Below are 58641 nucleotides of genomic sequence, written 5' to 3'. Positions count from 1 at the left end.
TTTGGCATCAACTACTTCCTGTGGTAACGAATTCCACAGGCTCACCCTTCTTTGGGTGAAGAAATGTCTCTTCATTTCCGTTCTAAATGGTTTACCCTGAATTCTGTGACCCCTGGTTCTGGACTCCCCCATCATCAGGAACATCCTCCCTGTCTAGTCCTATCAGAATTTTGTAAGTCTCTATGAGAGCTCCCCCCCCGCCCCCCAACCAGTCATCTGAACTCCACCGCAAACAATCCTTGCCTTGTCAATCTCTCCTCACACATCAGTCCCAGAATTAGCCTGGTAAACCTTCGCTGCCCTCCCTCGAGAGCAAGAACAGCCTTCTTCAGAAAAGGAGACCAAAACTGCATACAATACTCATGGTGTGGCTTCACCCATACTGATCTGATTTGATAATCCTCAACTGCACTTCCCCCCACCGCTTACTGATTGATTAAAAATCTTCCTACGTCAGGCTTTGGGCAGCACAGTAGCACAGTGGTTAGCACTGCTGCCTCTCAATGCCAGGGACCCGGGTTCGATTCCCAGCTTGGGTCATTGCCTGTGTGGAGTTTGCATGTTCTCCCCGTGTCTGCATGGGTTTCCTCCAGGTGCTCTGGTTTCCTCCCACAAATGTGTGGGTTGGCCATTCTAAATTGCCCCTTAGTGTCAGGGAGACTAGCTAGAGTAAATGTATGGTGTTATGGGAAAAGGGCCTAGTTGGGACTGTGATCAGTGCAGACTCAATGGGCTGAATGGCCTCTTTCTGCACTATGATTCTAAAAATATTGTTATAATTATACCTTTAAAGTTTAAACGAAACAATAGAAATCCAAACCACATGGCGAGAAAAGTACATTTAGTGTCACAAATAGACTTACATTGACACTGCAATGAATTTACTGTGAAAATCCCCTTGTCGTCACACTCCAGCACCTGTTCGGGTACATTGAGGGAGAATTTAGCATGGCCAACGCACCTAACCAGCATGTCTTTCAGACTGTGGGAGGAAACTGGGGCATCCACAGGAAACTCATGCAGACATGGGGAGAATGTGCAAACTCCAAACAGACAGTGACCCGAGGCCGGAATTGAACCGGGGTCCCGGGTGCTGTGAGGCAGCAGTGCTAACCACTATGCTACCCTGCCACTGGTAAGCAGGGCCACTCTGGGGTTTTATTCATTTGTAGAAAGCAAACTCAGTTAATAACCATAAATGTTGGATCTTTCCACTATGTATAGTTTTAATTTACTAAATAGACCTTGGAACATCATTGATGACTTATATTCCCTTCAATGTCTTTTTTAAAGAAATCATTCAGAGCGGTACTTACTTCTGATTTGACGTTTTCCTCTCAATATATTTAGGCAAATCACTGGTTGCTGAGGGAGCTGAGTACGTTCACGGGGCGAGCACAAAGAATCCCATTTATCAACTGGCCAAAGAACACGACCTCTTGCAGCAAGTATACAATAATTCCGACACTGGATGGTCAGTGCTCACTAATACACAGAAGCAGCTCGATCCTAAGTTCACCGAGGAAATGGGAAAGCTGGCCAGCAGCATTCTGAAGCGAGCTCACCTTCTCGCTCGAGAGAAGGGCTACGCACAAGCGAAAAGCCTTGCTGACGTCTACTTGGAGGAAGTAAAAATGTTACTCACGCAATGGAGTGGTGACCATGTTGACCTGAGGAGACAGAAGTTGGGCTTGCTGAGCATGTCAATGAAGTGGCAATGTATTCACCTTGCAGCAAACGGGCTGGCAGATGTGTCCCTACGTGAATATGAAGAGTATAAAAACATTGACGGCGGCGATCGAAATGCTCCAGAGTTAGTAAAAGATGTCTGATGTGACATAAAGTTTGTAGGCTTTAGCACTTAGCCATTTGCATGGGTATAGTAACCTACCTATTATGACCCAGAGGTCAAAATTTAATTTGGATCATTATAAGTGTGAAATATTGTCAAAATGTGGGGCGGCACAGTGGTTAGCACTGCTGCCAGGGACCCAGGTTCAATCCCAGCCCTGGGTGACTGTCTGCATGGAGTTAGCACGTTCTCCCCATGTCTGCGTGGGTTTCCGCTGTGTTCCTCCCACAGTCCAAAAGATGTGCTGGCTAGTTGTATTGGCTGTGTTAAATTCTCACCTCTGGAATTCAGCTCTTTTGTTTATGCCAAAGGCTGGAACGAGTTCAGGGTCTGACTGGCCCTGGTGGAACCCAAACTGAGCATCAGTGAGCAGGTTATTGCTGAGAAAGTGCTGTTTGATATCATTGCATCACTTTGTTGATGATCGGGAGTAAAGCAATGGGACGGTAAATGGTCAGGTTAGATTTGTCCTGCTTTTTGTCTATTAATGCCACAGCTAGGTTTACTTTAACACTGCAATGAAGTTACCATGAAAATCCCCTAGCCGTCACACTCAGGCACCTGTCTGGGTACACTTAAGAAGAATTTAATAAGAGGATTCCAGATTTTTTTTTATTGAATTCAAATTTCACCATCTGCTGTGGTGGGATTTGAATCTGGGTCCCCAGAGCCACCTACATAGAACATAAGAAATAGGAGCAGGAGTAGGCCATCTAGCCCTTCGAGCCTGCCCCGCCATTCAATAAGATCATGGCTGATCTGTCGTGGCTCAGTTCCACATTCCCGCCCTCTCCCCATAACCCTTAATCCCCTCGCTTATCAAAAACCCATCAACCCGCGTCTTAAAAATATTTAGCGAGGCAGCCTCCACCACTTCAACGGGCAGAGAATTCCAGATATTCACCACCCTTTGAGTGAAGAAGTTCCTCCTCAACTCCGTTCTAAACCACCCCCTCTTTATCTTGAGGCTGTGCCCCCTAGTCCTACTGTCCTTTCTGAGCGGGAAGAGTCTCTCCACCTCTATCCTATCCATCCCATTCATCATCTTATACATCTCAATGAGATCTCCCCTCATTCTTCTAAACTCTAATGAGTACAAGCCTAATTTATTCAGCCTTTCCTCATAGCTCAACCCCCTCAACTCCGGTATCAGCCTAGTAAACCTCCTCTGCACTCCCTCCAAGGCCAAAATATCCTTGTGTAAGTACGGAGCCCAAAACTGCACACAGTACTCCAGCTGCGGCCTCACCAATGCCCTATACAGCTACAGCAAGACCTCCCTACTTTTATATTCAATCCCCCTCGCTATGAAGGCCAGCATCCCATTCGCCTTCCTGACCACCTGCTGCACCTGCAAGCTGGGTTTTTGCGACTCATGCACAAGGACCCCGAGGTCCCTCTGCACCGTCGCCTGCTGCAGTTTTTCTCCACGTGCTGTCCCGAAAGCTTGAGGCTTTTGCTACAAATAAACCTGTTTGGACTTTGAACTGGTGTTCTGGGATTTCTTTGTGTTTTTCCCCAGAGCATCACCCTGGCTCTGGATTACTAGTCCAGTGACAATACTACCACTCCAAAGTATTCCTAATCCCACTTTTCCCCATTCCAGGTTATTCCCCAGCCTGTTGCAGAAACTGCTGAAGGTTGTGCCGAAGGAAAAGCTGCTGCTGGAGAAGTCCGCGAAACAAATCCAGTGGAACGGAAGTTTTGAATCGGAGGATGGCTCGCTGTATCCCGTCAGAGTGCTGTGTGAAGATGGAGATCAGATTCTAGCTGATCATGTCATTGTAACCATTTCACTGGGTAACTATTATAACCATGTTTCTGGCTGCCTTCTAGCGAACTGCAATTGTTTCATTAAACAACATATAACAATAACAGGGGCAGCACAATGGTTAGCATTGCTACCTCACAGTGCCAGGGACCCGGGTTCGATTCCCAGCTTGGGTCACTGTCTGTGTGGAGTTTGCACGTTCTCCCTGTGTCTGCGTGGGTTTCCTCCGGGTGCTCCGGTTTCCTCCCACATTCTACAGAGACAATCACCTGAGGCTGGAATTGAACTCAAGTCCCTGGCGCTGTGAGGCAGCAGTGCCGACCACCATGCCTCCTTCATAAAGTAGAATAATGGCTGCCACTATTATTTGGAGCAAAAGGTTTTGGGTGTGTATTGCGAAGAAAAGGCATAATAACTTCAAGGTCAGATCCTTGAAGTGAAGGGATGTGTGATCCCCATCAGAAGGCCACCTCAACCTATGCAATGGCAAAGTACACCTCCAGCAGAATGTGAAGCCAGATTTTAGAAGAAATACTGCATCAAGTTCTTAGCTTTACCAGTCTCTGTGTTATTATTCGGATATTTCTGATAAAAGAGGCCATTTGTCAAAGTTTTTCATCATAGGCTCAACAGGACAGATGCAAGAATGCCAAATTTCAAAGGGAGTAACAATTTAGACTGCATGAGAAAAGGACGCTGATTGGATGACACACCACAACTAGAGTCAACTTGCCAGCCAATCAGTGCCCAATTCTCAAAAATTGTTGCTCCCTTTGGAATTTGGCACTCTTGTGTTTGTCCTCATGAGTCCACGATGAAAAGCTTCGACAACATGTGCAATTTTTTCAGCAATACTCAAGTTCTCTGCGAGCAACAACTAAAACCACTTGGATTTAAATAGCATGCTTCACCCAAAGTGGAAAGGCTCTTAACAAGAAACTTAGGAGAACATAATTCAGGATATCGACAAAGTTGCAAAGAATGGAGGAAGCACTTCATGCATGCAAGGGTGAAGACTGCTTGTTGTACGGAAACAGTGTGTGTGTGGCTAACGTAGAGGGATTGAGTATTCTGAATAAGCCATGATTATTTGTAAATTCAGATTTTCAAAGTCAAGGATAGCTTAATTATTATTGCTTTGGGTGTACTCGAGGGCTTTATTAGCGTCAGCCTGTTGGAAAAGGGATGACTTCAATCTACTTTACTGTGTATCAATTGTCACACAAAATGTGTCACACATGCCACAGGGATCTGTGTTGGGCCCCCCACTATTCGTCATTTATATAAGTGACACTAATGATTATGTGGGGGATAGGATTAATAAGTGTGCAGGCGACACAAAGATTGGACAGGTGGTTAACAGTGAGGCGGAGTATCTTGGGCTATTTGTCAAAATTTTGACAATGGTCAAATGGGTAGGTAAGTGGCAGGTGGAATTTAACCCTGAAAAGTGTGAGGTGATACACTTCGGAAGGTAATTTGACAAGAAAGTATTCAATGTATGTTAGGACATTAAGAAATTCTGTAGAACAAGGGACCTTGGCATGTTTGTCCACTGATCTCTGAAAGCAGAAGGACATGTTAGTAGGGTGGTGAAAAAGGCATATGGGTCACTTGTCTTTATCAATCGTAGATTACAAAAGCAGGGAAGTCATGTTGGAGTTGTACAGAGCTATGGTGAGTATCGTGTGCAGTTCTGGTAGTCACATTATCAAAAACATGTGACTGCACTGGAGGGGGTGCAGAGGAGATTTATTAGGATGCGGATGGAATGGGACGGAACACTTAAATTATGAAGAGACGTTGGAGAAGCTTGGGTTGTTTTTGTTGGCTGAAGGGCAACCTGATTGAGTTGTGCAAGATGATAAGGGACATGGACAGCACGGGTAACTATTCCCCTGAGTTGGAGGATCAGTCACAAGGGCACGTCGGTTCAAGGTGAGAGGTAGGAGGTTTCAGGGTGATGGGAGGAAAAACCTTTTTACCCAGAGGGGGTGATGATCTGGAATACGCTGCCTGGGAGGTGGTAGAGGCGGGTTGCCTCACATCCTTTAAAAAGTATCTGGATGAGCTCTTGGCACAACATAACATTCAGGGCCGTGGGCCAAGTGCTGACAGATGGAATTAGGTGGGAGTTCAGGTGGTTCTAATGTGTCGGTGCAGACTCTCCTGCACTGTATGATTCTACGATTCTACTCCGATTGTATTCTGGCGCTGGAGTCTGGCAATTAGGGGATTTTCACAGTAACTTCATTGCAACGTTAATGTAACATATTTGTAAAATTAATTAAACTTAAATCTAAACTTATTCCCTCCCTATTCATGTACCTATCCACGTGCCTCTGAAGTGTTGCTAATGTGCCTGCTTCCACCATCTCCTCCGGCAGCTTGTTCCAGTTACCCACCACTCTCTGCATGAAAAACTTCCCCCACACATCTCCCTTAAACTTTCCCCCTCTCACCTTGAACCCATGCCCCCTTGTAATTGACACTTCCACCCTAGAAAAAAGCCTCTGACTATCCACCTTGTCTACGCCTCTCAATTTTGAAGATTAGAAGACAAATGAAAATTTAGAATGAAATACATTAGTTAGAAAAAGAATAAAATTAATGTTACATGATTTGAATGAAGAGACATTACAGTTAAAAATAAAAGGATGATGGTGTTTTAATGGTTTAGAGTCAATGTCATTTGCTGTAGGTAATCTGGAGAATTAAGTAGCTTTATCATTGCAATCAAAAAAGAAAATGCTGGAAAATCTCAGCAAGTCTGGCAGCATCTATAAGGAGAGAAATGAGCTGGCATTTCGAGTCCATCTGACCCTTTGTCAAATATGGAGGGTCTCCCTATTATAGAAAGGATATTATTAAACTAGAAAGAGTGCAGAAGAGATTTACTAGGAGACTTGATGGCTTGAGTTATAAGGAGAGATTGGATAGACTGTGACTTTTTACTCTGGAATGTAGAAGCTGAGGGGTGACCTTATAGAGGTCTATAAAATAATGAGGGGCATAGATCAGCTCGGTAGTCAATATCTTTTCCCACAGGTAGGGGAGCCTAAAACTAGAGGGCATAGGTTTAAGATGAGAGGGGAGAAATACAAGAGGGTCCAGAGAGGTAATTTTTTCACACAGAGGATGGTGTGTGTCTGGAACAAGTTGCCAGTAGTAGAGGCAAGTACAATTTTGTCTTTTAAAAAGCATTCAGGCAGTTACACGGGTAAGATGGGCATAGAGAGATTAGGGCCAAATGCGGGAAATTGGGACTAGCTCAGGGGTTTAAAAAAAGGGATGGCATGGGCCAGTTGGGCTGAAGGGCTTATGACTCTATGACTTGACCCTTTGAGATTTTCCAGCATTTTCCCTTTTGGTTACAGATTCCAGCAGTAATTTGCTTTTATCATTACAGTGTTAGTTAGTCATTGTTTTCGGTTGTACTGTGTGTGAGCAACATGCTAGCAATATCAAACAACACAGGGAAATAATCATTACAATTAGTGTGAAGATTAATTTACAACCACTGTACAGTTGGTTAAACACGGTAGAGAAAATGATGTGTCAAACAGTCTATTTTTTTTTTACCTTAATTCACAGGTTATCTAAAGGCAAATAATCAGTCACTGTTTGACCCCAGCTTACCTGAGCACCGTCTACAAGCTATTCGAAACATGGGCTTTGGTACAATGAATAAAATTTACCTGGAATACGAGACTCCATTTTGGGATGAGAATATAGACATAATTGGATTGGTCTGGGAGGATGAGACGCCATTATCTGGCCAGAAGCCCAACCTGGTTGAGTGGTGGAGACGTGTTCCTGTTGTTTATGTGGTCAAACCAACACAAAGGTACTAAACAAAACAGCCATACATCCGTCTTGCACCATAATGTTTTTCAGAAATGTCTTTAAGCATTACTTTGGAATTCCAGTGTGCATAGCACCAGGTGGGATCACTGGGAACATGGAAATGAGCACTGAATCTGGAACAGTGGATTCGAGCTAAGCTTGCCAGGGATAGAAGCTATGTTTCAGTCATACAAAACCCTGCTTAGATCTGGAATACCATGAACAATTCTGGGCACCTTTGGAAGGATATATTGCCCTTGGAGAGACTGCTGCGCAGACTTACCATAGAATCATACAGTGCAGAAAGAGGCCATTCAGCCCATCGAGTCTGCACCAACCAAAGTCCCTCCCTGGCCCTATCTCCTTAACCCCAGTTATCTTAGCCAGTCCCCCTGACAGTAAAGGGCAACTTACCATGACCAACCCACCTAACCTGCACATCTTTGGACTATAGGAGGAAACCAGAGGACCCAGAGGAAACCCATGCAGACATCAGGAGAATGTGCAAACTCTACAAAGACAGTGACCCAAACTGGGAATCGAACCCAGCTCCTTGGCACTGTGAGGCAGCAGTGCTAACCACTGTGCCACAGTGCTACCCCTCTGTACCACCTGATATCTGGATCCCAAAACTTATGTTTTGAGATAGTTTACACTGTTGATCCTCCAGAAGGAAGTCTTTAGGTGCAGGTAATAAAATATAACAAAATTTACTCCAACTTATAAATCAAAGAAAAAGGTTTAATTAAAAAACTACATTACTCCAACACTTGAGGCTTCACCCTGGGCCATTCTAAGCTTCTCATCAAATCTCAAAAGATTCTTACTTATACTGAGCCAGCTGGTCAGCTGATCATTACATCCTTTTGTCATTGGTTACATAGTTTACTGGGTCAGCTGACCCTTACATCTTGTTACCATTGGTCACACTACAACAGATCCAATGTTATCATTGGTTACATTCTAATATACACAACTAAGGCTATATTCCTGAAATTTAGAAGTTGAGGAATAATTTGATCGAAATTTCCAACTTATTAAGGGGAACAGATATGATAGATTGGGAGAAATTATAACCTCTAGTTGGGGAGTATAAGACCAGAGGTACACAGTAGAAATATAAGAGGCCGAACTCTCAGGGGTAAAATTAAGCAACATGTCTTAACATACGAACATGCAAACATACAAATTTGATGCAGGGGTAGGTCCCTCGAGCCTGTCCGCTATGGCTTATTTGACCCCACATACTGCACCTCAGAGCTCTTACCGATGACCTTTCACCCCCTTCTTAATCAAGAATCTATCTACCTCTGCCTTAAAATATTCAAAGACTCCGCTTCCACTACCTTTTGAGGAAGACGGTTCCAGAAACTTACAACTCTCTGAGAACCAAAGTTCTCCTCACCTCCATCTTAAATGAACAATACCTTATTTTTAAACAATTCTAGATTCTCTGACAAGAGGAGACATCTTTGCCACATCCACCCTGTCATTACCCCTCTGGATCTTAAAGGTTTCTATCAAGTCGCCTCTTACCCTTCTAAACTCCAATAGATACAAACCTAACCTCTCCAATCTTCCCTCATAAGACAACCCGCCCATTCTTGGTATTAGCCCAGTAAGCTTTCCCTAAACTGCTAATGCATTTACAAATTTCCTTAAAAAAAGGAGAGCAACACTGCACTCCAGATGTGACCTCCCCAATGCCCTGTATAACCTCCCTAATTTTGTAATCATTTCCTCTCACACCATTTCTTTGGCTTCCCTAATTACTTGCTGTACCTGTATGCTAGCCCTATGTGATTTATGCACCAGGACACCCAGATCCCTCTGCACCACCAATTAGATGATAAGCTTCTTTTTTAACCTTCCTGACAAAAGGAACAATTCCACATTTTCTCACATTATCCTCCATTTGTCAGATTTTTGCCCTCTCACTCAGCCTATTAGGTCACAAAAGCAAAATACTGCGGATGCTGGAATCTGAAATCAAAAGACAAAATGCTGGAAAATCTCAGCAAGTCAGGCAGCATCTGTAAGGAGAGAAAAAAGCTGATGTTCCGAGTCCAGATGACCCTTTGTCAAAGCTAAAAGGCATAGAAAGTGGGAGATATTTATACTGCAAGGGGAGGGAATTAAAGATGAGTCATAGCCACAGACTGTTTCAGAAGAAGCTATTCAGCCCATCGAGTCTGTACCGACTCTCTGACAGAGTATCTTACCCAGGACCTTGCCCAGAGCCTAACCTGTAACCCCACACATTTTCCATGGCTAACTTCATCTATCCTACACATCTTTGGAGTGTGGGAGGAAACCGGTGCACCCAGAGGAGACCCACATAGACACGGGGAGAATGTGCAAACTCCACACAGATTTGATTTGATTTATTATTGTCACATGTATTGAGATACAGTGAAAAATATTGTTTCTTGCATGCCATACAGATAAAGAACACCATTCGTAGAATACATAGGGGAGGAGGAAAGGAGAGGGTGCAGAATGTAATGTCACAGGTGGGGTGTAGAGAAAGATCAACTTAACATAACACAGGTCCATTCAGAAATCTGAGGGAAGGAGTTGTTCTTGAGTCGGTTGAGTACGTGACTTCAGACTTTTGTATCATTTCAGAATTGAATCTGGGTCCCTGGTGTGGTGAGGCAGCAGTGCGAACCACTGTGCCACCGTGCCATCTTTCAACCTTGCAATTTTTAAACAAAAATTGGAGTATTAATGTTTACCAGTGATTTATTTAAAAAGTACTCGTTGATCGGAAGAAGGTTTCATTGGCAAGACTAACAATTATTTCCCAGCCCGAAGAGCTCTAGTGGTGAGCTACCGTCTTGATGTTCTGCAGTCTGTTGTTAGTATTTTAATGCAACTGAATGACTTGTTAAGACTTAAGAGTTAACCATATTGCTGTGGGTTTGGAGCCACATGTAGGCCAGTTTGGGTAAGGACGTTAGGTGAGTTTCCATGAAGGGCATCAGTAAATCAGTTGGAGGCTTACGACATTCCTGTAATTTACTGTTTAAAGTTTATTTATTAGTGTCACAAATAGGCTTACATTAACACTGCAATGAAGCTACTGTGAAAATCCCCTCCTGGTAAATATTGCTGACTCTATTAAATAAAAACTATTTTATTTTGCAGGTTTACTTAAGTAATTTAATTTAAATTTTCCAACAACTGTCTATAGCAGGATCCGAAACGTTAACTCTCTATGGTGGCACAGTGGTTAGCACTGCTGCTTCACCAGAGTTCGATTCCCGGCTTAGGTCGCTATCTGTGTGCACGTTCTCCCTGTGTCTACATGGGTTTCCTCTGGGTGCTCCAGTTTCCTCCCACAGTCTATAAGACGTGCTGGTTAGGCCATGCTACATTCTCCCTCAGTGTACCCGAACAGGCACCAGAGTGTGGCGACTAGGGGATTTTAACAGTAATTTCATTGCAGCGTTAATGTAACCTACTCATTACACTTATAAATAAACTCAAAAACTTAAGATGCTGCCAGACCTGCTGCTTATCCAGAATTTTCTGTTTTTATTCTGGATCATGAATTACTAAGCAATAAACATAACCATAATGTTGGCAGGAACCTTAATATTTAGATTAAACTTTGTTCCGTCCTAACAAGTTCAGTTAGGATGTTTCATTAGGGTGGCACAGTGGCACAGTGGTTAGCGCTGTTGCCTCACAGCGCCAAGCACCCAGGTTCAATTCCCGGGTCACTGCCTGTGTGGAGGTTGCACATTCTCCCCGTGTCTGCGTGGGTTTCCTTCAGGTGCTCCAGCTTCCTCCCACAGTCCCTTGTCAGACCCCACTTGGAGTACTGTGCGCAGTTCTGGTTGCCTCACTACAGGAAGGATGTGGAAGCTATTGAGAGGGTGCAGAGGAGATTTACAAGGATGTTGCCTGGATTGGGAGGCATGCCTAATGAAGATAGGTTGAGGGAGCTGGGACTCTTCTCCCTGGAGAAACGAAGGTTGAGAGACGACCTGATGGAGGTTTATAAAACGTTGAGAGGAATAGATAGGGTGGATTCTCAGAGGCTATTTCCCAGGGCTGAAATGGTCGCTACGAGAGGACACAGGCTTAAGGTGCTGAGGAGCAGGTACAGAGGAGATGTCAGGAGTAAGTTTTTCACTCAGAGGATGGTGAGTGAGTGGAATTGGTTGCCGTCGGTGGTGGTAGAAGCGAACTCGCTGGGGTCTTTTAAAAGACTTTTGGATGAGTACATGGGATTTAATGGGATTAGGAGTTATAGATAGTTCTATAGCCTGGTAGGTATGGATATGATCAGTGCAACTTGTGAGCTGAAGGGTCTGTTTGTGCTGTAGTGTTCTATGTTCTATGTGTGTGGGTTAGGTTGATTGGCTATGCTAAATTGCCCCTTAGTATCCCAAGATGCGGAGGTTAGAGGGGGTAATGGTAATGTGAGGTTATGAGGATAGGGCCTGGGTGGGATTGTTGTCAGTGCAGATGCAATGGGTTGAATGGCCTCCTTCTGCACTGTGGGGTTTCTGGGATTCTATGTGATAAAACACTATCTTTAAATGGTTTAGTTCTGAAGTAAAAGTTGAGGAACAAAATTTCACTTTTTGCTGTGCGGAGTAAAGCTGACACAAGTGCGTAGGTTGCATTGTGTATTCAAGTTTGCAACAGCAACAAAACCTCTGGCCACAACCTGGCATAACATGTCAAGACAAAATGGCGGCATCCAGCAATTAAGGTCACATCCATTGACCTCTGCTGCCACCACTAATGGTACCCCACAACACAACTGAAAAGTCACCTCATTGAGTGGCTCTCGAGAAGTACCAGTGCCAAGTTATTTATGTTGCAACATTAAACAATTATAAGGGCGGCACACTAGCACAGTGGTTAGCACTGCTGCTTCACAGCTCCAGGGTCCTGGGTTCGATTCCAGGCTCGGGTCACTGTATGTGTGGAGTTTGCACGTTCTCCTCATGTCTGCATGGGTTTCCTCCAGGTACTCTGGTTTCCTCCCACAGTCCAAAGATGTGCAGGGGTTAGGTTGATTGGCCATGCTAAGAAATTGCCCCTTAGTGTCCAGAGATGCATAGGTTAGAGGGATTAGTGGGTATAATATGTAGGGATATGGGGGTAGGGCCTGGGTGGGATTGTGTTTGGTGCAAACTTGATGGGCCGAAGGGCCTCTTTCTGTATTGTAGGGTTCTATGATTCTAAGGCGCACTTATAAAGAAACAAAATGGATATGCAGTCCATGAGATTTGTTTTCCTTGTTACGTCCTTACATTTCTTCAGATCATTCTGCTGCAGTTATTGTTGTCAGTAAACCAAATTTAAAGGTGCCAGCAGGGGGAGCAGGAGGCACAGGGAAATTGAAAAAAAAATGCCGAGGTACAGGTCACAATTCTTGACTCCTCACCTCACTGATAACTCTTACCCATTTTCAATCTCCCCTATCCTCTCCAGTGTCCTTCAACACATTGTTCATGCAATCCCTACAGTGCAGAAAGAGGCCATTCGGCCCATCAAGTCTGCACTGACTCTCTCTGAAAGAGCATCCCACCTTCATCCACACAGTGTGGAATTCACTACCCAGAAAATAGTTGAGGCCAAAACGTTCAAGAAGGAATTAGATATAGCTCTTGGGGCTAAAGAGATCAAGGGATATGGGAGGAAGGGGGATCAGGATATTGAATTTGATGATCAGCAATGATTATAATGAATGGTGTTGTCGGCTCGAAGGGTTGAATGGCCTTCTCTTGCTTCTAGCTTATATGTTTCTATATCTCCAGGTTAAAACTCCCATTACAACATTTAAATTCCTCTGCAGCCTGTAGTTATCTGTAACCTCCTCAAGACCACCAAAAAGTCCTGTTTCTCTGTCCATGTTCAGTTGTGCATGATATGATCCCATTGACTAAAGTTTGGCTTTTTGTCTCAAAGATACGGTCATGTCCTTGTGGGAACAATTTCCGGAAAGGAGGCAGAGTTCGTAGAATCTCTGAGTCCTGAAGAAGTGGCCGCAAATTTCACCACACTTTTCCGACAATTTACCGGTACGAGCAGGAACCTTTAGTAATATATACAAGTGTATTGGAATAAATGGACAGGATGGGCTAACTCAAACATTTATAAATCACATCTTCTGATAATGAATAACGATTCTTGATAAAGTTCCACTGATGTCCAGCCTTGATAATAAATTAGAAAAAAGACAGCGAGAGGTTAACATGAAGTTTCTATTTTGTCTCATTAAGACTTTATTTTATTAAATGTTCAGACCTTTTATCAGTTAACCGCTCCTGCCCTCCACCCGATCATTTTTTATATTCATTGACAGGATGTGGGCATCGTTGGCTGGGCCAGCATTTATTGTTCATCTCTAATTGCCCAGGAGAAGGTGCCTTCTTGAATCGCTGCAGTTCACGTGCTGTACATACACCATCACTGCTGGGGTGGGAGCTCCAGGATTTTGACACGGCAACAATGAAAGAACAGTGATATATTTCCATGTCATAATGGTGTGTGACTTGGAGGGGAACTTCTATATGGTTGTGTTCCCCATGCATTTGTTGCATTTGTTCTTCTGGATGGTAACTTTTGTGGTTTGGAAAGCATACTCAAAGCAGCCTTGGTGAGTTCTTGCAGTGCATCTTGTAGATATACGCACTGTTGCCACTGCTCATCAGTGATGGGGAGGGTGGATGTTTGTGGATGGGGTGCCAATCAAGCAGGCTGTTTTGTCCTGGATGGTGTTAAGCTTCTTGAAAATTGTTGGAGCTGCACCCATCCAGGCAAGTAGAGAGTATTCCATCACATTCCTGATTTGTGCCTTGTAGATGGTAGTTTGGGGAGTCAGGAGATAGTTACTCACCACAGGATTCCCAGCCTCTGATCTGGTCTTGTAATCACAATATTTATATAGCTGATCCAATTCAGTTTCTGGTCAACGGTAGTATCCCATCTCTCCCCCCATCCCCCTTCTCCCCACCCCTCCATTGAATGATGATACTAAGGGATTCAGCAATGGTAATGCCATTGAACTTCAAAGGATGATGATTAGATGCTGTCTTGTTGGAGATGGTCATTGTTGGCAGTTGTGTGGCAAGGATATCACTTGCCATTATCAGGCCAAGCCTGGACATTGTCCAAGTCTTGTTGCATTTGGACTTGGGTGCTTCAGTATCTGAGAAATAGTGAATGGTGTTGAACATTGTGCAGCCATCAGCAAGCATCTCCACTTCTGACCTTATGATGGAAGGAACGTCATTGATGAAGCAGCTGAAGATGGTTGCACCTAGGAGTGTACCTTGAGGAAGTCCTGCAATGATGTTTTGAAACTGAAATCATTGCCCTCCAATCATCACAACCATCTTTCTTTGTGGCATGACTCCAATCAGCAGAGTTTTCCCCTGATATCCCCTTGACTCCAGCTTTGCTAGTGTTTCTTGATGCCACACTCAGTCAAATGCTGCCTTGATGTCAAGATCTTCCTCTCTGTTCTTTTTTTGCTTGTTTGATTGGATTTATTATTGTCACATATATTAGTATACAGTTAAAAGTGTTGTTTCTTGATGTTGTAGAGATAAAACATACTGTTCATAGAGAAGGAAAGGAGAGAGTGCAGAATGTAGTGTTACAGTCATAGCTAGGGTGCAGAGAAAGATCAACTTAATGGGAGGTAGGTCCATTCAGAAGTCTGATGGCAGCAGGGAAGAAGCTGTTCTTGAGTCGGTTGGGATGTGATCTCAGACTTTTGTATCTTTTTCCCGATGGAAGAAGGTGGAAGAGAGAATGTCTGGAGTGTGTGCGGTCCTTGATTATGCTGGCTGCTTTCCCGAGGCAGCAGGAAGTGTAGACAGAGTCGATGGATGGGAAGTTGGTTTAAGTGCATTTTTTCCCACACTCTGCATTTGTTGAGCAGCTGTTTGTCTCTAACATTCCCAAATTCTGATGAAAGGTCATTTCTCTGAAAGATTAACTCTGTTTCTCTCTCCACAGATGCTGCCAGATCTGCTAAGTGTTCCCAGCACTTTACACTTTTATTCCAGAAGTGTGGCATGCGGAATATTATTTTGGGAGAAATTATTTTGCCATTTTTGTGGGATCTATGCTAACGCCGGTTTTGTAACCACTGTAATGTTTTCCAGGGAGACCTTCACTCCCAGAGCCAAAAAATGTTTTTGTAACAAAATGGTTCAGTAACCCTTACACGCGAGGCTCCTACTCCCATATATCCATCAACTCAACCGCAGATATGATTGACATGTTGGCTGAACCCTTACCAGAGGCGACAGAGGGAACTTCTCCGGTAAGTCACTCCATCCGACCGTCCTCACCCACAGTTTGACGTAATATTCTTAGAATTCTAAACACCGAACAGATTATTTAGACATTATCCCTCCAGCCTTCTTATCTCCTTGCTTGGAGCTTTTAAATCAGTGCAAAAAGTGACGTTACCTGCTGTGTCTGTCTCCCGCAGCTCAACCCAAATGGCAATTCTTAACATCTTGAGTCGTGACAGCAAATCACGGTACCCTGTTTAACAGTGCTAGGCTCAATGTGCATCTAAGTCGCTAAGCATTTCATAGCCTGTGGTTTTGGGACATCTTGTTCCAGTTCATAAATTACACTCACCCACTCCTCCAAACAAGATGATGCTGGAATGAGGCGACTTCTTACAAGCTGTGCCCAGCATATCTTCTAATCCTATCTTTTACTCTTGTCCTATGCTTCTAAAACTTCGTTCTAACTCTTTTAAACACTACATTCCGCACTCTCTCATTTCCTTCTCTGTGAACGGTATGTTTTGTCTGTATAGCGCACAAGAAACAATACTTTTCACTGTATGCCAACGCATGTGGCAATAATAAATCAAATCAAATCAAAAGGCTGCAAATGCGGCCTACTGTACAGAGATGCGGTATTGCAGCATCGGTTTAAAGAGAATAACAAAACAATTAGTCATCCCATTTGTTTTCTGATAAATAAGTCTTTTTTAAGTTTACTTATTAGTTTCACAAGTAGGTTTCCATTAACACTGCAATGATGTTACTGTGACAACGGCTAGTTGCCATGCTGTGATGCCTGCTCGGGTTCCCTGAGGGAGAATTTAGCATGGCCAATGCACCTAATCAGTCTTTCAGACTGTGGGAGGATATCAGAGCACCTGGAGGAAACCCACGCAGACACGGGGAGAATGTGCAAACTCCACACAGACAGAGGCCCAAGCCAGGAATCGAACACGGGTCCCTGATGCTGAGGGGCAGCAGTGCTAACCGCTGTGCCACCGTGTTGCCCTTAAATGGAAGATGTGACATTCATTTCAACATTGTCTTCCCTCATACTGATAGGTCTACATTATCATTAACAACTGTTTGCCTACCGTATCGTGATCATTCCCCTCTGATTCCAGATGTTGCAGGTACTATTCGCTGGAGAGGCAACACATCGGAGCTACCACAGCACCACCCATGGAGCGCTGCTGTCTGGGTGGAGAGAGGCAGATCGACTGATTAACTCCATCAAATAAATTCTCAAAACTGAAGGAGTGAAAGTTGGAATTCTGATTATTTTCCCAATTCTTTGATTTGCTCTGTCAAAGCATTTTTCTCAAAAAAGAAACTTCAATAAGAAAACAGTCAATACCAATGATGATAATTTATCAGGATTGTTTCAGGATGATACTTTCAACAAAGTGAAATCAAATCTCCTTATGTGATTATTACTGAAATCTTAACATTAATAAACCAACGTAGAATTCTGATCGATTGTTCAGATTGATTTTGGTATCAAAAAAGAGCTGCTTTATTCAAAGAGTGATTAACACTTCAAAAAATCCAGCAAATTAGATTTCAGGAGGACAAAACGGATCAACTGTTTGTTATAATTTTCTGATAGGTAAGTTAGCAGACTGGCAGAATCAGTTATCACAGTCCGGTGATTTTTCTTGTGTCTTTGGGTTTAAGTACTTAACTGTTTGCATCTTTTGCCTCTCAGAATGTAAAAATCTAACATTCAAGAGTGGCATGCTGGCACAATTGTTAGCTGCCCTACAATGCCAGAGACCCAGGTTCGAGTCCAGCCTTGGGTAACTGTCCGTGTGGACATGAAGTGGAGATGCCAGCGTTGGACTGGGCTGGGCACAGTAAGAAGTCTCATGAAGGAGCAACACTCTGAAAACTCATCATTCCAAATAAACCTACTGGACATTAACCTGGTGTTGTGGGACTTCTCACTGTCTGTGTGGAGTTTGCACGTTTTTCCAATGTCTGTGTGGGTTTCCTCCGGTTGCTCCAGTTTCCTCTTGCAGTCCAAAGATGTGAAAGTTAGGTGAATTGGCCATGGCAAATTGTCCCCTGGTGTCCCAGGATATGTAGGTTAGGGAGATTAGTGAGGTAAATACGTGGGATTACGGGGACAGAGTATGACGCACTTTCAGAGAGTAGGTGCAGACTTGATGGACTGAATGGCCTCCTTCTGCACTGTAAAGATTCTATGTTCCAACATCACTGTGTGAAATTTTGCAAGTTCCCTAATGCTAGCTATCTGGAACCATCCAAATTGTCAATTGTATTCCTGCTCCTTTTTATTGTGAGTGCAAACGTTGTGCAGTAACCCATATAAATGAGCACTTTCGCAACATTATTTTGTATAGTAATCGATATTTCCACTCAGTAATATTTGTAGAGGATGTACAAGGTTGAGGCACCCAGGTTCCTCACCCTCCTGGTATACAAATTGACCTCTCTTCTCACTTCAATGGGAGCTGTAGACCTCTCTTCAGCTGTAGGTGATGTTGTGAACAGAACATTATGTGACAGTCCATGTACTTAATCTTTAGTACTATCAAAGCATTCTGTTCAAGAAAATAAATCAATGATTCTGGACACCCAAGTTAAATGCAACCAAGTGGAATATCACTTAAATATCACACACAGTGAATTGGAAATAGCTAAATTCCCCTTTGAGATTCTGGTATGTGTGCAGTTAATGTATCTGCATATATAAACCATCCAAGAACTATCCAAGCTTGTCAGAAAGCAAGAACGTATTCTTTCCTCTGATTCAACTCCCACACTCTCCATATTTTCCCCCAATCTCTCCTTGCTCGACAGAAACCTCTACATTACAGAAAGAGGCCACTCAGCCCATCAAATCAGCACTGAATCCCCAAAACAGCACCCCACCCAGGTCCACCCTGCTTTATCCCTGTATTCCCATGCATTTATCATGGCTAATCCATCCATCGAAGCCACACATCTTGTGAGGGGAAATGCAGCACCCGGCGGAAACCCACGCAGGCATGGGGAGAACGTGCAAACTCCACAAAGGCCGGACTCAAATGCAGTTAAACTTGCATTTAACTTGGGGGTCCAGAATCATTGATTTATTTTCTTGAACAGAATGCTTTGATAGTACTAAAGGTTGAGTGCATGGACTGTCACATAATGTTCTGTTCACAACATCACCTACATGTACAGTTGATGTGTCCGAGGGAGGTGAGGGTCTCAGAGAGCTGAAGCAACTTTTCCCTCAAATTTGAGTAAGTGAAGAGAGGTCTATTTGCGTACTAGAGGGTGAGGGACCTGGTTGCTTCGAGCTTGTAGACCCTCTACTAATATCACTGAGTGGAAATATCGACCACTATACAAAATAATATTGAAAAAGTGCTCATTTGCATGAATTAATGGAAATGTTAGCACTCACAATAAAAAGGAGTAGGAATACAATTGAGGCAGCAGTGCCAACTATGGCACTGTGCCACCCCATGCCTCCTCTTCACCCCATTTTCAAGTGTAACCGTTGAGGAAAGTCCTTCTTGTGGTCCTTAGTCTTCTTAAAGATAAAGAAGATTGAGGTTTGATCCACGTATCTCCAGAACGCATCTGTTCGCTGTCACATAGTGAATGCTGCTCAGAATTTACGCCAGTTCAAAGGGCAATTCTTTTATGCTAAAGCTGTAATTGAGAAAACCATCAAACCTCAGCTGAGCAGAAAGCAAATATAAAACAGTTGCCAGTGGCGCAACATCTATCTAACTAAAGAATTTGATTTAATCTTTAAATTTTCTTAAAAAAGTACGTTATGACTCCCAAAAACGTTACCTCAACTCAGTCAGCTCTTCGTCCTAACTCACTTAACACCATTCGTTAAATGGTTTGAATTTGTAGCAACTAAGTTCAAGGAGGAAGCACGCTTTAAACATCTTCCTGTCCCCATCCTCCTCTCTCCCCCATCACCAGGTTGATTCCAGGCATGAAAGGGCTGTTGAATGAGGAGCAGTTCAATAGCTTGGGCTTGTACTCACTGGAGATCAGAAGAATGGGGGCGGATCTGATTGAGGAAGATAAACTGTTAAAAGGGATTGATAAGATGGATGTTGAACAGATGTTCCCCCTGGTGGGACAGTCTAGAACAAGAGCTCATCGTTATAGTGAGCAGAGATCGGTTCGAAACTGAGATGAGGAGAAATGACTTTTCTCAGAGGGTTGTGAATCTGTGGAACTCATTGGCCCAGAGTACGGTGGAGGCAGAATCAATCAACAGATTCAAGAGAGACAGAGATAGGTTTCTGATGAAAAGTAGGATAAAGGGCTATGGGAAACAGGCAAGAAAGCGGAGTTGAAACCAGGATAAGATCAGCCATGGATCATGTTAAATGGCAGAGCAGACTGGAAAGGGCTGAGTTGCCTGATCCTGTGTTCTTTGTATCCCCATTCTGTACTCCCTTATTCTCTGAGGCAGGGTCCCAGCGTGGCAGTGGATTGTCCTGTTTGGAGATATGAATCCACCCCACTAACTGACCTAAAGCCACATCTCATTGAGTGGCACATTGGTCACTCTAAACCTCTGCTTCCAAGAGAGCGTTATGGAACTTAGAAATGATCTGAATTTATCAAGTTCACCAGTACCCACTGGCGACAGAACTAGAATCATCAATTAAAAAGCCCTTGGTCCATTAACTATTGAAATAAGGAGTGAGTAACTCTACATCTGAATAGACACAATATGAATACCACGCAGTTCAGAGTTTGGTTGGGTTTTTGCTGAACTGCATCAGCTCAGGAAAAGGCTCACCACAACTTTCTCAGGGGCGACTCAAAAGACACACTAAATCATGGTCCTGCCAGTGAAGTCCATAGTTCACAAGTAGGCTTACATTAACACTACAACTAAATTATTGTGAAAATCCCCCAGTCACCACGCTCTGGCTCCTGTTCAGGTACACTGATGGAGAATTTAGTATGGCCAATCCACCTTTGGACTGTGGGAGGAAACCAGTGCCACCCGGAGGAAAACCACACAGACACAGGGAGAACGTGCAAACTCCATACAGACAGTGACCCAAAACGGGAATCAAACCCAGGTCCCTGGAACTGTGAGGCAGCAGTGCTAACCACTGAGCCACTGTGCCAACGTGCCGTCCCGGAATAGCCCCAGGATAAACATTTTAAAAGAACAGTCTTTTTATAAACTTGCAGGCAAGATAAGCCAAAGCACCTAAACAACTAGGCAGTCAAATTTAGAAACATTGGATTGTACAGTGATTGTGGAGGCCACGTAGATCTGTCTGACCACATACATACCATTTCCCATCTGAGATTGATTGCACTTTAAGCTTATTGCAGAGTCTGTTCTTATTTCAAGCACATTCGGGTGGGATTATTGTACATCCTTTGGAAAACTAGGTCATGTCGGAAGCATTGCAATTAAGAGCAGAAAACACAAGCAACTTATTTACAACCCAGTGAACTTTACCCTCTCTGAATCCATTACGGAATGTTAAACTGCAGTAAATCTAAGACTAATAATGCAGATACACTTGTAAATATTCGACATAAATTCAGTGATTTTCACTGCAATTCATAGAATCATAGAAACCGTACCATGCAGAAGGAGGCCATTTGGTCCATCGAGACTGCACTGACAACAATCCTATCCCCCAGGCCCTACCCTCCCAACCTAACAATTTACCTAGTTAATCCCCCTAACCTACACATCCCAGGACACTAGGGGGCCACTTAGCATGGCCAATCTACCTAACCTCAAGCCAGGATGGTTTGCAGGATTTTGCAAGCCCACACCAAATGGCGGGGGTTACGTGTAGTGTGACATGAACCGAAGATCCCAGTTGAGGTCGTCCTCATGTATGCGGAACTTGGCTATCAGTTTCTGTTCAGCGATTCTGCATTGTCGTGGGTCTGGAAGGCCACCTTGGAGAACGCTTACCCAAAGATCAGAGGCTAAATGCCCTTGGCTGCTGAAGTGTTCCCCAGCAGGAAGGGAACACTCCTGCCTGGTGATCGTTGCGCGATGTCTGTTCATCTGTTCCTGTAGTGTTTGCATGGTCTTGTCAATGTACCACGCCACAGGGCATCTGTTCCTGCAGCATAAGAGGTAGACAACATTGGCCGATTTGTACCTGATGAATGGTGTTCTCACGTGCAATGATGGCATCCCTGTCGATGATCCAACACATCTTGCAGAGATTGCTGTGGCAGGGTTGTGTGGTGTCATGGTCACTGTTCTCATGAAGGGTGGGTAGTTTGCTGCAGACAATGGTCTGTTTGAAGTTGGGTGGTTGTTTGAAGGCAAGAAGTGGGGGTGTGGGAATGGCCTTGGCGAGATGTCTGTCTTCATCCATGACATGTTGAAGGCTCCGAAGATGTCATAGTTCCTCCTCTCTAGGGAAGTACTGGACGATGAAGGGTACTCTGTTGCTCCTGTCCCATGTATGTCTTCTGAGGAAGTTGGTGTGGTTTTTCACTGTGGCACATCAGAACTGTGTATACTAGCATCTCCACATCAACATTTACAGGCCAAAAAGACAAAACTATATGCCATGTATTACAAAGTGCTTTATTCATCAGTGGATATTACAATTCAAGTGCTTTATTTGGTGTGTTGTATGTCAATTTCGCAAGTAGTTTAAAATCATGGTCAGTGGCATGTTATTGCCTTGTAATGTAGTTAGAAGTGACCACATCGAGCTAGGATGATCAGAGGCAAATAACTTGGCTCAATCTAGTGGCACAGTGGTTAGCACTGCAGCCTCACAGTGCCAGGGACCCAGGTTCAATTCCAGCCTTGGGTAGCTGTGTGGAGTTTGAACATTCTCCCCCGTGTCTGCATGAGTTTTCTCTGGGTATTGTGGTTCCCTCCCAGTCCAAAGATGCGTAGGTTAGGTGAACTGGCCATGCTAAATTGTCCTTAAGATGTGTAGTTAGGGCATTTGAGGGTATATGGTGCACAGTGTAGGGGTGGTAAAATGCTCTGTTGGAGGGTCAGTGTAGATTTGACGGACAAATGGCCTCCTTCTACATGGTAGGGATTCTATACTCATAGTCAGAAGCTTATGGAGGCTGATAGCACAAAGGTGGGCACAGTGTAAGCAGTATCGATGGAAATGCAACATTACAAAGATATATTGATGGGGCGAATGGGGAAACTGCATCAAATGGATTCAAATTTGAAGTCATCCAATGTGGACGTAGAAAGTAAATAACAAAGTATCTTTTAAATGATGACAAGCTAGGAACACAGAAGATCCAAAGGGAGTTGGGAGGGGTGGCGGGGGGAGGGGGGCGCGGGGATGGTGTCTGAGTACACAGATCATGATGTGGATATGCCAGCATTGGACTGGGGTAAACACAGTAAAAAGTCTGACAACACCAGGTTTAAGTCCAACCGATTTATTTGATAGTAAACTCACAAGCTTGTGAGTTTACTATCAAATAAATCAGTTGGACTTAAACCTGGTGTTGTCAGACTTTTTACTACACAGATCATCAGACACATAGGTCATCATCAAATAGTCTAAAAAGGCTAATTGAATGTAGCCATTGCTATGTGGAGGACTAGAATGAAAGGGAGAATTGTTTCAGTGAATGAGGCATTTCGGCCCATCGGGTTTGTACTGGCGCTCTGGAAGAGCATTCTACGCAGTTCCAATCCCCTGCCTTATCCTCGTAACCTCGCACATCCTTTCTTTTCAAATAGCAATCCAATTCCCTTTTGAATATCTTGATAGAACCTGCCTCTCAGGAAGTTTGTTCCAGACTCCAACCACCCTCTGGAAGGAAAACATTTTCCTCTCATCACTTTCACTCCTTTTATTTTGAATTTCTTGAGTGAGAACGGTTTCTCACTCTTTACCCTATCCATACCCTTCAGGATCTTGAACACCTCTATCAAGTCTCTTCTTAACCTTCTTTTCTCCAAGAAAAACAGTGTCAACCTCTCCAATCTATCCTCAGTTACAGTTCATTATACCTGGAATCATTCTTGTGAATCTCCTCTGTACTCTCCATTGCCTTCACATCCTTCCTCTGGTATGGTACCCAGAACGGGATACCATACTCCAGATAAGGCCTAACTAGTGTCTTGTACAAGTTCAATATGACCTCCTTACTCTTGTAATCAATGACAATATTAATAAAGCCTAAGATACTATACACTATATTAACTGCTCTCTCACCCTACCCTGCCATCATAAAAACCCTACATTGTAGAAGAAAGCCATTTAACCCATCGAATCTGCCACTGACAACAATCCCACCTAGGCCCTATCCCCATAGTCCCATGTTTATCCCGCTAATCCCTCTAACCTATGCATCCCGGGCCACGAAGGGGCAATTGAACACGGCCAAAGCACCTAACCCACACATCTTTGGACTGTGGGAGGAAACCAGAGCACCCAGAGGAAACCCACACAGACTCGGGGAGAATGTGCAGACTCCACACAGTGATCGAAGCTGAAGGAGGAAAAGGGTTAATGAATTTTGTACCTAGAATATATCACAAACATAACCCTTCATCATGATCTTTCCAGGCTTATATTGCTCCTGGCGTCAATGTAAATTACTTGTTCATATCTTTCATTCTTTAACTCTCATAAAGACAGATGGTCAGATGTGAATATAGATGGTCAGGTGTGAATGTAAAGACAGATGGTTAGATGTGAATATAGATGGTCAGATGTGAATATACAGACAGATGGTCAGGTGTGAATATTATTTTGCAGACATTGCAAGCCTTGCCTGTTTATGTTAATCACACAAGTAACTTCAAAGACAGAGCTGTCGAAGCAGTCGCAGGCCTTGTAATTGAAGAAGGAAGATCAAAGGTTTTGACCGGAATTGGAAGTTTGTGTCATGTTTGTATAAAGACTCATGATGTATAAATATCCACTTGTATTGAGTTCCAGGAAAAGTCTGGCAGTCCATTCTTAGGAACCAGTTCTCCCAAAGCTCTGGAATAAAAACCACTGTATTTTGACTCACTAACGGTCTCAGAGGTATTATTTTACCTACAACAGAAGCCCTAAATTGAACCCAATTCAAATGGAGCTGTGAGATCACAGTGCTAACCACTGTGCCACCATGCTGCACACTAGGTTTGAACCAGGGACTTTTGGATTTGCAGTCAAATGCTCTACCATTAAGATATATCCCTCGCTCTTCAATGAATTACGTACATATTACACTCAAATTCCTCTGTTCCTGGACCTCCTTTCCAGGTTCTTCCATTATTTTATACTGTCTCTTCATATTCCTCTTGTTAAAACAAATCACCTCCCATTCCTCTGCACAGACTTTCAGCTACCATTTCTCTGCCCAGTCCACCAAAATGTCTCTGTCCTTTTGAATTCAAGATTACCCTTACCTCAGTTGCCTTTTCCAATCTTTGCATCATCTGCAAATTTTGAAATCATGCCTTGAACACCGCAGTCTAGATCATCAGTATCCATCAGGAAGAGAAAGGGTACTATCACTGACCCCTGGGGTGCTCCCCTACAAAATACAGTGTCACACGCTTCAGCTATATAAAACCCTGTTTACCCACACTTAGCGTACTGTGAGCCGTTCTGGACACCACACCACAGAACGGATATACTTGGAAGAAATGCAATGCAGATTTACAATCATTATACCTTGATTCCAAGGGTCAAAGTATGAGGAGATTATATAAATGGGTGTTTGTAGCCCTGGGAATTTTGATGAAATTACCACTTAATCATCTAAGTTTTAAAAATTATTAAGGGGAACAGATCAGGTAAAAGAAAGAAATTTTTGATAGATGGAGAGTCGAGGACCACAGGAATATTGTCTAAAGATTAGAGCCAGGCCAGCCAGGAGTGAAATTAGAAAACAATTCTTGACACACAGGATGATGGAAGTTTAGAACATTCTTCTACAATAAATACAAGATCAATTGCTAAATTTATATCTAAGATGGATGGATTTTTGTTAAGTGAAGATGTATGAGGATACGGGAAAAAGCAGAAATAGGGACTTAGGTCACACATCAGCCATGATTACATTGAATAGCAGAACAAGCAGAATAGGAAAAAAAAAACAGAATTTCAGAATAATTTGAGGTTTAGGCAGCATGATGGTTAGCCTCACAGCGCCAGGGACCAGGTTCAAAATCCGGACTCAATCACTGTCTATGTGGAGTCTGCACTTTCTCCCCGTGTCTGCGTGGGTTTCTTCTGGGTGCTCTGGTAAGATGTACGGGTTAGGTGGATTAGTATGCTGAATTGCCTCATGATGTCAGATGGATTAGCAGGTTAAATGTGTGGGGTTAAGGGAAGAGGATCTGGGTGGGATTATGGTTGGTGCACTCGATGAGCCGAATGGTCTCCTTTTGTACTGTAGGATTCTATCTCACTCTTATCAGTATGTCCTCATTCTTTCTCCCCTCACCATGCCATCCCCAAACTCCCACCATTCCATTTTTATCTAGCCTTTCCTTAACTGTATCTGTGCTATTCACTGCAATTACTCCACATAGTAACTAGGTCCATGTTCTCACCACTCCCTATGTAAATAATCTTCCCCTGAATTGCTTATTGGATTGTTAGTCATGGTACGGTGGCACAGTGGTTAGCACTGCTGCCTGACAGCGCCAGGGACCTGGGTTCGAATTCAACCTTGGGTGATTGTCTGTGTGCAGTCTGCACTTTCTCCCCGCATCTGTGTGAGTTTCCTCTGGGTGCTCCGGTTTCCTCCCACAGTCCACAAATATGCTGGTTAGTTGGATTGGCTGTGCTAAATTGACCCTAGTGTCAGTGGGATTAGTAAGGTAAACGTGTGGGAGTTACGGGAATAGGGCGTGGGTGGGATTGTGTTCAGTCCAGATTCAATGGGCCAAATGGCCTCCTGTTGTACTGTAGGAATTCTAAGTCACTGTTTGTGATCTACTGAACAGGAGGAGAGGTGCTTTGAAATTAGACGTGTTTTGAAATTAGACGTGTTTTTTAACATTACCAACTGGGCCTATTAATACTGGAGAGAACCACCCTCCCTTTCAATGGAAGGTGGAGGAAAAGAGTGTGTCTGGCATACACAAGATCCTTGACTATGCTGGTTGCTTTTCCGAGGCAACAGGAAGACTAGACGGACTGAAGGGATGGGAGGCTCGTTTGCGTGATGGATTGGGCCACATTCATGACTTTGGTAGCTCCTTGTGGTCTTGGGCAGAGCAGGAGCCATACCAAGCTGTGATGCAACCAGAAAAATTGCTTTCTATGGTACATCTGTAAAAGTTGATGAGAGTCGTAGCTGACATGCCAAATTTCCTTAGTCCCCGAGAAAGTAGAGACGTTGTCATAACCCGACGCGCAATCTATGCTAATCAGGTCTAAGAGGTGACTGTGACCCAACTTCCCAGCTGGAAAACTATGCTGCAAAATCCATGTTGGAAAATCACTAATGGTACTTTTCCACATCCATCAGCCATCAACACCCTTCCCAGGCCAGTTTGTCAAGTTCAACACAGAGGATGGAAGAAACAAACCATCAAGCATTTTTTGAAAAAAAAAATCTAGGCTTATTAGAAAATTAGCTCAGCAATTGGAAGGTTTACCACCGGTCCCTCCCCCCCACAGTGGTTAGCACTGCTGCTTCACAGTCCCAGGGACCTGGGTTCAAGTCCCAGCTTGGGTCATTGTCTATACGGAGTCTGCACATCCTCCCTGTGTTTGCAGTGGATTTCCTCCAGTCCGTACCTCTCACAGTCCTAAAGACATGTTGGTCAGGTGCATTGGCTATGCTAAATTTGCCCTCAGTGTACCCACCAGAGTATGGCAACTTGGAGGTTTCCACAGCAACTGCAACAACCAGCACATCTTTAGGACTGTGGGAGGTATGGACTGGAATAAACCCACGCAAACACAGGGAGGACGTGCAGACTCCACATAGACAGTGACCCAAGCTGGGAATTGAGCCCGGGTCTCATTGCAGTGTTAATGTAAGCTTACTTGTGGCAATAATAAATAAGCAAACAATGAGGGAAATATTCTGGCTTGGGTGAAGGAAAGGGGGTCACAATTCTCCCCACTACCCAAGTTTGTTTCCTCTCCCCTCCAATCACCAACCGCTCCCAATAAGCCCACCATGCTCTTGATTTTGTGTGTAACATCACAGGATGCCAACCTATTCATTCTTAAAGAAATGCATTTTAAGACCACAACACAATCCTTTATTTAGTGACACACAAAACTGCTTCATCATGTTCCACTTCCAGCATCAGAAAGCCATACCTTTCGTCACACTAAAAAAAAACTTCCTTAAATTTTAAGATCAAATCATTCTCATTTCTTTCTGGGACTTATTCAGCAAATATCTGAACACTGACAATAACTGATGTAGCACTTGGGGTGAATGGGATCAAAGGTTATGGGGAAGAAAGCAGGATTAGGCTATTGAGTTGGATGATCAGCGGTGATCCTATTGAATGGTGGAGCAGGCTCAAAGGGTTGAATAGCCTCCTCCTGCTCTTAACTTCTATGTTTCTTCCTTAGAACATAGAATGTACAATGCAAACATCAAGCAGTGCAGAGTGTGGGACTGAGTTAGTTCAATGGGAACCACTTGTACAGCAACTTTGCCTTTGCACATTTTCGACTTGGATCACCTGGAGATCCCATTTATATAAAGTTGTTCAGGTTTTTGCAACCACACAACACCCATTATAATTGTCCAATGAGTTATAGAAGCTTTCCCACAGAGGAAGGTATCACAGCCCAAACAATCCTGCTGTCACTTTGCAGTTTATTTATTAGTGTCACAAGTAGGCTTACAATAACACTGCAATGAAGTTACCGTGAAAATCTCCTAGGCGCCACACTCTGGCGCTTATTTGGGGACAGTAAGAAATCTCACAACACCAGGTTAAAGTCCTGTTACAGACTTCTTACTGTGTTTATCCCAGTCCAATGCCAGCTTCGCCACATCATACTTATTTGGGGACGCAGAGGGAGAATTCAGCATGGCCAAAGCACCTAATCAGCACGTCTTTCATACTATTGGTTAAACTGGAGCAACTGGAGAAAATACACAGACACAGGGAGAACGTGCAGACTCCGCACACGCTGACCCAAGCTGGGAATCGAATCCAGGTCCCTGGCACTGTGAGGCAGCAGTTGCACCCAGGAATGATCCAGCCTCAAGCCAGTCATGATGAGGAGGAATCCTCAGACCCTTGTCAGGCCTCATTTGGAGTACTGTGCGCAGTTCTGGTCGCCTCACTATAGGAAAGACGTAGAAGCTATTGAAAGGGTACAGAGGAGATTTACAAGGATGTTGCCTGGACTGGGAGGCATGCCTTATGAAGTTAGGTTGAGGGAGCTGGGTCTCTTTTCCCTGGAGAGACGAAGGTTGAGAGGCGACCTGATAGAGGTTTATAAAATGTTGAGAGGAATGGATAGGGTGGATTCTCAGAGGCTAGTTCCCTGGGTTGAAATGGTCGCTACGAGAGGACACAGATTTAAGGTGCGGGGAGGAAAGTACAGAAGTGATGTTAGGGGTAAGTTTTTCACTCAGAGGGTGGTGAGTGAGTGGAATCAGCTGCCGTCAGTGGTGGTGGAGGCGAACTCGCTGGGGTCTTTTAAAAGACTTCTGGATGAGAATATGGGGTTTTATGGGATTGGGGGTTATAGATAGGTGTTGATGTGATCGGCGCAACTCATGGGCCGAAGGGCCTGTTTGTGCTGTAGTGTTCTATGTTCTGACCTTCCCTGTAGTTGATTCTAACACACTAACTAATATTTGGTAACTCGGAATAACCAGAATTCAGACATGGAAACATGTTACTTCGTAGTTCCCCAAAATTTACCTTTACCAAGTAAGCAAGTTTTTGGATCTTTAATTTTTAATAATCCACTTTACAAAGAAACACAATCCATTACAAGGATGCACACTGCAGCAGCACTTGCATTCAGTCCCAGTTCACCAATGAGTTACTAACCTTGGATAGAAAGCAACACTTCAGCAATGTCGCATACAATGAGATCTGAAACATTATTTTCACTGACTATGAATACACGTTGAAAAACTGTAACTCTTATATAAAATGCCCTTTTCAAACTGGCTAGCAAATTGGCAATGTTGTTGGAAAAAAGCCCATATGGAATGACACTATTCCCATTGTTTATGGATAACCATCAGTAAAAGAACAGTGCTCACTAGACGAACGTCAGCCACATTCACCTCTTGTACACTCATTTCCTGAGTACCTTTCCAAGCACCAATATCTCATCATTTCGTCCAAGCTTTTATACTGCAACTCTTAAAATAAGAGAGTTGCATCTTTGTACTGATTCCTCTTCATAACACAAGCGCAGGAGAGTCAATGTCTGAATAGATAATTTAGAAGTGGAACAGGACTGAAGGGCTGAAAAGGTTAAATTTCTCCTGGAGGATGTACCCATTTCATGTTCAGGGTAATAAAAAGGCCACAAAAATAATTGCTTCCGTACAAAAGGGAGTACAAAAAGTCCAGAGGCCCACAGGAATTCACCCACAGAATTGGTGACTCAATCCTAATGTGATTGATAATCGCCATCTCTTCATTGAAGTCTCATTCGCTTTTCGGGGGGAGCCTTGGTGCTCGAGCTCTGCTGCGAGTTCTTTGTAGACTCTTTCTCCTCCTGTTTGATGGTCTCAGTTGTTGGTTCAGATTCCTTTTTCACCTGCTCCACTGAAAAGGAAAAATAAGCAGGAAGAAATGGTCACGGCCAATGGATTTCTAGAAGCCCACCCTATTAACTTGAATTAGTTTGATTCACAACAAAAACTCACCTGGCACAGGTTTGTCTCCCGATTTGGGCTGAAAATAAAAAGCAACAAGTCAATGGAAGCAAAACTAGGGGGCGGCGGGGTAGGTGGACACCTGTAACACAAAGAAAATCCAAGTTCTTACATCGCATTGTTCAGTAGTCCCGTTAATGTGGCAGGGTGGCACAGTGGTTAGCACTGCTGCCTCAGTGTCAAGGACTCAGGTCACTGTCTGTGTGGAGTTTGCACATTCTCGGCGTGTCTGTGAGAGTCTCCTCTGGGTGCTCCGATTTCCTCCCACAGTCCAAAAATCTGCAAGTTAGGTTGATTGACCATGGTAATTGGTCCCTTTAGTAGCAAGGGGATAAGGTGGGGGGGTAAATATGTGGAGTTACGGGGATGGGACTTGGGTGGGATTGTTGTCAGTGGGGGCTCGATGGGCCGGATGGCCTCCTTCTGCACTGTAGACTCTTATGATTCATTAATACGCTAAACTCTTGTTCACAGCAACGAGGTCAGTGTTTGAAACAAGACATTTGGTTTCTCCAGAGGGTGAGCTGCCCGATTTCTAGAGGAATTTGGTGAATGGGGACACAGAAACTAAGGGCGTGATATCACGAAGAAAATTCTAAGTGCCGAATGAGCGAGAAAATAGGAGGTTTTACATAAGCCTAATGTGTTCCAACGTGGGTGGAAATAGTTCAGTCAAGCATTCACCTCGGTGTTTGAATTCGTCCTCGGCAGGGATGGTGAAACAAATCTAATTTACCACAGTACAACTACAAAGTGAATTTCCCCATTCCCTCCCTTCCACTTACATCCACATCAATCTCCTTTCTCAGCGAGATGCAAGGCGCAATCTTATGGCATTTAGTGCAAAAACAAAGCACCAGGTAGCGACTCTCGCCTGTTGAGGATGGGGCGGGGGGATGTCAATGAGATTTATTCTGTATGCAACCCCTCACTCCCCACAAGTTCTCACTCACCACCCCACACCATATGCAAAATTGTCCCTTCCCTGGGAGTGTTTGCTGGGGGACTGCAGGTGGAGTTAGATCGTTGTGTTTACTCCATGCTACACCTGCCCCAGAATATGCAGGAAAAAAAAAACCTGATTCCTTTTACACCTGGCTATTCAGTTTCATTTCACTCACCCCTGCCGATCCCTGCAGAGTTCACACCCTCCCCACACAAGCCATAAATCAGCTGCCTGCCCAGAAAGGGTTAATATGACTGGGAGAGAAGAATAACTGGGCACAACCTGATTTTTCACCCTTCACCCATCTAATCACCTCGCCTCACTGAGCAACGGGCAAAACAAGGTCGTAAGATTGTGTCCGAAGTTACAGCGGTGGCAGGCTGTTCAATTCCGACCCAGTCAAGAATTAGTTCTGGCAAGCCAGCCGAGAAGCAACACTCAATAAAGCTGGAGTGTGCCACCTTTTCCAGAAAGGAGGTTGGTGTGGATGTAAGTGGAAGGGAGAGAATGGGGAAACTCGCTCTATAGTTGTACTGTGGCAAATTAGATTTATTTCACCTTTCCTGCCAAGGGCAAATGCTTGATCGAACTTATTTCCACCCACATTGAAACACATTAGGCCTACGTAAAACCTGCTATTTTCACATAAACACCCCAGCCTGTTTTGAATAATAACAAAAATCTTTCAACAAGGGCAACTTCAGATCCCATTAACACCAACTGAAGTTATTCATTAAGTTGTGAAACGAAGACACAGTAACACAGAATCCCTGCAGGGCAGAAACAGGCCATTTGGTCCATCGAACCTGCACTGACTCTCAAGAGCATCTTACCCCAGAACCAACCACCTCCTGTGCCCATCCGTAACCCTTTGCATTTACATGGCTAATCCATCTAACTTACACATCTTTGGACACTAAAGGACAATTTAGCATGGCCAATCCACCGAACTTGCACTTCTTTGGACTGTGGAAGGAAAACAGAGGAAACCCACGCAGACATACGGAGAACGTGCACACTCCGCATAGTCACCCAAAATCAAAATCAAGCCTGGGGTGGTGCTGTGAGGCAGCAGGGTTAACCACCGTACAGCCCTGTTTAAAGAGATTCAGAAAAAGGGGCAACTCCTGTGCTCCCCGACATGGGACGGTGATGAGTCATTCTGTTGCATTACACTGGATATTCCAGTAACAGCCATCTGAAATTCGGGGAAATGGCACAGTGGTTAGCACTGCTGCCTCACAGTACCAGGGACTTAGGTTTGATTCTCAGCTTGGGTCACTGTCTGTGTGGAGTTTGCACGTTCTCCCTGTGTCTGCGTGTGTTTCCTCTGAGTGCTCCAGCTTCCCCCCAAAGTCCAAAGATGTACAGATTATGTTGATTGGCTGTACTAAATTGACCCGTAGAGTCAGGGGGACAAGAGGGTTATGGGGATAGGAGCTGAGTGGGATTGTAGTTGGTGTAGGCTCAATGGGCAGAATGGCCACTGGCTGCACTGTAGGGATCCCATAATCTAATGCAAGAACACAGAAGCCAACCCTCACTGTAAACTGTAAATGTTTCACGATCCTGACACACTATGGGACTGACGGATCACTGCAGCATTGTCGGAGATCAGCCGCCTCAGTGCTGCTTCATTTCATTTCTTTTTTCTGGGAAGAAAAGAACCTGAGAAGGTTCAGAAAGGCGCCTCTACCTGAATGTATTTGGGCTGGAACTTTTGCCGGATATCTAGCAATAGCATGTCCACTCGCTGACGCTGGAATATCGAACTTGGCTCCTCCTTCTTCTTCGACTTTGGTTTGACTTTATCTGGGAAGAGAGGTGAAAAGGAAAGATAACTAAAACGCCCGCCGCTTTAAAGATGTTTTAAAAATGATTTGCTGAATCCAAGTTATCGCGCGTTATTGTTTGACCTACTGCACTCTCTCAGAAGTTTCTCTCTACTGCTACTGCCCATTCTGAAAAAAATTTGAATAATTTATATTCATTAACAGTCATAGAATCTCTACAGTGCAGAAAGAGGCCATTCAGCCCATCAAGCTCCAGCGACAACAATCCCACCCAGGTCCTATCCCCACAACTCCATGCGTTTGCCCTGCTAATCCAAATCACTTTTTTATATTTGTTCATGGGGCATGGTATCGCTGGCCGGCCACCATTTATTGCCCATTCCTAGTTGCCCTCGGAAGGGCAGTTCAGAGTCTACCACCTTGCTGTGGCTCTGGATTCACATGTAGGCCAGACCCGGTAAGGACGGTGGATTTCCTTCCCCAAGGGACATTGGTGAACCAGATGGGTTTTTCCGACAAGCGACAAAAGATTCACGGTCATCAGTAGATTCTTAATTCCAGATTTTTTTTGAATTCAAATTCCACAATTGCCATGGCGGGATTCGAACCTGGGTCCTCAGAACATTAGCTGAGTTTCTGGATTCATAGTCATGTTAATACCACTCGGCCACTGCCTCCCCATAAACATGGCTACTTTTCCATCAATGCAAAGGGTTCTGGATGCAAAAATACTATTTCAAAATACCCTAAACCCAAGGCGTGTGAAATCCTTGTAGCCCCCAGCAAGATTGCGACACTTTCATCCCTTGATTAATGCCTGTCAGTTATCAAACTGAAGCGAGACTAAGGGAAAAAAATTCAGACAGAGGGAGGTGATGACCCTGTGGTATAATCGCTAGACTATTAATCCAGAAACTCAGCTAATGTTCTGGGGATCAGGGTTCAAATCCCGCCACGACAGCTAGTGGCATTTGAATTCAATGTAAAATATCTGGAATTAAGAATCTACTGATGACCACGAAACATTGTTGATTGTTGGAAAAACCCATCTGGTTCACTAATGTCCTTTAGGGAAGGAAATCTGCTGGTCTGGCCTACATGTGACTCCAGAGCCAAAACAATGTGGTTGACTCAACTGCCCTCCGAACAAGGGCAAATAGAGATGGGCAATAAATGCTCGCAAGCCAGCGACACCCATGTCTAACAAATGAATAAAATAGTGACCCCACACTTTAGAATGTAGCATTTTGAAGATCAATAGGCTTACTAATTTAGAAATTGCACAAGAAACAAACTAGATTGTGTAAACCACTCAAAGTATATAAAATACTGCTTCCTGTCTGCTTGTTAACTGAAATGCCCACAAACTTCGGATTCTCTACTAATTATTGAGGACAACCTCGCAGTGGCACAGTGGTTAGCATGATCGCTTCACAGCATCAGGCACCCAGGTTTAATTCCTGGCTTGGGTCACTGTCTGTGCGAAATTTATACGTTCTTCATGTGGATTTCCTCCAGGTGCTCCAGTTTCCTCCCACAGTCCAAAAGACATGCTGGTTTAGGTGCATTGGCCATGCTAAATTTTCCCTCAGTGTATCTGAACAGGCGCTGGAGTGTGGTGACTAGTGGATTTTCACAGTAACTTCACTGCAGCATTATTATAAGCCTATTTGTGACTAATAAATAAACTTTAAAAAAGTGAAATCTGAGGGAGATTCCCAGTCACTCCACTTGCTTGGATACATTGACATTCTCCTTTTTCAATGCAATAGGAAAGCTGTGATTATCATTCATGGTTCAAGATGATACTTGACTGGCTGGAAGAATATCATCCACAGCAGTTCATGATTCGTTGACACCTGTTTTACATTAAAAAAATCCTCAGGATGGTTTTCTTTTAAATCTTTTCAAAATGGGCGGCACAGTGGTTAGCAATGCTACCTCAGGGACCCGGGTTCAATTCTGACCTTGGGTCACTGTCTGCATGGGGTTTGCACATTTTCCCCATGTCTGCGTGGGTTTCCTCCGGGGGCTCTAGTTCTGCAGGCTTGGCAACTTGAAATTGCCTTGCTACGAATAACAGAAGAGTGGCTGTTACTAGATGTCTGTCTCTCTCTCTCTGTGTTGAATCTCCTTCACTATTGAAGGAGATTTCCCTATTGATTTACCGCTTCCTGATCTTTTCAATGCCGGTAAGGCAAAATAGTCACTGTCACGATGTGACCTGTACAAAAATGCCCAGTTGCTTTCCAGATAAGGCAAGCGATCATTCCATTAGGTTAACCAAAGCTTCCTTATATCCTGTACTGATCAAAATGGGCAGCATGATCGCACAGCGGTTAGCACTGCTGCCTCTTGGTGCCAGGGACCCAGGTTCAATTCCAGCCTTGTGGACTGTGTGGATTTTGCACATTCTCCTGGTTTCTGCGTGGGTTTCCTCCGAGTGCTCCAGTTTCCTCCCACACTCCAAAAATGTGCAGGCTAGGCGGATTGGCCATGCCAAATTGCCCCTTAGCGTCAGGGGGATTAGCAAGGTAAAGGGATTATGGGGATAGGGCCTAGCTGGGGTTGATGTTGCTGCAGGCTCAATGGGTCACTGTAGAGATTCTATGATGGCATCACTGCCAAGGCTGGCATTTATTGCCACTCACACTAGTGAACAGAACATTGAATGGCTGCAGTCCATGCGCTGAAGATATATCCACAGGGGAAGGAGTTCCTGTGTTTTATTATTTCTTCATTGATGTTTTAGGTGATGCATCTCTAAGGGCATTGGAGTTACAAACAGGGCCACACTAAGAAAGGAAGACAGGTCTTGCTCCCGAAACAACATTAGTCAACCATTAAATTTTTGACACAACATCTTCAAGGTCATTGAGATATTGCTTTTAAACTTCAATTCAAATTTTCATTTTGCTATGGTGGGATTTGAACCTACAAGGACGGAATCATTAGTCATGGCCTCTAGATTACGAATCCTTTCATTTGAAACCTAACTACATATCCTTCAGTGACTTGAATCAATCTCAGTGAAAGAAAGTGTAGATGAGACTGGTCCTCTTTATGTAGTCTGTACCCTCTGGGTACTTGCGTGATATACGTGCGCAGTTAGCGCACAGAGAGTGGGAATTCAATGATGATGTAGCTAGCCTGAATGTCTCAAAGTGGGAGACAAATTTAAGCAGCGTGCCGCCATGCACCATGAAATAAGGTCCACAGTAAATTTCTGATATACAAACTTAGAAATACCATCTCAAACCAGCCTCCCCTCCATTGATTCTGTCTACACTTCCCACTGTCTTGGAAAAGCAGCCAACATAATTAAGGGCTCCACACACCCCCGACATGCTCTCTTCCACCTTCTTCCATCACAAAAAAGATACAAAAGTCTGAGGTCACGTTCCAACCAACTCAAGAACAGCTTCATCCCTGCTGCCATCAGAGTTTTGAATGGACCTACCTTGCATTAAGTTGATCTTTCTCTACACCCTTGCTATGACTGTAACACTATAGTCTTAAGGCGCATTAAGGTAGATAAATCCCTGGGGCCTGATGAAGTGTATCCCAGGACGTTATGGGAGGCTAGGAAGGAAATTGAGGGTCCCCTAGCAGAGATATTGAATTATCGATAGTCACAGTGAGGCACCTGAAGATTGGAGGGTGGCAAATGTTGTGCCTTTGTTTAAAAAGGGCTGCAGAGAAAAGCCTGGGAACTACAGGCCAATAAGCCCACGTGTGGTGGGTAAGTTGTTGGAAGGTATTTTGAGAGAGGATCTACAGGTATTTGGAGACGCAAGGAATGATTAGGGACAGTCAGCCTGACTTTGAGAGTGGAAAATCATGTCTCACAAACTTGATTGAGTTTTTTGAAGGTGTAACCAGGAAGATAGATGAGGGTAATGCAGTTGATGTTGTCTACACGGACATCAGCAAGGTTTTTGTCAAGGGACCGCATGGTAGGTTGTTGCATAAGGTTAAATCTTACGGGATCCATGGTAAGGTAGCTAAACAGATACACCATTGGCTTGATGACAGAATGATGTGGGTATGCTGGCGTTGGACTGGCGTAAACACAGTAAAAAGTCTGACAACACCAGGTTTTAGTCCAACCTATTTATTTGATAATATACTCGCAAGCTTTCGGGTTAGCCCCTTCGTCAGGTGAATGGAGAGCTCTGGCCTCAGACAGAGCATATAAAGCACAGACAGTTTAGAGATTACTGATTAGAATGCGAATCCTTACACCTAACCTGCTGTTCAAGACCTGAAGTGGCTGATAATGTGAGTGGAAGGAGCACTGATCACAGTTTAAAGAGATGTGTATTGTCTCCAGACAGTACAGTAAGTGAGGTTTTGCAAACCCAGGCAAGTCACGGGGGTTACAGATAGTGCGACATGAACCCAAGATCCCTGTTGAGACCGTCCTCATGTGTGCGGAACTTGGCTATCAGTCTCTGTTCAGCGACTCTGCGCTGTCGTGTGTCGTGAAGGCCGCCTTGGAGAATGCTTACCCGAAGGTCAGAGGCTGAATGCCCGTGACCACTGAAGTGTAACACACGCATCTCCATTAAGGACGGTCACCTCAGCACCTCACTGTACCGCAAGCCCACAGACAATCTCACAATGCTCCACTTCTCCAGTTTCCACCCTAAACATGTTAAAGAAGCCATTCCCTATGGACAAGCCCTCCGTATACACAGGATTTGCTCAGATGAGGAGGATCGTGACAGACACCTCCAGACCCTGAAAGATGCCCTCATAAGAACAGGATATGGTGCTCGACTCATAGATCGGCAGTTCCGATGCGCCACAGCGAAAAACCGCACCGATCTCCTCAGAAGGCAAACACAGGACACAGTGGACAGAGTACCCTTCGTCGTCCAGTACTTCCCCGGAGCGGAGAAGCTACGACATCTTCTCCGGAGTCTTCAACATATCATTGATGAAGACAAACATCTCGCCAGGGCTATCCCCACACCCCCACTTCTTGCTTTCAGACAACCACACAACCTCAAACAGACCACTGTTCGCAGCAAACTACCCAGCCTTCAGGAGAACAGTGACCACAATACCACACAACCCTGCCACAGCAACCTCTGCAAGACATGCTGGATCATCGACATGGATACCATCATCACACGTGAGAATACCGTCCACCAGGTACATGGTAAATACTCTTGCAACTCGGCCAACATTGTCTACCTGATACGTTGCAAGAAAGGATGTCCCGAAGCATGGTACATTGGGGAGACCATGCAGACGCTACGACAACGGATGAATGAACATCGCTCGACAGTCACCAGGCAAGACTGTTCCCTTCCTGTTGGCGAACACTTCAGTGGTCACGGGCATTCAGCCTCTGACCTTCGGGTAAGCATTCTCCAAGGCGGCCTTCACGACACACGACAGCGCAGAGTCGCTGAACAGAGACTGATAGCCAAGTTCCGCACACATGAGGACGGTCTCAACAGGGATCTTGGGTTCATGTCGCACTATCTGTAACCCCTGTGACTTGCCTGGGTTTGCAAAACCTCACTTACTGTACTGTCTGGAGACAATACACATCTCTTTAAACTGCGATCAGTGCTCCTTCCACTCACATTATCAGCCACTTCAGGTCTTGAACAGCAGGTTAGGTGTAAGGATTCGCATTCTAATCAGTAATCTCTAAACTGTCTGTGCTTTATATGCTCTGTCTGAGGCCAGAACTCTCCATTCACCTGACGAAGGGGCTAACCCGAAAGCTTGCAAGTATATTATCAAATAAATAGGTTGGACTAAAACCTGGTGTTGTCAGACTTTTTACTGTGTTGATGACAGAAACCAGAGGGTGGTTGTAAGCGGTTGTTTTTCAAACTGAATGCCTGTGACCAGCAGTGTGCCTCAGGGATCAGTGCTGGAGCCATTGTTATTTGCCATTTATATTAATGACTTGGATACGAATATAGGAAGGCATAGTTATCAAGTTTGCAGATGACATCAAGACTGGTGGCATAGTGGACAGTGAAGAAAGTTATCTTGGACTGCAATGGGATCTTGATCAATTGGGCCAGTGGGCTGACAAGTGGCAGATGGAGTTTCATTTAGATAAATGCAAGGTGATGCATTTTGGTAGATTCAACCAGGGCACGACTTATTCAGACAATGGTAGGACATTGGAGAGAATTACAGAACAAAGAGACCTAAGGGTACAGATTCATAGCTCCTTGAAAGTGGAGTCACAGGTGCTCAGGTTGGTGAAGAAGGCATTCAGCATGCTGAGTTTCATTGGTCAGAACACTGAATACAGGAGTTGAAATGTCTTGTTGAAGTTGTACAAGGCATTGGTAAGGCCACACTTGGAATGCTGTGTACAGTTCTGGTCACCCAATTATAGAAAGGATATTATCAAACTAGAAAGAGTGCAGAAAAGATTGACTAGGATGCTACCGGGACTTGATGGTTTGAGTTATAAGGAGAGGCTAGATAAACTTTTTCCTCTGGAGCATTGAAGGCTGAGGGGTGATCTTATAGAGGTCTACAAAATAATGAGGGGCATAGATCAGCTAAATAGTCAATATCTTTTCCCAAAGTAGGGGAGTCTAAAACTAGAGGGCATGAGTTTAAGGTGAGAAGGGAGAGATACAAAGTGTCCACAGGGGCAATTTTTTCACACAGTAGAACAGCCTGCCAAAGGTAGTAGTAGAGGCAGGTACAATTTTGTCTTTTAAAAAGCATTTAGACAGTTACATGGGTAAGATGGGGATACAGGGATATGAGCCAAATACGGGCAATTAGGATTAGCCTTGGGATTTTAAAAAAAAGGGGAGGCATGGACAAGTTGCGCTGAAGGGCTGGTTTCCATGCTGCAAACCTCTATGACTACATTCTGCACTCTCTCCTTTCCTTCTCTGTGAACAGTATGCTTTGTCTATATAGCACGCTAGAAACAATGCTTTTCACTGTATACTAATACACGTGACAATAATAAATCAAATCAAATCTCTCAATTCTCCACCTCATAACGAAGGCTTGCTGAATAACAAGAGTGTTGTACCAAATGAGAGTGTCCGTAGGTCCGGAACAATAAGTGCTACCAGTCTGGTTATGTTTTTTCACCAGTAGATGGTATGCTACTAACACTTTCTGAAAGTGATCAGCTTTAAAAAGTACAGTATGCCTGTTGGCATCCTCATGTTACAACATACCCCTCTCCTCTTGATCCTTGAAATGCCACCAGTATCCTTTGGAGGGATGGTACCTGCAGTAAGACATGGCTTCATCAAACGCAGACTGCACTGCATGCACTGCCGTTAGCTATTTTGAGGGAAAGGGAGGGATCAAAAACAACCCAAATCAGTGAACATATCTCCAATAGCGTACCACAATTTTCACACTGTACAATACTGACTTTGTAAACAATACAGAAGACAGCATGGAGGTCATAATGTGATACAGAACTGGTCAGGAGGATGTTTAAACACAATCTCACAGAGGCCCGCTCCACATTCTACTTGGACAAGTAACACACATTTAAGTTTCAAAACAGTTGTTAAAATGGAGGGGCAGCTCTGCATGGCAGTGGAGGATCACAGCTGTTGTGTACACAGTCCATGTAATTCCATAATATTAATGGTTGATTTCATGCATCTTTTGAACCAATTGTCTCCAGGTGCAATGCATCCTTGGTCGCTGAGGGAAGCAGACATTGAATCATAGAATAGAATCCTTACAGTGCAGGAGGCCATTCAGCCCCTCAAGTCTGCACCGACCACAATCCCATCCAGCCCCTATCCCCAGGCATTTACCCATGCTAGTCCCACTGACACTATGGGGCAACTTAGCATGGCCAATCCACCTAACCTGAACAACTTTGGAGCGAGGGAGGAAGCCAGAGCACCCGGAGGAAACCTACGCAGACAAGGGGAGAACGTGCAAACTCCACACTGACAGTGACCCAAGCCAGGAATCGAACTCAGGTCCCTGGCGCTGTGAGGCAGCAATGCTAACCATGGTGCTGCTGTGCCACCACGGGCTCAAATGCCGGCCATCATTTTCCAAAAAACAATTTGTAAACTTGCAAATGAACAGAATTTGGAAGTGTTGTAAACTTTGAAGAGGATGGTAACAGACTTCCAAGAGGACCTCAACAAGTTGGTGGAATAGATGGACACATGGAAGAGTACATTCAGTGCAGCAGTGTCAGATGACACTTTGATGGGGAGAATGAGGAGATTCAGACATAATAATCGTACAATTTTAAATGGGATGCAACAACAGAGACACCGAGAGTGCTCACAGAATCTCTACAGTGGAGAAGGAGGCCATTCAGCCCATTAAGTCTGCGCAGGCTCTCTGACACAGCATCTTAGCCCAAGCCCTGTTCCCTTTACTTATCACAGTAACCCCACACATTTTCCATGGACAATCCATCTAACCTTGGGAGACTAAGGGTCAATTTAACACGGCCAATCCATTTAACCTGCACATCTTTGGAATGTGGGAGGAAACCAATGCTGACACGGGGAGAAAGTGCAAACTTCACACAGTCACCCAAGGTCAGAATTGAACCCGGGTCCCTGACGCTGTGAGGCAGCAGTGTTAACCTGGAGCGGCATGATGGTTAGCACTGCTGCTTCACAGAACCAGAGATCCAGGTTCAGTTCTGGCCTTGGGTGACTGTCTGTGTGGAATCTACACGTTTCCCCCTGCATCTGCCTGGGTTTCCTCCAGATGCTCCGGTTTCCTCCCACAGTCCAAAAACGTATGGTTTAGGTGGATTAGCCATGTTAAATTGCCCCTTAGTGTCAGGGGGACTAGCAGGGTAAATAAGTGGGATTATGGGTATAGGGTCTGGGTGGGAGTGCGGTTGGTGCAGATGCAATGGGCCGAATGGCCTCCTTCTGCACTGTAGGGCTTCTTCTATGATAACCACGGTGCTACCATCCCCACAAATCATTTTGTGCACAAACCATCAAAGGGGGCATGACTAGTTAACAAAGCAGTTAATTAATCAGAGGAAATGTTCCACTAATGGAGGCATGGGGAACATAAAACAGGAACTAAAACTCTACAGAGTACTTAAACCAAAAAGCTAAAAATATATAAATCACAAGCTTTGCCCCAAGTTGAGTGTTGTGCCCAATTCTGGCCACTGCACTTTAGAAAGTAAAGTTTACTTATTAGTCACACGTAGGCTTACATTAACACTGCAATGAAGTTACTGTGAAAATCCCCTAATCGCCACACTCTAGCACCTGTTCAAGTACACTGAGGGAGAATTTAACATGGCTAATGCACCTAACTAGCACATCTTTGGACTGTGGAAGGAAACCCTAGCACCTGGAAGAAACCCATGCAGATACAGGGAAAATGTGCAAATTCCACACAGACAGAGAGCCAAGCCAGGAATCGAACCCAGGTCTCTAGCATTGTGAGCACAGCTAACCACTGTGCCGCCCTTGATGGACTTGAAGAGGTTACAGAAAAGATAAATGGACTGATGGGTTGCAGATACATGGACGGACCAGAGAAGCCAGAGTTATTCTCCGTAACATAGGCAACCCTCAGAAGGGACGTGTTATAATTGTTTCAAAGCAGGAAGCGTTTGGATAAAGTAAATGAAGAAAAACTCTAACTAATGGCAGAAAGATCATGAACCCCAAGGTAAGTTACGCTCATTGGCCAAAGTACCAAAATAAACTTTATTTTCCAATGTTAGTGGACTCCAAATCCTGTCTGATAGTGGATACAGATTCAAATGGTAACAAATCAGATTAAAAAGTGCAGGGATATAGGGAAAGTGTGAGTAGGACTAATAGGTTTCCTCTTTTGAAGGGCTGGGGAAGTTGATAGCCCAAGTGTCCTCCTTGTGTCTTACAGTATTCTAAAGATTTATTTTTGAAGGTTTACTGAATTGGTTGCATTTAAACTTGACATAATTTGTTTCCTACTATCAGCTTGATGCCTTTTTCCCTGAAGGTGAAGGAATGACAGGAAGTATATCAAGTCCCACAATGGCTCACAATTGTCTGTTAGGCATATTGTAACTGCAGGAGGACAAAGGGAAGAGAAGACACATTTTTCTTTCTTTCTTGCAGAGAAGGCAAGCTATAAAAATGCTAATTTGCAGCACAAGTGAAATAAATTGGCCTGGATCGCCAGTCTAAGCAATCTCAGCAACATACGCAACACTCAAAATAAATCATTTTTGATTGGGACACGCTGTTATCTAATGGTAAAAAGTCACTTGAAGCAAAGTCACCCACCATTCTGGAGTTTATTACCGATCCCAAATCGGGTGCCTGGTACACCACTCCAGCAATTATATAATAATCAGCCAAAGGAGTAACTAGAAAGGGGGAAAAAAAAACAAAGCATGAAAAATCTAAAATTACGCACAGTAGATTTTCTTTCACAGGATAAGTGGTAAATTAAATCAGCATTTGCCTTTAATCTTGATTTAAGACAAGATCATTTCCATGAATTTGGAAAGCAAGACTTCCAGAATGGAAGTTGCATACATAAAATTAAGTTTTATTTATTAGTGTCACAAGTAAGGCCTACATTAACACTGCAACGAAGTTACTGTGAAATTCCCCTAGTTGCCACACTCTGGCACCTGTTCAGGTACACTGAGGGAGAATTTAGCACGGCCTAATGCACCGAACCAGCACTTCTTTCAGACTGTGGGCGGCATGGTAGCACAGTGGTTAGCACTGCTGCTTCACAGGGACCTAGGTTCGATTCCCGGCTCAGGTCACCGTCTGCGTAGAGTTTGCACATTCTCCTCATGTCTGTGTGGGTTTCCTCCGGGTGCTCTGGTTTCCTCGCACAGACCAAAGGCATGCAGATTAGGTTGATTGGCCATGCTAAAATTGCCCCTTAGTGTCCTGAAATGCATAGGTTAGAGGGATTAGCAGGTAAGTGTGTAGGGAAATGGGGGTAGGGTCTGGGTGGGATTGTGGTCAGTGCAGACTTGATGGGCTGAACGGCCTCTTTCGGCACTGTAGGGTTCTATGAAACAGAGCACCCGGAGGAAACCCACGCAAACGTAGGGAAAATGTGCAAACCACACAGACAGTGATCCAAGCCGGGAATCAAACCAGATCCCTGGTGCAGTGCTAACTAGTGTCACCGTGCCACCCAGTGTGCCAGCATAGGTGGATTAGCCATGATAAATGCGCAGGGGTCACAGGATAGGCCAGGGAAATGGACCTGGATAGGATGCTCTTTCAAAGAGTCGGGGTAGACTCAATGGGCCAAATGACTTCCTGCAATAATTCTTCGATTCTATGAAACAGCAATCTTCAGGCTGCTTATGAACACAATATAGTGGATGGGGAGTGATTTGAGCTATCCTAGCTACAGAGGGAAAACAATACTATCTAAAATATTCTGCCTCATTATAGACTGAAAATGCTCTGTCCCGGGCAGGTACCTGCATTTATTTAGAGGGGGTACTAATGAATACAATTTAAAATAAAGTATAGGTCTAAAGAGAATTTAGATTGGAACTTAGTAGAAATTCCAAATACCTCCTCAAGATTTACCCATTTCTACTTTCAGTTAACTCCCTAACCTTTCAACCCCACCATTTTTGCAGTTTCTGGAAAAAACCCTCTCTGTCATAGAATCCCTACACTGCAGGTGGCTGCCTTTTAGCCCATTGAATCTGCACCGATAACAATTCCACCCAGGCGCTATCCCCACTAATCCCTCTAATCTACACATCCCGGGACACTAAGGGGCAATTTAGCATGGTCAACGCACCTAACCAGCATGTCTTTCGGACTGTGGGAGGAAACCAGAGCACCCTGCGGAAACCTACATGTAGACTCCACACAAATAGTGACCCAAGCCGGGAATTGAACTCAGGTCCCTGAAGCCGAGAGACAGCAGTGCTAACCACTGTGCCCCCGTACAAAGCAACTCAAGTCACTTGGAACTCCTGCTTCATGCCATACCTTCCCCGGTGCTCTGGTGAACACAAAGCATTTCTGGAGGCAAGCCCAGGCCTTTACAACATGAAAGGCGATACGAAAAAAACAACCATGTGTTCCAACACTGGCAGAGGATTTACACAGACTAATCAAAACTCTCAAAGCAAACCGTCAGACACAATAGATGGAACGATGCAATGATTCATCAAGATAAACAATTTTGTTTTCCATTTATGTTTATCTGCATAAACACAAGTTGCTCTACATCCAGCCTTTTTGCGTGGGAGGGCCATATTTTTATTCTTCTCTGCACTCAAAGGGCCAATAACTGAATTAGGATAAGGTAAGGTTTGGCACAACATCAAACATGAAATTCAAAATGAAAATCAATGTCTAATTAAGACGACCATTAAAGAATGCCAAGCAGCAGGGTTCACCAATGAAATCTTTGCTGCTTTTCTGCTTAAGAAGCAGGGCTAGAGAGACAGTCTAGGCCCAAGTCCTGGTCATCAGGTAAGGAGATGGGTGCCAATGCTGAGGCAAATCATTGGTTTTAATTAACACTGAACTTGTATTCGCCCCTGGCCTCAGCTGAATTCATACAAACATAGGGGTAAGAAGCTGGTTGCCTTTCATAGAATCCCAACAGTGCAGGAGGAGGCCATTTGGCCCATCAAGTCGACACCGACCACAATTCCACCCAGACCCTATTCCAATAACCCTTTATTTTCTCTGCTAATCCTTCTGACACTAGGGTTAATTTGGCATGACCAATTAACCTAACCTGCACATCTTTTGACTATGGGAGAAAACTGGAGAACCTGGAGGAAACCTACACAGACACAGGGAAAACCTGCAAACCCCACACAGACAGTAACCTGAGGCCCGAATTGAACCTGGGTCCCTGGCACAGTGAGGTGGCAGTGTAATCAGTCTGCCACCCACAATTCCTGTACAAAGAAAGTGGATTGCCTGCTTGATGGACCTCTGGCAACCAGCTCCACCTTCAATTTTTGATGTTTCTTTTCTCTATTTTGTCAATTCCTTCCTCTGAGCATTGTTCTCATTCCTCCTAAGCTCTGAAGATAACAAATCATATATCGTAGATTTTCCTTCTCATGAGGTTTGGGTGTGTAGATAGGTTTTTGGGCAAGGGGGAGGGGATGTGTGTGTGTTCCCAGCTTCCTTCCAGTCTCAAGTGTTCTCCCTCTCAGACTCACACTCACCCACTTACAGGTTTGCACAGTTGTACTATTGCCTGCTTGCACTCGCCTGCTCTCTCTCACTCCCATCTACATACTTTCATCCACGCACTCACAGTCAGAGTCACTCATGCTTGAGTTCACCTGCACACTCGCACCCAGACTCCCTCACACACTCCTCCATCCTGGAATGGTTCTTTATTAAAATTGTAATTGTTTCAAATATCCACAATGTCCAGTGTATCAACAAAGCTCTGCAAAATAGCTCTTATAACAAACTTGTTACAACAATCAGCTGCACTGATGAAGAAAGGTCTTACCTTGTGTTGGAGAGTATCTATGCTGCTTTCGAATAATATACAGTATAGGCTCCTGGGCGTGCAGTAGAATGTATTCCAAACCAGTCATATTGCTGCACCAGAACAAACACAAACGTTTAAAACAATAGTTGCAACAGATTCTCTCACCACTAATTCCTAATCTCCCTCTGCATAAGATGTTCAAAGTACTACACAGCTTCACAATGGCAACACATAAAAGGGTAAAGGGTAAAGAGTAAAGAATCAGAACATGGTGGCAGTACAGAGGGAGTCATTTGGTCTGCATGTCTATGCTGTTACAATGCAAGAGTTACTCACCTGGTCCCCTCCCTTGCCTTTCCCCTGAAGCCCTGCAAATTTTCATCTCCTCAGATAATTGTCCATTTCTCTTTGCAAAACCAGGACTGAATCTGCCTCCACCATACACTCAGGGTTTCACCTGAAAGCTTTTAAGCACTGATAATCCAAAATAAAATAACCCACTCAGACAATTGTGGGTTAATTGAGGAAAGCAAGCAAGCCAGAGGAAAGAGGAAGCAGTAAAATAGGCTTGTGCAGGCAAGCCTGGGTATTTGTTGGCATCAGAGGCAAGCAAGGATCAGGTTGACGGAGAACAAGTAACAGAATTTTTGATCAAATAACTGCAAATGCTGTAAATTGAGAGAGGTAGATACTCAGCAAGACCCCAGTGTCCTCATGCATCAGTCGCTGGAAGTAAGCGTGCAGGTACAGTAGGCAGTAAAGATGGCAAAATGGTATGTTGGCCTTCATAGCGAGAGGATTTGAGTGGAGTGTTAGGGACATTTTACTGCAATTGTACAGGGCATTGGGTGAGCCACACCTGGAGTATTGTGTGCAATTTTGGTTTCCCTATTTGAAGGAGGATATCCTTGTTATAGGGGGAGTTTGTTGCTATTGTGTGTTTTTGGCCATTCACCTAGCTTTGCACGTGTGTCGTCACTGTCTCTTTTACTCCCATAAGTGGCACAGTAGTTAGCAGTGCTGCCTCACAATGCCAGGGTTTAATTCCAGCCTCAGGTCACTGTCTGTGCAGAGTCTGCACGTTCTCCCTGTGTTTATGTGGGCTTCCTCCCACAGTCCAAAGATATGCAGGTTAGGTGGATTGGCCATGCTAAATTGACCCTAGTGTCAGGGAATTAACAGGATAAGTACATGGATTGTGGGAATGGGGCCTGGGAGGGATTATGGTTGGTACAGAATTAATGGCCTCCTTCTGTACTGAATATCATTTGGAAGTCCATATACACATTTACATATTACCCTCATTAACCTGCTCTGTAACCTTATCAAAAAATTCATTTAAATTAGTAAAATATAATTTGCTCTGTGCTAGTTTTCATTAATCAATGCACCCCTGTCCAACTCCTTATTAATCTTGTCCCAGATTATCCATCCTAAAAGCTTTCCCACCACTGAAATTTAACCGGTTGGCCTGTAGTTGTTGAGTTTATTCCTACTTTTTTGGTAAATTTGCAATTCTCCAGTCTTCTAGCGCCACCCCCATATCGAAGGAAGATTGAAAGATTATAGCCAGTTCCCCTGCAAGTTCCACTCTTATATCCCTCAGCACTCTTGGACACGTCCCATCCAGCGTTTCAAGAACAGCCGGCCTTTCCAGTCTTTCCTCCTTATCCAAAGATGTGCAGATTTGCTGGATCGGCCACATTAAATTGCCCCTTAGCGTCCCAAAATGTGTAGGTTAGATGGATTAGTCGCGGTAAAGTCATGGTAAACATGTGGGGTTACGGGGATAGGGCCTGATTAGATACTCTGAGGACGTTGGTGCATGCTGGATAGGCTGAATGGCCTCATTCTACACAGTAAGAGTTCAATGATTCTATCCATTTTTAGCACATTCATTGTTGCAATTATCTCCTCCTTTGTCACGACTTTGGCAGCATCTTGTTCCTTGATCAAGACAAGTGGAAAGTATTCATTTACTACCTCAGCCATCCCCGTGTAACGTCTTTAATCAGGCAATTGAAGTGGGCCTGTTAGAAAATGAACTCCCTGATTAAGGGCCATCTACAGGTCCAGGCAACAAGCGATTGAGGGGGCTGCCCTCTACCGCGCCTATATTTGCAACCAGGTATCCCTGGAAAGGGAGCATTCGGTATTCCCAGGGCATTGTTAACGCCTTCCGTGCCCGCTGGGCACCACAGGGACTGTGGTGTATTACTGACCCCTTTAATCACATTTAATTTTGATGTCTTATGTTTCCTCTTCACTTTGTTTATTTTGGGCAGTTCCCCTCCTTTTAGGAAGCTGCCCCTTTTGAGTTGTCCCTGAGCTAATTTGATTTTGTTTATTTGGTTGGACAACAAAAGAGCTCCCTGATTAAGGGCCAAATTGATGGGCCAAGCAGGGAGCCTCTTGTTTCATAGTTAACCAGGTGTGTCAGTTCCTCTGGCACTCCTAGTGTAGACTGTCAACTGGATGCACCTGTCAGACTTGTAAATAAAGGAATTTTGGTGAAGGGGCTTCTGCCTCCAAGGATTTATTATAGCCCCCATGTGTAAATCCCCCATTACATCTCAATTCAGCCCCACTTCTCCTTGTACCAGTTGGAAACTAAAAGGGAGAGCAAAAGAAAAAGAAGATTTGATCGAAAAAGGTGCAGAAAATGAGAAAAAAATTGTAAACTGGTCCTTGAAATTCACAATAATATAGAAAATGTTATGAGTCAACTTTTGAAATTAGGCATGATGTGACGATACCGGCATTGGACTGGGGCAGACACAGTAAGAAGTCTCACAACACCAGAAAAAAGTCCAACAGGTTTATTTGGAATCACGAGCCTTCAGGATGCTGCTCCTTCACCAGGTGAGTGGTGATGAAGGGGCAGCACTCCAAAAGCTCAACTGATGAAGGGGCAGGACTGAAAAGCTCATGCTACCAAATAAACCTGTGGGCTTTAACGCGGCGTTATGAGACTTTTGGAATTAGGACCAATCATCTCTTCACCATTAAACACAAATCAACACTAGCCTAACTTCAGAGTTAATTGTTCGAAATAGGTTTTTGATAACAATCATTATTTGAGGAAGGATGTGGTGGCATTGGAGGCAGTTCAGAGGTTCACCAGATTGATTCTGGGGTTGAAAGGGTTGTCGTATGAGGAGAGATTAAACAGTTTGGGCTTATACTTGCTGGAGTTTAGAAGGATGAGGGGGGATCTAATCAAGGTTTATAAAATACTAAAAGGGAAATGTAAACCAAATATTTCCTCTTATGGGGCAATCTAGAACAAGAGGTCACAGGTATAGGTTGAGAGACGGTAGATTTAAAACTGGGATGGGGAGGAACTACTTCTCGCAGAGGGTGGTGAATTTGTGGAACTCGCTGTCCCCATAGCGCGGTGGAGTCTGAATAGTTGAGTGGTTTCAAGATAGAGATAGGTGTGTTTCTAATATATAAAAAAAACAGGAAAATGGGATATGAGGAACAGGTGAGGAGGTGGATTTAAGACCAGGGAGAGATCAGTCATGGTCTGATTGAATGGCAGAGCAGGCTCAAAGGGCTGAATTTGCCTACTACTGCTCCTAATTCCTATGTTCCTGGACATCTATGTGGCCCAGAATTATTGTCCCTGTTTTCATTTGGGCTGAAAGCAGCACTGCTGCCTCATAGTATCAGGGACCCAGGTTCGATTTCAGCCTTGGGTCACTGTGTGAAGTTTGCATTTTCTCCCCATGTCTGCATGGGTTTCTTCTGGGTGCTCCAGTTTCCTCCCATAGTCCAAATATGTGCAGCTTAGGTTGACTGACCAAGCTAAATTGATCCTAGTGTCAGGAGATTAGCAGGGTAAATATGTGGGGATTACGGGCCTGGTTGGGATTCTGTTCGGTGCAGACTCGATGGTCCAAATGGCCTCCTTCTGTACTGTATGGATTCTATGATCTTATATTCTCATCTTGTGTGACTCGCCCATCCACAGTAGTTTAGCCTGAATGACAATGTTAATTTTAAAAATCATTGCCGAACAGAAAGTGGATTTGGATGTTATTTGGGGCAGCAGGGTGGCACAGTGGCAAGCACTGCTTCCTTGCAGCGCCAAGGCCCCGGGTTTGATTTCCTGTTGGGTCACTGTCTATGCGGAGACTGCACGTTCTCCACGTGTCTGTGTGGTTTTTCTCTGGGTTCTCCAGTTTCCTCCCATAGTCCAAAGATGTGTGGGTTAGGTAATTGGCCATGCTAAACTGACCTTTAGTATCAGGGGGATTAGCTAGGGTAAATGCATGGGGTTACAGGAATAGGGCTTGGGTGGGATTGTGGTTGGTGCAGACTCAATGGGTCGAATGGCCTCCTTCTGCACTGCAGGATTCTATGATTCCATGATTATGCCCTCATTCTGGAAAAATGTTAAGCACACTAAGTCAACGGGTGCTATTCGGATTGGCGGATGCTGACTAGTGGAGTGCCCCAGGGGTCGGTGCTGGGGCCTCAGCTTTTTACCATTTATACAGATGATCTGGAGGAGGGAACTGAGTGTAGGGTGTTGAAATTTGCTGATGACACCAAGATTGGGGGAACGGCAAATTGTGCGGAGGGTGTGGAGAGTCTACAGAAGGATCTAGATAGGCTGGGCGAATGGGCCAGGAAATGGCAAATGGAATTTAATGTTGGCAAGTGTGAGGTGGTCCACTTTGGTAGGAAGAATGGTAGGAAGGACTATTACTTACGGGGCGAAAAACTGCAGCAGGCGACGGTGCAGAGGGACCTCGGGGTCCTTGTGCATGAGTCGCAAAAACCCAGCTTGCAGGTGGTCAGGAAGGCGAATGGGATGCTGGCCTTCATAGCGAGGGGGATTGAATATAAAAGTAGGGAGGTCTTGCTGCAGCTGTATAGGGCATTGGTGAGGCCGCAACTGGAGTACTGTGTGCAGTTTTGGGCGCCGCACCTGCACAAAGATATTTTGGCCTTGGAGGGAGTGCAGAGGAGGTTTACTAGGCTGATACCGGAGTTGAGGGGGTTGAGCTATGAGGAGAGGCTGAATAAACTGGGCTTGTACTCGTTAGAGTTTAGAAGAATGAGGGGAGATCTCATTGAGACGTATAAGATGATGAATGGGATGGATAGGATAGAGGTGGAAAGACTCTTCCCGCTCAAAAAAGACAGTAGGACTAGGGGGCACAGCCTCAAGATAAAAGGGGGGCGGTTTAGAACGGAGTTGAGGAGGAACTTCTTCACTCAAAGGGTGGTGAATCTCTGGAATTCTCTGCCCGTTGAAGTGGTGGAGGCTGCCTCGCTAAATATTTTTAAGACGCGGGTTGATGGGTTTTTGATAGGAGGGGATTAAGGGTTATGGGGAGAGGGCGGGAAAGTGGAACTGAGCAGCGACAGATCAGCCATGATCTTATTGAATGGCGGGGCAGGCTCGAAGGGCTGGATGGCCTACTCCTGCTCCTATTTCTTATGTTCTTATGTTCTTACAACCAAATTTGGGGACATATCCATTATCAACCAATACGTACTGTAAATGTTCCAGACTAAGCCTCTGCATTTTCACCACCTCATTGTTGCAAGTGCGATCGTAAAAAGGGTTGCTTCTTTCGGAGAAGTAATCGAGCACATTTCCTGGATTTAATATTGGGATCCAAGCACTGTCCACCCACGAGATCCCGAGGAGGTTATCTGACAAAATGAAATGCACGCAAATATAAGGGACAATTTAAAACAAATGTTAATTGGAGTAATCCATTCAGAGGATAATGGAAGGGTAGAAGAAACACCCGAATGTTGTCACACAACATTCAATTAAATTTACTCGCCCAGCTAATTCAGCGCTAAAATTTTTAATATTTAGTTTGTGTGGGGAATGAGTTAATCAAAAATGCCACGAAAACAGAAAATACTGGAAAATCTCATGGGGTCTGACAGCATCTGTGGAGGGAGAACAGAGGCAACATTTCATAGAATCCCGACAGTGCAGAAGGAGGCCATTCGGCCCATTGAGTCTGCATCAACAATCCCGCCCAGGCCCCATCCCTGTAACCCCACATATTTACCTGCTAATCCCCCTGACAATAAGGGTCAATTTAACATGGCCAATCAACCTAACCCGCACACCTCTGGACTGTGGGAGGAAACCAGAGCAATCTGATGGAAACCCACAAAGACATAGGGAGAATATGCAAACTCTACAGAGATAGTTGCCCGAGACCAGAATTGAACCCAGGTTCATAGCGCTATGAGACAGCGGCACTAATCACTGTGCCACTGTTGAGTCCGTATGAAGGATCATCCTGACTCGAAACGTTGGTTCGATTCCCTCTCCACTGATGCTGTCAGACCTGATGAGATTTTCCAGCATTTTCTGTTTGTGTTTCAGATTCCAGCATCCGCAGTGTGATGCCTTAATCAAAAAAGCAGTCACTTAAGAGCTTCCCATTTTCAACCAATTAGACAGCTCTCCGGTGGTCTCTGGTGATGCGGGTAATGAAGTCACTTGAGAAGTGTGGAAGTGAGCGAATCACGTAAGCAGCACCAAGGGAACAGTGCACTCAGAGCAGTGGGAGACTGAGACTGGAGTAAAGGCAGAACATGGTTAACAGGAACACAGTTTGACAATCTTCAGCAGTTGTATGAGAGTGGGACTGACAGAGAGCAAGTCTCAGCACCTTTGGAGGCACAATGGCAGTGCTAGCCTCACAGCACCAGGGACCCAGATTCAGGTGTGTGTGTGTGTGTGTGTGTGTGTGTGTGTGTGTGTGTGTGTGTGTGTGTGTGTGTAGTTTGCACATTCTCCCCATGTCTGCATGGGTTACCTCTGGGTGTTACAGTTTCCTCCCACAGTCCAAAGTTGTGCAGGTCAGGTTGACTGATCATGTTAAATTGCCTCTGTCAGGGGGATTAACAGGGTTTTGGGGATAGGGTCTGGATAAGATTGTTGTCGGTACAGGCTTGATGGGCCAAATGGCTTCCTTCTGCACAGTAGGGATTCTATTTCTGAGAAATGAGACACAGCAGGTTTGGAAGGGTAGGATCCGAGGGCACAGCCTCAGAACAAAGGGACAACCCTTTAGAACTGAGATGAAGAGGAATTTCTTCAGCCAGAGGGCGGTGAATCTGTGGGCCTTTTCTGAAAATCCTAGCACAACTCTACGTAACAAACCCTTTTGAAAGTTCATCTGTCCCCCCAAACATTCAATTAACAATCCTTAATCTGCTATTAACATTCAGCATCTATTCAGAGAAGCAAAGTGGCTTTTTTTCCCTCCAAGTTAAAGGTTCTGCACATATTTCTTGCAATTACTCGATAAAGTAACACAGCTATTTGTGTAATGGTAAGAAAACCGCACCAAGTCCAAGGCTCTGATTCAGACAAGTTTCTTCCTCGGAACAAGAAAACTTTTTTTTAATTCATTTGTAGGACATGGCGACGCTGGCCAGTCAGAATTTATTGCCCATTCCTCTTTGCCCTTGAACTGAGTGGCTCACTAAGCCATTTCAGAGGGTAGTTGGGAGTCAACCTCATTGGCTCTGGAGTCACATGCAGGCCAGACCAGGTAAGGACAGGAGGTTTCTTTCCTAAAGGACACTGGTAAACAAAATGGGTTTTTACAGCAATTGACAATGGTTCCCTGGTCGCCAGTAGAATCTTACTCCAGGTTTTTTTTTTAAAATCACACTCAAATTATACCATCAGTCGAGGCAGGATTCAAACCCAGGTCCCCCAGAACATTAATTGAGTTTATGGATTAATAGTCTAGCAATAATACCACTAGGTCATCACCTCCCCTTGTTTGTGCTCTTTCGTCTATTAAGCTGGCCTTATGCAGTAAAATCATTACAGCATCTGAACAGAATAACTATATAAACTAAATTGACTCAGTCAATGTCAACATTAGCTGTTCCGTTTCCCAAACACGCTAGCAATTCTCACATTCAAGGTTTACCTTTTTCAAGTATGTGACTTTTTCTTATAGTTTCTGCGATGAGGACATCCTTCATACACAATAATCCAAGACAACATTAACTGGCACTTGGAAAATTACGGACCGATAAAGAGAAAGCAATGTAGAATTGTTAATGGGAAATAGCGTTTGACTCGTGTGATTGAGCACAGAAGGTTGGTCGGGGTAGTGTGATTGATGTTGCGCATATGAACTTTCAAAAGGTCCTTGACAAAATATTGTATCGTCGACTTACCAACAAAAATCAAAGTCCATTAGGATTAAAGGAGCGTAACTCAAGACCCAAAAACCTGGATGCAGTGATGTAAAAAGTTCAATGACCTCACATGAGTTGTCAAGGTCATTGAATGCATCTTCAACTGTCTGACTACACCACTAACTCACACACTGCTCAATGCACCACACCCCCATCATACAGCTACCAGCAATCTCTTTCAGGACTTATGCCTAACACTCACCTCACTTTCACGCACTTTAAGAAGTCTCATGACACCAGATTAAAGTCCAACAGGTTTATTTGGAGTCACAAGCTTTTGGAGCACAGTCCCTTCATCAGATGACCTGATGAAGGAGCAGCACTCCAAAAACTCGTGATTGCAAATAAACCCACTGGACTTTAACCTGGTGCTAAGACTTCTTACTGTGCCCATCCCATCCAATGCCGGTATCTTCACCTCATTCACATACTTGAGAACTGCTGCAAATCTCACATGCGTAAATCTCTCTGTTTGCACACACTGAGCTCTTCAACCACGTCAGCCGCGTCACCCAAACACATTGCACAACACGCAATGGCACATTTCCCACCTCTCTTCCAGCTCAATGCCCCAGGCAGGTGCAAAGCAGTAGGGATCAGGCTTGGTTGTATAATCTTATACCCGAATAGGGAACAGTGCTCGCCATTACTGGACGGCCACTGATGCGGCCAACAGCGGGGCTGAAACGTAACAAGGTTTTGGCATCTGCATACGGATTCTCATCTTCCTTACATCTACAACTGACAATCACTTCTGATTTAGAAGCTGCAGGCAGTGCAAGCATTCAGTTCTTAATTTCCTCCTCTCCCTTCAGCAGAACTTTATCCTTACACCTTTCTCTTTTCAGATAACCAAGAACTGCAACCCAGCCTGATGGTGACACAGGAGCACAAGGTGAAGGAGAGGGAAAGAGAGAGAAACACTGTCACTCAATTTCAGTCACAGCTCAAATACTGATACACTGCAATCTATTGGATAGCCCAGGGTGAGGTTTGCATATTGAGAGATGGTATGAGTGGGCTGCAACCAGGACATGGAGGAAGCATAGTGCAGATGTCAATTTACCAGAGACAGAAGTCACAAATAAGCCATCACACAGAGAACACAAATGACAAATTCAACAGGGCATGCTGCAGAAGAATCAAAGAATCTGTACAATGCAGAAGGAGGCCATTCAGCCCATTGCGTCTGCACCAAATCACCAAAAGACCATCATATCCAGACCCTATCCACATAACCCCACATATTTACCCCACTAACCTACACATCTCGTTTGAACTTTAAAGTTTATTTATTGTCACAAATAGGCTTAAATTAACACTGTAATAAAGCTATTGTGAAAATCCCCTAGTCGCCACATTCCAGCACCAGTTTGGGTACACACTGGGAAAGAATTTAGCATGGCCAATGTGCCCAGCCAGCACATCTTTCGGGCTGTGGCAGGAAACCAGAGCATCTGAAGGAAATCCACACTGACATGGGGAGAATGTGCAGACTTGGCACAGACAATGATCCAAGCTGGGAATCAAATCCAGGTACCTAGCGCTGTGAGGCAGCAGTGCTAATGACTGTGCTATCACGGGACATTAACAGGCAATTTAGCATGGCCAATCAACTTAATCTGCAAATTTTTGGACTATGGGAAGAAACCAGAGCACCCTGAGGAAACTCATGCAAACATGGGGAGAATGTGCAAATTCCACACAGACCGTGATCCAAGGCCAGAATTGAATGCGAATCCCTGTCACTGTGAGGCAGCAATGCTAACCACTGTGCCACCCTTACTGGTTGGTAGTTTTGCAGAACAAAATACATTGCTTATTGTCAAATCTGCCAAACAGCATTGTGCGAGATATCAGACCAACCAGAAATATATTAAAATATTCACATTTAGAGGTAACAAAGGCATAGATAAGTGGTTCTGCATCAGATCAGCTAAAGCAGGGCAGACGTGACCGCCGTTAGGGAGACAGAAATAAGCTGATAGTGTAGAAATGTGGTTAGTTCATCGTGTGATCAGATAAGTACACCAAAGTTGTGACAGAATGGTTCAGCTTCAAACGATGAGCAGGTGGAGGAAAGTTCCAACTGGAGGGGGGAAGCCCAAATGGAAACCACAGATAGGTTTTTGGACTCTGATAAATATTACAAATAGCCCGTTTAACAAAAAAAAAGTGCAGAAATAAAAAAGATCAAACACTGCCTCTGAGCAAACTGGATAAGAAGTCTCAGAACACCAGGTTAAAGTCGAACAGGAGAAATCCCACTCACTTGACGAAGGAGCAGAGCTCCGAAAGCTAGTAGCGTTTGCTACCAAATAAACCTGTTGGATTTTAACTGGTGTTGTGAGGCTTCTTACTGTGTTTACCCTAGTCCAACACCAGCATCTCCACATCACAAGCAAACTGATGGACAGAAACACAGCAGTAGGTTAAAGGTAAAATACTGCGGATGCTGGGATCTGGAACTATTACAGAAAATGCTGGAGAATCTGGGCAGCTCTGACTGGAGATGTTGTCTGAATTCTCTGTCCCCCAGATGCTGCAGAACCCTCAGGACTGGGTTAACCGTTCACAGATATTCCTCTTAAAACAATAACCAAACACAGGAGGACAGTCAAACAAACCCTACACTCCGACAAACTGGAATATTAGGCCGAGTGGAGGGGCTGTGGCTCTGCTCCGGGGAGCTTCCTGCCTCCTCCCGCTCTCAGAGCCCAGGGGGCATGAAGTTGCTCTCTTTACCTCTGCTGTCCACCGCCGCCATGTCTGCTGCCCCAGCCCGGCGCACAGGAATGGCGTCATCTGCCGAGCTGTGGCGCGCCTCGATGACGCAGGGAGAGTACGCAAGGCTTCTGGGAAATGTAGTCCAGATGAGCAGCTGAGGGCAAACAAGGCTTGGAGCACCAGCCTTTGGTACCAATTTCAATCTGGGATTTAACATAAACCCCACCCCACACGAGTGGATCAGACTATAGTTGATTAATAAAAGCAGAAAACAATCAGTAAACCAGGGTGCATGTTTAAGTTTATTAGACGCATAAGATGTAGCAGCAGAATTAGGCCATTTGGTCCATCGAGTCTGCTCTCCCCTTCAATATGACTGATATTTTTCTCATCCCCACCCTCCTGCCTTTCCCCCATAACCCCCTTCCACTTATTAATCAAAAACTTATCTATCGCTGTCTTAAAGACACTCAATGACCCGGCCTCCACAGCTTTCTGCAGCAAAGAGTTCCACAGATTCACCACTCTCTGGCTGAAGAAATTCTTCCTCATCTCTGTTTTAAAGGATCATCCCTTAGCCTGAAATTGTGCCCTCTGGTTCTAGTTTTTCCTACTGATGGAAACATTCTCTCTACGTCCACTCTATCCAGCCTTGCAGTATCCTGTAAGTTTCAATAAGATCCTCGCTCATCCTTCTAAACTCCAACGAGTACAGAGCCAGAGTCCTCAACTGTTCCTCATATGACAAGTTTTCTATTCCAGGGATCATTCTAGTGAACCTCCTCTGGGCCCTTTCCAAGGCCAGCAATTAGTGTCACAAGTAGGCTAACATTAACACTGCAATAAAGTTACTGTGAAAATCCTCTAGTCGCCACACTCCGGCACCTGTTCGAGAATGAGGGAGAATTTAGCAGGCTAATGCACCTAACCAGCACGTCCTTTGGACTGTGGGAGAAAACCAGAGCACCCAGAGGTGGCAAGGG

General features: G+C 44.4%; 2 protein-coding genes across 2 annotated transcripts in view; one reads left to right on the top strand and one right to left on the bottom strand.

Moving 5' to 3' along the window:
• The window catches only part of LOC145352302 (peroxisomal N(1)-acetyl-spermine/spermidine oxidase-like), a 17680-nt gene extending 454 nt beyond the window's left edge, over window positions 1–17226 (top strand). Inside the window, exons 2-7 of the mRNA XM_080202055.1 lie at window positions 1351–1813; window positions 3459–3652; window positions 7218–7470; window positions 13404–13516; window positions 15611–15771; window positions 16876–17226. Of these exons, the coding sequence (XP_080058181.1) occupies window positions 1351–1813; window positions 3459–3652; window positions 7218–7470; window positions 13404–13516; window positions 15611–15771; window positions 16876–16992 (1301 nt within the window). The 3' untranslated portion in view covers window positions 16993–17226. The remainder of the gene's footprint in view (window positions 1–1350; window positions 1814–3458; window positions 3653–7217; window positions 7471–13403; window positions 13517–15610; window positions 15772–16875) is intronic.
• A 12371-nt stretch (window positions 17227–29597) lies between these two features.
• On the bottom strand, window positions 29598–57714 carry med6 (mediator complex subunit 6). The gene is made up of 8 exons (XM_080202054.1): window positions 57677–57714; window positions 52234–52393; window positions 46739–46830; window positions 43543–43625; window positions 40483–40591; window positions 33199–33314; window positions 30548–30575; window positions 29598–30446 (listed from the first exon to the last, which is right to left on the bottom strand). The coding sequence occupies exons 1-8, from the start codon at window positions 57696–57698 to the stop codon at window positions 30316–30318; spliced, it is 741 nt and encodes a 246-aa protein (XP_080058180.1). The 5' UTR covers window positions 57699–57714; the 3' UTR covers window positions 29598–30315.
• Between the last annotated feature and the right edge of the window lie 927 nt (window positions 57715–58641).

This window comes from Carcharhinus amblyrhynchos, chromosome 14 (genome assembly GCF_965287045.1).
Source record: "Carcharhinus amblyrhynchos chromosome 14, sCarAmb.v2.hapA, whole genome shotgun sequence".
Classification (NCBI taxonomy): domain Eukaryota; kingdom Metazoa; phylum Chordata; class Chondrichthyes; order Carcharhiniformes; family Carcharhinidae; genus Carcharhinus; species Carcharhinus amblyrhynchos.
This window is presented reverse-complemented; position numbering and strand designations above follow the sequence as displayed.

Excerpts from the sequence above, each read along its gene's own strand:
- med6 (XM_080202054.1), bottom strand. The coding sequence starts at position 57,698 with ATGGCGGCGGTGGACAGCAGAG. Across the intron at positions 46,831-52,233 it reads CTTAGTCTGGAACATTTACA|CAATATGACTGGTTTGGAAT; the intron begins GTACGTATTGGT and ends GTTCTGGTGCAG. Across the intron at positions 30,447-30,547 it reads GGGAGACAAACCTGTGCCAG|TGGAGCAGGTGAAAAAGGAA; the intron begins GTGAGTTTTTGT and ends TTTCCTTTTCAG.